General features: G+C 42.2%; 1 protein-coding gene across 1 annotated transcript; it reads left to right on the top strand.

The window, feature by feature from the left end:
• The first annotated feature begins 13,020 nt into the window (after positions 1-13,020).
• Positions 13,021-44,972, top strand: INO80C (INO80 complex subunit C). The gene is made up of 5 exons (XM_054190267.1): positions 13,021-13,186; positions 34,621-34,731; positions 37,673-37,784; positions 39,453-39,520; positions 44,255-44,972. Exons 1-5 carry the CDS (start codon positions 13,055-13,057, stop codon positions 44,384-44,386), a joined length of 555 nt encoding a protein of 184 aa, XP_054046242.1. The 5' UTR covers positions 13,021-13,054; the 3' UTR covers positions 44,387-44,972.
• Positions 44,973-72,089: the final 27,117 nt, after the last annotated feature.

Genomic DNA, 72,089 nt, shown 5'->3' with positions numbered 1-72,089 from the left:
CAAGATAAAAAAGAAAAAAAAAAAATGCAAAACCATGCACAATTTTCCATGAATCCTTTCAAAACATGCTGCTAAAAGAATATGGTCATGCGCTATAAACCTCATACCGAGCTCTGGTCAGTGTGGAACATTGTTTTACACCACCAGAATAGAAATGCTGTCCTAACTAAATAAAAACTAAAAAACTAAAAATCATCTGGAAAGAAAAAAAAAAAAGGGGAAAAAAAATGGCAGTTACCTAAAATGAGCTTGTGCTTTACGTATAACTTATTAATAGATATATAGTCAGACCACATCAATTCTACTGAGCAATTCCAGCCTGCAGGAAGCTTATTTTAGGCATGGGATTTGGGAAGCTCATTTTGAGCTTTGGAAAAGGCTCATCCAGGGCCGGTGCACTGGAAGAATACTGTTGACTGCAATGGATTTCAGAGGACCCCAATGGGTAACGGTTGGATACCTTTGGCTGTCAGCATCGGCATTAACAAAAACTGTGGTTTTCTATGCTTCAGCTACACAGAAGCCATAGAAGCCAGAGTTACCTTGACTATTAGTGTTCATCAGCAGGCTGGAGTGTTTACTACCTGCGATCTACAATCCTTTCTCTCTCAGAAGTCCCAAAGGCTGTAAGACACTCTTTCCAATTAAGGCCAAATCAGGCAACCCTTGGCAACAGCACTCGAAAACGTAGGTAGCTTTTGAAATTTCCCAAAGCCAACTCAGATTCTTCAAATGTAATTTTGAAATAATTCTAATTTAATTGTTGTCTTTTGCCTCAGAGTTTTTGTGCCTAAGTGTTTGAATTATCATTTTCAAGCCAAAACCTAAAAGCATTTAGCTGTAAGTAACAGTAGATGTTAATGTAAAAGCTAATGGATATTTTGCTATCACTGAATAAGGCACAATGGAAAGTAAGAGCCCCATAGAATTTACCATCTAAGGGCTCATTAAATTCAGCGGGACTACTTCCAAGATTAAATGAACACTTCTGAGCTAAGTATTTCTGAGATCAGTTTCATTTTGCAGACATAAGATACAAAATTGCCCCTTGAGACTGGGAGAATAATTCTGCATAACAGGAGGCATGTATTCACCCTTACTAAATAGCAAAACTTTAAGGATAGTAGGAGAGCCCTCTGGAGTGCTTTTTACATACGCTCACTCACACACACACTTCTATATATGTATATCAAAGTCTTATCTTTACATGTATACGTATCTGTGTCTGTGTATGTGACTTCCAGTTATATAAATACATATTAAAGTCTCTCTATATTCATATGTATATTAAAATCCAATCTATCACTGCTGACTAGCATATATTGTAATATGAGAATACATGCGCTAACAAAGCAAGGGGCCGTTAGAAGACAGAAAGTCTTTCATACAGGTTGCAACTGCATTCTCATTCAAGACATCAGAGATCCCAATTCCAATCTTAGAGCCACATAATCTACTCGAGTATCATAGAATCATTGAATGTGTTGGGTTGGAAGGGACCTTTAAAGGTCATCTAGTCCAACCCCCCTGCAGTAAGCAGGGACATCTTTAACTAGATCAGAGTGAAGCAACTTCTCTTTCTGGAGGAATTCTAGTTCCCACTATGGTCAATGGAGAGTTTTTCTCTGCTTCCAAGAGGAATCAGCCCAGGCCTTGCTTCATCCAAACAGAAATCATTCAGACAAGACTATAGCGTCCCTGCTGATAAAGGAGTTGGGTCTTGTAATTACACATTTTAAAGTGCTGGATAATTCATAATCACCAATGAAGAAGAAAAAAAACAACCAAACAACAAACCCAACCCCCCAACCAAACCTGTTTCTTAAATGGATTGTTTCAGATGTAGCGAAATTCCCTCTTTCCAACCTACTGTACATTTTAAAATAACCAGTTAGAGCTTTACAAAAGCACAAAAGTGGATATTGACCACTGCTTTGGGATTAGACGGGTGAACAGTCTGGCAAGATATAGGGAGTTAAACCTATAAATTACAAGGGATTATTATCTGCAGGAAAACCCCTACATCTCACCACGCCATTCAAACAAGTTTCTGATATTAATATTGAGCGCCTACCACGTTTGGTTTTTCATTTGTTTTAACACTAAATTGGGATTTATGCAAACATTCCTAAAATAGGATGAACCTATTATACCTTTTTAAGTAGGAGACTGAAAACTGCCTACACGCCCACAAAATCATCTTTGTTCCATCAGTTAAAATTACATCCCATATTGCTCTCATTTAATCAAAAGCCAATCTTTTTAAGTTATTAAAAAGAACTGGCTTCTTAGCATTAGCTAATACCATCATTAAAAAAATAAACAAAAAAAATGAATAGCTCATCCAAAAATTTAGGCAAGTTTGAAAAGGAAAAAAATATTTTAATATAATTGGAGTAGACTCCTTTCTCCAAGAAATAAAAAGAAAATATTGGCAATTTTTAACAAGCATTGGCATAGCGCACATTAAGAAAATCACTTAAGATTTCATGATGGTAAAAGTAAGATAGCATCAATATTTTAGATTTTGTAATATCTGTTTACAGTCAAGATTGTTTTTCTGAAGTGCTATAAATTGGCAATTGTTTATCTACAGTAATGGACCCAATTACTGCTTCCCCAGATTATGCAATGAGCATATTCAGTAACTGAGATAATTAAGCAATAAACATATACTTTGAGCTAGAGCAAAGCCTTGCCAGCATTAATTCTGCTAAATCAGAAGACATGCACACATTGCAATGTCATTTATTTGCACTTCATTTTTAAGTACTTTGTCCTCCGCTGTTCACTTCTGTAATGCTAATGTACTATTGCTTTGAAAATAATTAAAATTATGGTCTGACCACATGCAGCTTGAAGAAATATGCGTGTGACCTTCAACACTACACAGAAACACATGCATGTCAGGCCACAAGGTTATGCAGCATTAGCTAAACCACTACACGCAAACTTACACACATTACAAGGTTAATATGCTAATCAAAATTTTGAAAGACATATTTTGATTGCACAAAGATGTGTACACCACAGGCTTACATTACAGATATTTAATTTTTTTTAAAAAATTCCCTCAAAATCTCTCTTCAAACACCATCATTTGTTCTCAGCCTTGAAATCTTTCAGGAATATTGTTAATTTCCATTAGTTTTTCATGCTTTTTTTTTGTGGGTCCAACACTTAAGTTGCCTCTGAAGGCCTAAGCCTCCTTAACTTTACTAAAGTCTGTGGGAGAACAAAAATGCTTCGCACCATCAAACTTGCATTATCTAGCGTCTCTTAGAACTCACTAATTGGAAGAGACAGAACGTCACTGCAGATTAATGCACCTTCTTTCACTTTGAGCACCTGAGTTGAATCTAATCTGCACAAAAGAGACTAAAAATCAATCTAATCTGACAGTGGTGGAATTATTAAGTATAATTATAGGCATTCTCAGATCCCTAGCTGGAGAAGACAGATTCCTTGGAACCTTTCAGGAGAGGAATTTAAATATTTGTAGGGTTTTATTTTTAAACGAAAACCATACAGAAAACATTTTCTTTCAATCATAAAAGATGAAAGGTGATAAAGATAATATCTTCTGTTCATACCGGCCCTCAATATTTGCTACAGGAAACAACACACCCCCATGCCAGAAGTGTGTTGGAGGAAGGAAGGAATTGGGGGAAGGGAAAAACCTTGAAAAGTACTCAGATGAAACATTTTTAATTACACAAAAATGTGCATTACATTTTTAATGATGGGCTCCTCTCCATTAAAGGAGCAGGGATCTTAGCTTGCTCATACAATGAAATAATTAGCAAAATCCCTCATTCCCTCATTTGCAAAGAGATGTATAAATCCACCTAATGCAAGCAAACAAGCTCAGTTCTTTTGCCAAACTCAGAGCAAAGGACATGACCAGGGGAGAATAACCCTGACTTGAAGCTACTTTTTCATCTTCCTGTCACTCAAGTTTGCTGAGCTGTATTCAACTACAAATTAGGGAATAAAAAGGACACCACAACAGGCTGACACACTTATTTTTTGTCAATATTCTCAGCAATATTATAACACTAAGCAGTGCTGAAAACGAATCTAGTTTGTTTAAGTACTAATCATGCCTACTGAAAAGCTTCACATGCATTCACAAATCTTTTCACTGTATAACTTGACATACTCAACAGCACACTGTTAACAAGGCTCTTCATCAAAATCTTTCTTCAAGCAGTAAAATGCACCCATTTATAATTCCAGTATTCCAAAAATGAAGACACAGATGATGAAGTCATTGTATTCTGAGCATTAAAAAGCCGAGCAAGTCTATGCATCAGAACCAGGAACGTAATACTGTGATTAAGCTAACAAATTTGTATTTTGTGAAAAGAATAGTTTCCCATGTAAAAGAGAATCCCATTGTTTGCTGCTTTTGACATATTTTTATGCCCATAAGCACACAGAGAGTGGAAATCCAGTTCACACAATCCATCTGAATTTCTAGAAGGCTTAAGGAACCTAAGCATCTACCAAAAAATAACAAAGGTTCTGGCACAGATAGAGAACTTGTCAAAAAATAGGATATAATCACCTAAAAGAGTTAGGGAATTAAATAGTACTCACAGGGATCTGTCCTGAAACTTGTGCTGCTCATTGTATTTATAAGCAAGCTAGAAATGGGGTGTAGCAAGGAGGCAAAAGTTGCTGATGCTACTTCATTATTTAGGGTAGTGAAGGTGAGGGCTCATAATGAAGAGCTACATGAAGACCTTATGTGACTTAGAAATTAGGCAATAAACCAGCACAGGAAATTCAATATAGATAAACGTAAAAAGATACACAGGAGAATAAAGCTGTCCAAATTTCAAATATATAATGAGTCGACCAATATTACTCAGGAAGAGAGACCTTGAGGTCATGGCAGACAGATTATGGAAACATAAGCTAAGTGCTCAACAGCAGTCAAAACAAGAAAAATAATTATTGTGAAAGGAATTGAGAATAGAACAGAGAACATCTCTTTGCAACCTACAGAGTGCATGCATCTTAAATACTGTGTGCAGTTAGCTCCCGTCATCTCCAAGAATATACAGTAGAGGTGAAAATGTTCTAAACAGGGCAACAAGGAGAATTCAAGCATCATCTTCCACATAAGAAATAGCTAATTAAGCTAGAACTCTTGAATCTAGAAACAGAAACGTTTAACACTGAAAAAGGTAAAGGTCTATAAAGTCTTTAGTGGCGATGGAGAAGGTGAGTCTTTAATGTATTGACAAAAAAAAAGAGCCAAAAAGCACCAAATGAAGCTAGAAGGGAGTCAGGTTCAAAACGAAGAGAAAGAGGTGGGTCTTCACACACGTGAGTCAGCTGCAAGAACTTCTAGTTGTGGGATACCATGAACACCAACGGCTCAGACTTGTTCAAGGGGCACCAGACAAATTCACAGAACTAGAATCTACCAAAAGCTACTAAATACAGAGAAACCATCTACAGAACAAGTATCATCCTGTGTAGTTGCCCTGTTTGTACAGTCTTCCCCACACATCTGCTTTCAGCTCCCACTGAGGATGGTGTACTGGGTTAAACAGTCTGACCCCGTACGGCCAGTCTCACATTCTCACTTCTCTGTGTGAATGCACATGCCTTTTATGAATAACGACGGAATTGACAGAATCACAGAAAACAGAACTGGAAAAATTCTTGAGAGGTCATCTAATCTACTCTCCTGTCTCTTGGTAGAATCAGATGTGCGTGATCTTTTGTGGCAGACGTCTAACCTGTTTTTCAAAACCTTCAAAAGCAAGCTATTCTAGTGCAAAGTTGGCCTTCTCTGGAAAAAAGCTCTTTGTAATAAAACCTGAATCTTCCTGGCTGCAAAGTTAAACCCTTTGTTTCTTCATTGTTACAGACACAGAGAGAGATGGTCCCTCCCCCCTAGCAGTGGCCTTTCATATCCTTGGACTTATCTACCAAAACCTAGAAAGAAAACCCAAGCCCTCTCAATTCCCCTCCCCCAATACCAAAATTCCTCTACATATTACCCACTTGAGTGCATCACAGAAAGTAACAAAAATATTCTTCTAGTAGGGTCATTACTAGTTCAAAAAACCCTGTGCGGAGTATGATTAGTGTATAAAGAATGGCCTGTACTGCTCAGGAAATTGAGTTCATCTACAATGGGCACAGAGAACAGTTCTTCCTTTTCTGCAGAAACCTGCTCCGTCCCCCTTTCTCCTCCTTATGCCACACACGTAACCCAAACTCTCAATCACTCTTCACAGATCACGCTTCCTAGACCTCAGAGCATCCTCTTATTCTCTTCAAGAAAGACAGGAAAGATCTGGGGAGAGTGCAGAAGTGTAATGCCCAAAGCTAGAGATAGCATTCAAATTGAGCCTAACCAAAGCTTTGACAAGTGAAAGGATTACAGCATGTGCCTCGCAGGCTTCCTGCTTGTGTGACGTGTGTGTTTCAAGGCACTGCAATACCACTGATTCATATCCAGCTCATAACTCACCCGGGATCTGCAATACCTTCTGCTGCAACTGGTATCCACTCATTTTTACCCCAGCCCCTGATTTATGTTGTTCCAATCATTTTTCATTTTTTTTTCAGTCTTGTAGAACACTTTTCCCCCCAAAAGAGAAGATCTTTTCACAAAAATTACACTGATGCTTAGCAGTATCAACCTGCTTCTCTTGGTCACCTCACATGGTCCCTACAGATTCCCCAGGGTCAACTGACCAGACTCTTACAGGTGACTGGCTGTAAAAATAAAGTATGAATTTGTGCTTGTCTGTGCTGATTTATTTATATTAAAAACCAAGCAAACAACTACTACCTTTTCTCTAAATTATAATTCTGTCCTCCAACTACCATCTCCTCTTGGTGTGGTATCATCTGCAAATTTAGTTAGGGGTGGTTTTTTTTGTCTATCCCATCATCTGGTTTGCACAGCAGCAATTCAGCAAAGGCTCTCACAGACGTTGGCTAAGACACTAGGTGCGATTTGACTAGTTCAGCACCCACCAGAGTGGTTTATCTAGCACCTCAATCCTTAGTTTGCATTTAAAAAAAAAAAAAAAGTGAGACTGACAAATAACCAAAGTCAAGATGTTATCAAGCAGATGTCACGTATTGGTTGCACTTTGCATCTTCACCTTCTGTTCTTTTTTTTTTTTTTTTTTTGCATGGAGAAAATAATACAGAGCAAAGCAGATAACATTCACAGGTGGCCCACTAACTCTTAGAGATACTGCTGGCAATATCAACTTACTTAAATTTATATCCTAATTACAATAAAAATACCACAACCTTAATCTACAAGCAAATGCAAAATTACTATAGAACAAAGTGCTATAGCACTAGAGGACTTGCTCTAACAAGCAGAGGTGCATGAGCTAATCCCTGTGAGCAATTTATTCACTGACTTCAACCCCTGTTCTGTTAATGAATTAAATGGGACATTTTTATTTCTTTGAATTCATTCTTTATTTAGATTTATTAATAAATTAATTATATGACCATGCTTAGTCTCCAGATTGCTCGCAAACTATTTGCCATCCCACCAAGATCTTGTGTTCATAAATCAGATTACTTACTCAACTAATCCACATTTTTTCCAGTCTACAAACCTACAGCATTTTCAAGGTGGGTACTGCATTAAAGATTATGCAAATGTGTATCATGACATTTTTATCTTTCTCAGCTGTGCATTTTGGAAATCAAGAACTTGTTCACATGAATAACTGCAGAAAATATTCATCAGAATTTGAATGCAAACTAAATAGGGAAATTCTTAACCCATTTTGACTTTCAGAAAGATAAGATTAAATCTAATATGATAAATTAATTCATAGATCTTTTGAGACAGTGGGTAAATATGATAAATATTGGATATAAAAAATTACCCAGGATATACAGGGGATCCATTACCCACACAATGGCATTACTTCCTTCCAGAGTGTATGCAAACAGAATAAAGTTTAAAATCAAATACGACATGTCATAATTTTTTTCCATATAGAACTCTATTTTACCATAGAGTATTTAATCTGTATTTAACATAACATTTTGGATTAGATTTCTCTTGCCTACACAGTATTTTGGTTAAACGTGCCAGACACAGCATGCACACAATTTTTGGTGAGAAGTCCACATTTCAGGTGACACTACTGATAAATTTTAAGTGTGCTGCCAGCATAACTTTACCGAGTTAGTAGCAAAAAGTTCATATATAGTACAACTAAAACACAAACAGAACATCACTTTGACTCCTCTCTTACTGCTCATTTCTGATGTGTCAAATTGATCACATTTTAAAATAAACTTCGAGAAGGAAGGCTACAAAAAATGGCACAAAAGGCATTTCTAAAGACCTTGCTTCTCTTTTTGTGTTAAGAAGAATATAAAAATGGCTTTTTCAAAACTTCTAACAGGAAGATTGCATTGAAAGTTAGATATTTGATGTGTGCAGTAAAAAGGCCTTTAATATTACAAAAGTAGTCTCCTTAATCCAAAGTTCAAATACCTATTTTAAAGGCATTTAGCATTATATTTAAACAAAGCTACTGCAATGCCTGCAGCTGCAAATTGCAGGGAACAAATGCAAATCACAAGAGTTCACACTGCAGGCTCTGAAAAGTCATCAAAGCCTCCAAGTACTTTTAAAGAATAACATACAAAATGCCACCAGACCTCACAAGCTACCCTGCAGGAATCCATTGCTTTTCACCTGATAGAGCGGTGAAGCTAAGAACTTCAATCCTTTCTTTTACTAGAAACTCTATAAAAATGCAAATGACACCCAGTAGACACATACACAAATAAAAGAAAAAAAAAAAGTTGTGTTTTTTTTTTAAATAAAACTTAAGTCTTTTTAAAGAGTTTAAAACTTTAAAATTATAGCACAAATTTTATCTGTGTGATGCTGCTAAAGATGGATAAATTAACAGAAAAGTTGTCTAATACTGGAAATTGTAATGGCACAAATTACTAGTAACCATCACTAGGAGTTACTTCTCAACTGCTACAACCTCCTACATTGAGTTCAACCTACCATCCTACCTATTAACCTACCTACCATCTACTTTGCAGATATGAAAACAAATGCAGAAAGAGGTTATGCAAGAATTTTAAAACCTTCATTTTAATTCAGTGATATACAGAAGGATTATGTATATTCTCTCACACCATGTTAGATACCTAACAATCATATAAACTTCAATATGGCCAATGAGTAAAGCCACAGACAATTTCGTTTTTAACCCCTCCATTTTTCTGGTAGTACAGAAGTAAGAATAGTGGGAATGTTGAAAGTTAAACATCCAGGTGGGATGTAAATTAGGTACTGAAAGAGATTTAATTTCAAAGCTTGGAACAGTAAAAAAATCACAGTTGCAGAGACTGGCCTTTTTCTTTTGATGGAGCAGAAGAGTACCAAGGCCTTTGCTCCCACACATGAACATGGCAGTCGGAGGATGTCCCACCACCACTAGCCCCTCTGCTGGGCTAGTTCACCTGTACTGGTAGGAAGGGAGCTGGCATAACTCTATACTCACTAGGAAGCCGTTCCTGGGGCTGGGGCAGGGAGCAGCTCTGACGGAGCATATGCTGCCCCAATCACTTCCGCCTGCGGATCTTCTCCATCTGCTGCCCCTGCACTTCCAGATACACGTTACTGACATTCGTAACGGTAGGTCATCCTTCTCCATTTCAGGTCAGTCCTTGCTGTCTTGGCAGCTGATGTCATGTCTCACAGCCCACAGCAGACTCGCCTGCAAGGCAGGGTCCTTCCAGGACCCCCACGGCTCACGGGTGCAGCCTGTGGAAGGGCAGAGCGTGGCTACCAGGGGCCTCGCTCTCTCTACTCTGCTTTATCCTAGCTCATGCTAAAGATCTTTCTGCTGGTTTTCCAAATGTTTTCTTCTTTCATAGCTTTCTTCCTCTATTAAGAAAAAAAAATTAATCTTAAATTATCCTAATCATGAGGTACCCGCCACCCTTCATGTGCCTCAACAGCTTCACGCTGGATTAATCCCTGCTGCGCTGACTATCATTAGTGGTCAATTTTCACCCAGTCAAAGGGTGAAAAAAACACCCAAACAACAAAATCAAACCCCCACCTCACAAACCTGGAATAGGAGCCTGAGATCATCTTCCCTGTTTCAGGAAGCTCCTACATTTTTCCTCACATATTATCAAGAAAAGTACAAGGAACCTTTCCAGTTCATTGAGGCTATTACTAACAGGCAGGTGGATGACTGCTCACATCAAAGAGCATGCAGGGTTATTGCTGAGCTGTATTTAATTTTCTTATTAGTGAGGCAGCATATAAAAAATAGACCTTGCAGTACTAGTGAGGGAAACGGTATTCACCTCGAGCTGGGTTCAAAATGAACAGCAGGATGAGCCACGTCACACCAAGCCAGACTAGCAATTGCAATTTGCACTTCTTCAGGCGAGCCCTCGTCCATATGACAAAGCAACTGCTCATTTAAGTCTGTAACCGGAACCTAGCAAGATACATATTGCACTTATTCACCAGAACACCACCTCTTAATTTTCAGCAGGGCTGGGTGTGGACAGCCGCTCAAGGAGTAGGGAGAAAGCAGCCTTGCAACTCCACAGTCCTTCCCACATCCTAATTCTATTACTCATCCCCTGCGGACACTCTCAACGTTTACATTGCCATTATTGCTATTTTCCAATGAGTTGTAGGCCTTCTGGGACTGTGAAGCATTTGGTACAGTGTAAAATTGCATTGTACTTAATACTGCTGCGATACACATGGGACTTCTGGCTTTGTTTTTAGTAAACGGATTGATAAAAATGGGCACAGATAAGAAAATGCCTGGCTAAGTGCTATTTAAAAACTTTCACTGATGCAGCACGTTAATTCTCTGCGTGATTCACATACAACATCTACTCTGCAGTAGCATTAAAGATGCTCCTCTCAGTAAAAACTTTCCTATGATAAGGTATGCTTGCTTTTTAATTGGGCACGCCTGGGAGCTAAGCACACAGCGTGTGTGTGGGAAAGAGACGGGACCCAGCCCTGGGAACGAAAAAAGGCTGACTAAGACAAGATCAACGATTTGAGCACACAGCAAAGCAGATCTGGCTTTGTCAGGGGACATGACTCCCCTGCCATTCCCAGTGCCCCTGCTAATTTAAACTCAGGTCATTATCTTGAGCATGCAATGGGAGGCTGTCATCTGAACTGAGAAGAAATACATACTGCATAGCATACATCAGCCTAAAACAATCACTAAGGGCAAAGACAATCACGTTTACCAGCCTCCTCTGCAGTGCTGCTGGGCAGCCTGTACGCCCAGACAGAAAGACAGCAACTACAGTTGGGAAGAAGATGGGGCTTGGACGTTTGTACACGGCCTTGCTTATGCCTCTGAAAAGCAAATCTTGTCCTGCTTTTCTGCCACATGCACAGGTGCCTGGAACACAGCCTGGAAGTCCAGGCTTTTGTCCTCAACTCTCTTTCAGGCCACCTTCAAAGCTTTTGTTTTACACAGCACAGCCTGGCACCCCTACTGTGACCAAGCTCAGTCCTCATTACAGCACCGTCTATAAACGTGACCTAATTTTTATGCCTGAATATCAACTTCTTGGACCTCTGCCTCTCCACAAGGCATGTGCTAGGGCAGGATCCCATACAGCTGCAGCTAGAAACCTAGTAGTCAGGCATTACATAGAGGTAACTCAAACAAATATGGTAATAATTTGACCGGTATGTTGAATGTAGGTGCATGCAAGCATAAAGAAGCTAAAAACAGTTTTACCAGCCATCAAGCAGCCTGAGAACTTTTTGCAACTCCGTTATTACCACCAGCCAGTTTGCTGGGGTAGGGTACGAAACAGCACAGACAGTAAGAGGACGGCGACAACACTCTGGAGCCCAGTCCGAATCACCACAAATCTATTCTAAAGCAGTGCAAAATTACTCCGGATTCCAACGAGAGGAAAAATTGCTGGACCAGTTCCCTAGCCATGTCAAAACAGGGTAGAAGCAACCAAATCTGTAACAGTATTAATTACCCAGGAAGACATTCACTATCAGTTATCTGTAGCCATATTTTGAAATCTTTAATGACAACTGTAATTACTTGCAACTTGCATTTAAAAAGATTATACAGTTTAAGCGTGGACAATATCACAGAACACTTATCAGTAGGCCTCACAGAGCTCATGATCTTAGAGCTGAAGGGAGCGATTAAAACCAGCTGCATGTTTTATCAAGACAACTGGAAAAAGCTGACACACTTGAGACTCACAGACCCTTCTTGTGGTCTGAAAGCATTTTGCATAAACTTTACCTCATTTTGGGCAGGTTTAACACCGCAATGGCCTGCGTATGCAGCACTGTCCTCCATGCTGTGTATGGACTAAGTCCCCCAACTACAGTTTGTAGTCAGTTGAGTCTTACACGGCTTTTTATTTTACACTTCCCAAATGACTGCATGCTGCAGGGTTCAAAAGCCTCTGTGAGGTACGGGCCGCGGCGCCAGCGCCCTTCCCACCCTTGCACGCTCACTACCTACTACGGTTAGCAAACCCAAAGCTTGCCACATTTTGTCACCTCCCACGCACACGGGGACCAGGCCCAGCCCGGGGCCGCCCAACCAGGCGAGGTACGCGCCGTTGAGCTCCGCCGCCACAAGCCAGGCCTCCGAAAAGGGGCCCGGGCTACCGCAGACCGAGGAGGAGGGGCGGGGGGGAAGGAAGCAATGAGGAGGCGGGCTGCTTCCTACCAGCTTCGCCCCAGCTGCTAAAGCACCAGCCTCACAGGCCCGTGGTGGAAACCTTCGTGAGCGGTGACCAAACCGCCGTGACTGACGCCCGACCCACCCCCCATCCCCTCACGGCCTCCCTCACAGAGCCCGGCCAGATTGGGGGAGGGAAGAGTCGCGCGGCCGCCACTGCGCATGCCCGCCCGCAGCCCGCCATCGCGCCTGCGCGGGGGCTCCCTCGCGCCCGCTCTGGGCTGCCGGGGGGGGGGGTGCGCGGGGGAGACGGTGGGGGGGAACGCGTTCGGGCCGGGGGTGGCGGGGGGAAAGAAATGGCGAGCTTGACCCCCGCGGTGGCCTCTTCTCCCGCCGGCGCCCCATCCCGTAGCAAGAAGCGCCCAGCCAGCCCGGGCACCGGCGGCCCCGCCAAGAAAAAGAAAGCGACAGCGCCGGGCGGCTCGCAGGTAATGGGAGCGGGGCGGGTAGCGCGCATGCGCCGCCGCGGCCTTGCCGTCCCCCTCTGCGCATGCTCGCGAGGCGCGCGCGCGCTGGGGGGAGATGCTTGGGGTGTGGCCGCGAGCGGGGCGGGGCGTCTGTTACCTGACCCCGGGCGTCGTGTCGCCGGTGGCCGCCTCCGTCCTCTCAGTGGCCCCAGGACCGTCGCTGCCTCCCGCCTGACTTCCCACCGCTTCTACCCACCGTCTCCTCCTCGTCAGTCCCGCCCCCGGCGGGGCTGGAAGGTGCCGAGCCCAGGGAAGGGCTGGGCGCCGGGTGGCGGCTGCTGCTGAGCCGGGGGGCTCCGGTGGCCCTCAGGCGGGCAGTTTCGTTCCAGGCGTTTGAGCGCCGAGTTTCAGGCCTCTTCTTTCATCCCCCTGTAGCGTGGAGCTTGTGTCCCCTCCGTGTACACAGCTACACTGGTCGTATAGTTCTCATGCTGTCTCCAATCGGGTGTGTAACTAAGAAACAACACTTAACCGAGATTCAGTTAAATCTGTGTTTAAAATCACTAAACTTTCAGCCTTGTACACGCTGACACTTTCTGATCAAACCGTCTTGCAGTTCATTTTTTTTCCAAGCTTGCCCTCAGCAGCTTGCTTTGTACCTGACATTATGCCATACCTGAGCTCTGTATGTACACCTACATGCACAAGCCTGGCTAATGATGATTTTCATTTGAGGTTGATCTGTCACTGAGCAAGGGATTAGCGCTCGAATGAGCACAATTTAACAGGTGTGGGTTCTGTTGTGTTCAGCTCAAATACAATTTTGCATTTTGGACTTCTTTCAGTTGAGCTAAATGGAACTAGGAGTTAAATGTGAAATGATGATGTAACCTCAGAGACTGAGTTGTGGGGAACAGGGTCAGGGGACGGAAAAGGCGTATTGATGTGAGTTTGTACTAACCGCCCACCCCCAGTTGCAGCGGGTAGTGCAGCCTCTATTTCTGCATCGTGTGACAGCACTGTGCAGCTCCACACACCCATCCCCAGCTGGTGACATCTGCCCCTTGATCATGATGTAGAAACTTATGCTCCAAAACTAAGTCCCAGAAGAGATTCAGAGTCAGTGTGTATATGACATATGTATAGCCTTTAGATGCAATATGTCTTGGATTACTTCTTTTAGAAAGATTTTGGTAGCTGAAGTGGTCAAAAAAGGGTTGGAAAAAATGGTTGTCTTTTTTTTTTTTCCTCAGAAATTATTCTTAGTAATATTTCATGAACTATAACAGTAGCATAGCTACAAAGTATTCATTACTGCCAGTTAGTTTGCTTATTTTCACATGAGCCATCAGGTGAGGGGAACACTTCTGCATTTTTCAGCAGATTTTCTCCCCAGACAATTAAAAGCCATTGTGCACACGGCAGAGCACAGACCCAAACCCTTCCTCATTCTGAATGATGCTCTTGTAACGCTTGTTTTCAATCTGTGGCAGTTACATAGTTCCTTTTCCTTTTCTGGTGGGCTTATCTCTAGGAGAGGGAGTAAGAACCATAGTGCTTAATGCACTAAACTAAACTGCACCGCAACTGTGAAAAGTTACTGCCTAGCATGATCACGTTTGACAACTCTTTCAAGGTCTCCTAGAGATAGCAGTCTGGATTTTCCAGCATGGAGAGGATGTCTCTGTGCATGTGTGCACATGTGTGTATATGCGGATGCAGATATAAAACATTATATACTTACATATATTTAAATGCGTATAAAATCTTTTCTATTTAAAAACACCTTCCCCAAACCCTTCAGCCTTTAAAACTTTTCTGAAGCTCACACCAAACTTAAGCCTGCGGACAGTTTCCAGTATTATGAGACAATCCATGATTTCTTACTCAAACTGGGTTTTGATACTGTGTGATAAACAGTTTTTGCAATTCTTCTCACAAGTGATTTCAGTGGAGGAAGGAGTAATTTCTCAACATTATGTCAAAGTCAGTGTACACATTCACTGACTTCAGCAGTGCAGATCAATTCCATAAGGAAAAGAAAAAAATGAGTCTCAGGAAATGTGTAACCTCAGGAATCGGACAAGAAACAGCTCGTTGATCTTCTAGCAATCACATTCATTGTTGCTGACTAGCTCTGGAGCGAGCCAGTTCAAACAGAAATTAAATGGGGGCTTTGCATTTTTTGAGGGAGAAACATTGATTGTTGGGCACTTTCTTCTGCAGTACCTTATTCAATCTTGATCTCCGGAAGTCCTTATAAAGTCCTTAGTTAATTGCTGAGTAATCTGCTTTTTCTGGTTTAGGAAAGCTGTGACACAATGAAATGCTCGATAATTCTAGTCTGCAGACCTATTCAGAGTATAGCCAGTCAACAAGCCCTTAATGCTCTATTTTATAATTTATCCGATCTTGAATTGGCTCAGTCAATCAGGGACTAGATTATCCATGAATTTTAAATATTTTTGCTGAATATATTATATGCCGAGTATCCAGTTATTGTGGGATTTTTGTTTTATTTTAATTTTTAACTCCAAACAAGTAACATGCATCTGGCAGTCTGATTGATAGGTTAATACCTTTAGTACACACCACTTCCAGCACAGGTTTGGAGGTAGCACTTGTTACTGCTCTGACTGTTCACTTTCCTAATTAACCCCTTTTTAGCAGCCTTTTACTGCCTATTTTCAGCCTTTCGGAAGACACATATTTCGTGCGACACATATTTCGTGCCATAGCTCAGCACAAAATGGTTTCTATTTTAAATAAACTGACATTGTGAAACAGAAAGAGAAATAGTGAATTATTCCCTTGGTTAATTAGCAAACTTGAGGTAAGAGGATCTCTGCCAAGAGGTTTGTAACTACTTGCAGGAGTCACCTTAGGATCTGGGGACTCCCCATTATATTACTGGTAATTTCTACTGAGAGCCTTGTGCCTGGCTAACATGAAAATACACTTCACATTGTGCCAGCCATGAACTTACCCACATCTGTGATTCCATCACTGTGAAATTAAACAAAAAGGGGATTTTGTAAGTTCCACAAATCACATCGTTTGTTTTTCTTTCGCGTGCTTTATGTCACAAGTAGCTATCACAGCGCTCACGCTGAAAGACACGCTGGTCTGGTAAAACCTTAGATGTCAAAATTGTGTTTATTTTATATATAACAAATTTGTTTAAGTATAGCAATGTGATCAACTAGTTTGAGTAACTGTGTGTATCCTACAAGAAGGCACAATTACCACACAGCATACAGATTTTTATAAACCCAGTTTTGATTATGTTTCTCCAACATACAAATTGCTACTTTCTCTATGATACACTTCAGGAACATTACCAAGAAACATCATCTTCATCATTTGTATGAGTTACGACCCAAAGGTATTGAGTCATGTTTGTTTTGGAAGCACATTGCACATAGGGTTTGTCAGTCATGTCTACAGAAGGAGACGCATGCTTTTGGGATATAATGCCTGTATTTACAAAATGTGAAATTAAAAGTGAGTTTACAGGAAAGCATGATTGCAAATTGATTACATCACTTTTATTAGCCTTACACAATTATTCCTCCCATGCAGTTATGACACTGAAAAACACGTCAGTCTTTGCTGCAGCAGCAGATTTTTCATGTTGAGGATTATTATGTGTATTAAACGGTAACATTCATGTGTCAAAACCAATGCCGTTTAGTGGTTTACACAGCATTATTCAGTTAGATGTCCTTGCCCAATGATTCCCAATAGCTGCGGTGCTGGTTCAGATCCATCGCTGGCTCTTGTGCAGACTTGTCTCCAGGTCTCCTGTCTTTTTAATTACTATCACTTAACCTGGGAGAGAATCTTTCACACTGATCTTAAAATGCCACCAGTTCCTCTCCCTTAAGGTACACACCATTATTTTTATAGATTATACAGCACCAGGAAGCTTTTAAAAGAATGTATTCAACATAAAGATGTAATTGATGAAACAAAATGCTTGCCCATGACAGCTTGCAAGCTTAAAAGACAGTTAAGAGAATGGTTTGGACAAAAAAAGTAGAAGTGTCTGATTTTGTCAGAGGACAATTAAAGAATGAAACTATGCTAAATATTATGGTAAAAGCATATTTGCTTACATTATTTGTGAAACAACTTCAGACATGCGTGATGAAGTATAGTAAATGACTTTGAGAATTGCATCATAGTTTGTCTTACATTTTGAATTGATGTAAACTCTCTTGTAAACTACAGAGATACACAGCGAATGCTTTTTGCTTCCTTTCTCTCTATCGTTGTAGCAGCAGCAGGTCTTGGTACCATTTAGAAACTAAAGCCTGAACTTCCTCTTCTGCAATGGTATTTAAGAGTTAAATTATTAAATATATTGATTTTATCTCTAATTGTGAATATTGCAGCAGTGCTACTGGCAACCTTCATTTTATGTAACTAGCTCTCATATGTATACTTAACACTTTGTGTTTCTTGTTCTGTGCTTAAAAACAGAAGCTATACAACAATATTAGAAAATACAAAAATAAAAATGGTTTAAAGTTATCATCCCCCTAAATAAGCTCCTCTCACACACAGAGTGAAAATAAGAGGAGCGACTCTGGTATGCTTAGAACTCCATTTTTAATTTAAATGTAACTGAACGATGATGTTTTATATCGTAAACTGAAAATCATCAGATTACTGTTCTGATAGACAGCTGTATGTTCAACAAGAACACATAAATATATACATATTAACATGGCTACTGTTATGTATTCAGAAGCTGTCCACTAAAGACAGAGAGCTTACCCTAGTACATAAAAGGCATGGAATTGGACTCTAAACCATCAGTAAATTTAATCAGTTCTCCTGTTCTGCTGTTTTACCAAGCCTACCACTGTAAGTAGGAAAACATCAAATCAATTTTAAAATAACTTTGTTTTAAAGACTCCATTTGATCTGGCTGTAATTTCCTGAAAAATGAGGTTAGGGAGAATGAGTTTAACTATGGAATCGGTGAGTACCACTACAACCACTGAGCTGAACTGCTGCTCTCACCGTGTTCTGGGACAAGTATCTCCTCTAGTACATCACAGTATAGAAACTTTCTGAGCTGAAAGTAAAAATTACCTACTTATAAATTCAGACCTTGTTTTCAGACTTACTCCAATCACTATAACACAAAACTTACTCTAATTATAACACTATTCTGTATAAGACTTTCTAAACAGAAAAGTACGATTTTCTTTTGTAGTTGGAAATGTAATGAACAAGTTGCATTTCTACCAGTCCTCCTGCCCTGAAAAAGACCTGAAAAAGCAGGACCCTGATACAGCATGACAGTAGGGAGATAAAAGTACATATGTATTTGCCAGTTTATTAAAAAGCTATCACGTCATGCTCTAGAACACACTTTTTTTTTTTTACCATCTCTCAGCCCTTAATCTGAAAATCTGAAAACTGCCAATCTGAAAATCCTGCTTGCCTGGAACAATATCTTTAAAAGCTGTAATGTGGTCCCTGGGGATGTTAACTCAAACCTAGTTAAATTTATTTAAATGACACTTGTATTAGATAAAGTATAGATACTAGATTGCTAGTTACTGATAAGAACTGCTGAAGTGAGCTCTTCAAGTTCAGCCACTTGCACACTTGCTCACAACCCCTACCCAAGAGTCTTGGCTCTTAAAAAACTAACAGCCATTTCAAAACAAATTGCCATGTCCTAACAAGAGTTTTAGCAGGTAGTGTTTAAATTGGGATAGCTATCCCACAGGTAGGTAACATACTCTGGCATCGCACTGCACGTCACCAGACCATGGAGCACTGAAAATCCTCCAAACTTGGAGTTCTCTGTAGGAAGCACTCAGAGGGTCACCACTTACATCTCCTAATCCTTTCAAACATGTGACCACAAAGATACTTTCTGCCACAAAGCAGACAGTGAACAGCTGAAGTATTAAGCATCTCTTCTTCTATGGGATTTTTGTACTCTTCCCAAAAAAACAGCTTATTTTCAGGCAGTCCACTAATGAGAGCCAGGATAATCCTGAGGTACCGGTTTTTGTCACTTGCACATTTGAAGTCAAATCTGTTAAAGAACCAGAATCCCTCCAGTCCCTGATGGGGAGAAATTTTAATTAAAAGACAATTAACAGATTTTGTGGGGAAATCTGGCAAAAGTTATGTGTGTTTAAAGTTTAGCTTTTTTTAAAAAAGGAAATTGCTTTTATAGAGCAATCTAGATTAAAAGGGAAACTGTCAAAACTGAGAGCTAAGAATTGACTTCGCTTGACATTTATCACATATTGAAGGCTTTAGATGATCTGCAATCATAAAAGTATGTGAATTTCCATAACAGTCTATGCCAGTCTCAGAGAATTACCAACCCCCCAACCAAATGTGATTAGATTTTAGCTTTAGAGTAAACACAGATGTGTTACGTTGTAGAAAGGCAAAAGCATATGTGTATTGACTTTTACTACGGGTGTCAGTGTGCTGGTGTCATGGTTTTTTATACTTCTGTCCTTATCCTAGTAGAGAATTTTAATTTTTGCGTTGGCTAACAGAAAATGGAGAGTCTTACTATGATCATGCTTAATTTCAGGATTCATAATATACATGCAAGAAACTTAGAAGAGGTAATAAAGATGGTGCACTGCTTCTATCATAAGGAGATAAAATAGGGTTACTTTTGAAAGAGAAAGAGCAATCTAAAACACTGCATCCATGTACTTGAGCGTGACATTTTGTCTGAGAGGTAGTGCTCTGAAAAAGCGATCTCAGAATCCATTTAGCACATTAAAAGGTTCATATTAACAAAAGAAAGCTTAGAATAACTTAACTGTCTAGATATTGCAGATTTGAAGAGGTGTCAGACCGTTTTTCACATTTTCGTAAAGTTTTGTAATGCTTGTGTAATAACTTCAGTTCTTGCTTTAGCAAGCCGTAAGTAGTTATATAAATGTATTTAATTTTGGATTAGAAAGGCTAATAGAAATATTAACTTGGTAGCCTGGGAGGGTTTTGAACACAATTTTTAAGCATTCCAAGAAAACAGAATGGAGTCATTGGCTATTTATTTAGACCTACAGAAAGCCATAAAAGTTGTGATACTCCATGTTGTGAAATATACCTGTCCCTCATAGCAGAATTCATATCCGTGAACAGCATGTCTTGTCTCACTGCAAAGCACACCTGCAACTTCTAAGAGGCACAATTAGGCAATCTATTAGCTTCTCATGCTCAAAAACAAAGAGTCCCAGTCTCCTCCTATTTTCTTCATTCTCACCCACCTCCACAAGTCTCAGCTGCATGCTCCTGCTGCCTGCACCATGACAGCTTTGGTACTCACCAGACCTGCTCAGCCACTGATAGAGGTCATCAGACAGAAGAGTAACTTACCAAACCTTGCCCCTCTCCCAGGAAGCTGCGATGTCTCCTGCTGCACTGGTGGACTGGGCCGATTCACAGGGAAGTCTAACAGGTGTTGGAGGTAGCACAAGGAAGAAACAGGACCACGTACAAGGAAAATGACTTTTCCACTATAAGCGACCTGTTTCATGAGCTTAGATACTCTTAACTGCAGGTTGTATTAGTTTACTGTAACAAATTAAATGAACACTGGAGCAGTTCAAGATCTGATTCATCAGTAGATCCAGTGTCCCTGCCTGTGGCAAGACCTGGAGAGTAACAGCTTCAGCTGTCATACTGGTGAAGTACCTTAGAACTGATTCGACAACCTCCAGAAAGCTCTGTGAGATGCCACCAAAATAAGCTATCAGGAAATACTATGGACTAGTCCTAATTCTACTTCTCCCTGAAGATATAGGGAACTCTTTCCACTTGGGATTCAGAACCAGGAGCATCTCCTTTTTGAAAGCAGATATTAAATCCTTTCTTTCAAAAGTAGAACAGAAGTCACACAGCACTGATAACTTGCTTTTCTTATCATGTGTCCTTACAAGCGTGTGCTGTGTCCTCCACTTGAAATTAGTCCTGTTCCTGCTGCTGCCAGTGGGGATTCAAACCCTCTTTTTCCCGAGGCACACCCTAACCACCACGCTGGAATCCAGTCTGGTGTGGTGGGAGGGGAGCATGGAAATGTTTTCTCCTCTGCAGCCGAGGATGGAGGCTCTGTCTGTTCCAAAGAGAATGACTCCATAGTCTGTTACCGAACACAGTTGTCAGAATCGTCTACTTATGTATTTTAGGTATTTTTGTTACATCTTTTTTCTAATGATAATTTTAATGCAAAATACACAGTTGTGGAAAGGGGATCAGAAATCTTTTCCTTCTAAAACTCTAGCCAAAAAGCTATATAGTCATGCCATCTAATAACATGCATTTATGTTGTAATAAAAATGCATCACTGTTAGTTCCAGAAACAAATTTGAAATGGATAGAAGGAAACTATTTTCTGAGTAATATGTGATTAAACTGTAGAGTCCATCAGTCTGGGAGGGGTGAATATCTGTAGTTACATGGTTTGTAATCATCCTGTCCCGGGATGTAAGTGCTGACTGACTCAAGAAAAAATATTCTCCTTGCTGATTACAAGACCCTGCTGTGGGTAAGGAGCATTTTGGGGAAATAAGAGAAAAATCCTTCTGTAAAGCATTGCGGTACATTTCTAGGATTTACCACATGAAGAGAGACTTCTTGTATCATATCTGTCCTTTTATCATTAATTAAACAGAGAAAAAATACTTGTTGTATATCATATGTCCTTAATTTCCATTAAACAGACAAAATATTGCACTTCCATGTGTTTCCGTGCACAACCTGCCTAATATGTGAATTACATAAAATCTGACATAATTTAAAAAGATACCTCATTTGCAAACATCCACAGGCCTAGAGGTGAAACCTTCTACACAGTTTTAAGCAGGTCAGGTTTTTTTTACTTTTCTGCCCTTACAGTGTTGGCATGCTTGAAGCACTACTTACCCCTGTGTTCATAAGGATGCAATGTGCTTATCACGACAGCCTTATTTACTGCTTCCTCAGATTTATGCTTTTCTGAGTTAGTGAAAGAATGAGAAGGGCAGAAAAGGCTGAGACAGTTTCTGCATAAATTAGACAAGGTGTACAGGTATGGATAGTGACACTTAGGTGGTGCATCTGGAAAAATCAAATAAGCCTTCAAGCATACAAGTCTTTTTTCAAATCTGAACATGAGACAGTAATTTGCCAAGCTTAATACAGAACAACTGCTTACAGTTTGGTTAGGTATCTATCAAGTAGACCATTTTTGAAGAAAAGGTTAGTGGCATCCCAGGAGTACAGAGCATGTTAATCAGGGAAGGGAGAGAGTACTATGAAAGTTCTCATCAATTGGGAGAAAGGAGGAAGGGGTTAAAACCCTGTAGGAAACTGTGTGAAAGCTATGTGACATAGAAACAGTCTTTCTGTTGAGTCAGTGATGTATTGGTGTGCAGTCCATCCAGAAACTTGTCTTAATTTTCCAGATAAACAGGCACATTTAATAAAAGATGACCCCTCTGCCTAGAAACTTTTTTACATTTATGCCCTGAAACCATCAGGGCTACAGCAAAATAATGCTGAAATGGAACATGCAGAAATTAGGGCAGCAATTAATGTGAGTTATATGACTGCTCATGACCAAAACAGCTTTTTGTTAATAAAACCAGTATTTTCTATTTTAGAGAATATTGATTTCTAACTAGGGAGATGGAGAGTTGCTCAGAGAGCTGTAGAATCTCTGTCTGTGGAGGTGTTCAAGACCGGCTGGGACAAAGCCCTTAAGCAGCCTGGTCCAAGGTCAGTTTTGACCCCGCTTTGAGCAGGAGGAGGGCTAGTGACCTCACGAGATCCCTTCCAGCCGCAATGATTCAGTGTTAACCGTGTCTCATTTCAGTTGTCTGATTTCTGTGATGAAGATGGGTGTGTCCTCTCCCTAGACAAGCAGTCGTACACTCCTTCCATAGTTGGGTGCCTCAGTTGGGTACTTTTCCCCATAGTATATTAATGAAGCCCGAAACTCAATGACTACATTTAGCCAGTATTAATTCTCCCAACGCTGTGTCAATGGTTATGTTTTAGTAGAACTGCTTTTCCCTGGGAGGAACAGCACAATGTTCTTACAGTGAAATTAACTTTTAAAATCAACAAACTGGAATAGGAAAAGGCCATTTTTCCTTGACATGTGCACAGCGTGTTCAGACTCCTCAAACCAAAGTAGTTAGCTGGAAAGTCCTTATTCGTTAAGTTGATTATCTTTGTTTACATCGCCTAGAACTAGCAATGCTAGTTTAAGTCTCACGTTAATGACCTTAAATTTTCTCAAGTCAGAAATTCCATTTTTTCCTTAATTTTTGTTAAATCTATTTGTTGCAGCCAGAATTGCCTTTTATTGCAGTGACAGAATTGCCCTTTTTATCCTCCTCCCTTCCATCTGTCCAAAAGGTATTTTGTTATTTGCTAAATAATTCATTGGGGGAAACATCTTAAAATATCCTGTTAAACCCATTGCAAAATATTAAATGCTATGTTTCCCTCTCACCTACGATCGTGGACGTGATACCAAAACTTCACTAATTCTAATGTAGTGGAAAAGTCAAGTTCTGTTCTGTTGTCAAGTCCAGCAAAAAAGGCAGTTGGGATACAAGTTTATATGCAAAATGCTGAACTGTCTGGTGCTTTTCAGATGTGCTGCAGTTCCTCAACTTCAATATGTAGTATCAGGGTGAAGTGTATGGCCACAGAACTTTTACAGTTGAGTAAACAGCCACCTACTTGTACAAATGTTTCTGCAGAAACACTTCAGAAATTTGCCTTGAAATTAACATCACTATACAACCATCTCCTCCTTTTTCCTCCTCAGCAGCCTCAAAATAGTCTACAGTAGATACTTGTATCACCTTATTTTCATCTAATTTAGAATTTGCTGTATGTTTATTTTGGTTCAGTCATCAGATTTTTTTCATTATCCAGTTAAATGTGGGTATCCATAAGATGATGCACTTAAAATTCTGCTGAGCATGGGAGACGTGGTGTGCTATTCAAAGCAGGAATGGTTGGTGTCGAGTTTGCTGGATGAAGGAAAGTGGATGTAGTATTCAGGGCATGTACGGCCATATTTTTTTGTCCCATAATATGAGGCAGACAATAAAGATTACATTTGTAGTGTGAAGATTTTTAAAAACTAATAAATAGTTTCTTTTCTTGTTCTCTTTTAAAGACCTTTGAAACATCTGATAGAATTACTGCTCTCTGATACATTATGCCTTTGGTAACTTTGTGAAGATTCATGCAAAGAATATTTTTATTCTCAATTGCTTTAGAAGTGGAATGTTCCATACGTCACTGTACTTAACGTCTGTCTTTCTGACATTGTGTTTGGGTATGAGAGTCTTAATACCTGTTCACAAGTGGAAAAACCTTCTGAGGAACTTTAGACTGCAGTGCTAAGCCTTTGCAGTATGACTGCTGGTATTTACTAATGCATCATGGCAGCAGTAGGTGCAGTTAGCAGAAACGTAATAGGAATAGAATTTTTATCTACTTCAATTGACAATTAAAACAGACAGAAGGAAGTGCTAAAATGTGCAAAAAAATAGGGAAAATGCAAAAATAAAGTTTTGTTTTCTGTATCAGTTTACCAGTTAGTGCATAACATCTGAATGTAAAATTTGACTATTCTAATTCAGGTCTATTTTTCCAAAGAAAAATAGATAGAATAGGAGCTCTGGAAGACAGATACATCCAGTCTTTACTCAGAAATAATTAATTGCCTTTCCTTGAAGAAATGTTATTTTGGTTTTGTTTGTTACTCAAACATTGTTTCCCGTCAAAATGGATAATGTTTTACAGAATAAACTAGAATCAGGAAACTGAGTGTTTTTTTCAGAATGGAATTCCTTTCATGTCAGCCATAGGAGCCGGTATCTTTTTGCTTTCCTTGTCCCTGGTTCAGTCACGCACGGATCAATGTACTTGGATCCTTCTCCTGCCTTAGCTGAAGCCTGTTATTCGACAGAGGTATTTTGATATGCTCCCTGAGCAGCATTACAATGTTAACAGCGCATGAGCATATTGTAATCCTCCAATCTTTTATCCTGAAATATTCTGCCCTTAACTGTTCTATATCAAATGATGTATTTTTCAACTTCAAGAAGCAGTTTAGCCAAAGTCCTTGACTGAACTGAATTTTTCTGATAGAGAAGGGAATGTACTGGCAGTTTTTATACAAATTCAATTGTGATTTACTCTTGCCTTTTTTGCTAGTATGCTTCCATCCATTTTCAGCCTTAAGGCCCATCAATTTAGAAGATTTTTTTTCTCCTGGGGAATCAAAATATTCTGTTAGCTGGGCTCAGTTTTACCCTTGGTGACCGTAGGAACTAACGTGTGCTTTTTCATTCCATATATACTGAATTTTTTAGCTCCAGAGCTGCTTCAGCATGACATTTAGCTCATGAATTTGTCCAAGTTACAATTTTCTTAATAAAGAAAACTGTCAAACATTATAAACAAGGAATAGTCTCAATCCACCAAATGAAATCTGAAAGTGAGAGATCCTTTGCAATTATTTAAGCCGAAGGGAGCTTTGTGGCAAATGCAAATTAAACCAAGCTTTTCTCGGATCGTGTGAAGCTATTCACAGTTGTGTCCCAATTACATTTTATTTGAGGCTTTTCCCCACAGAAAATAGTCTTTTTTTTTTTCCTTGAAATATCTGTAAGTTATAAAACTTTGTCTATCATAGTGCTTGAAAGTTTTTAAATGGAAAAACATGTTTGGCATCTGAAATCTCTCGAGAAGAAATCAGAGCTTTTTATTGAAGCTTGTTAGTCTCTTTCTGTGTTTGAAAGGTCAATAATTTTGAAAAGAACAAAGTAAATTTGAGTTGTTCTGGATTTTTTTTTTTCTTAAGTGAGCAGTACCAGTAGTAACAGAGGAGTTGTGTCATGAAATTGCTAGGTGTTTTTCCCCTAGGTTTTCAAGAAATGCTCGAGAGGTGGGAATGTAATTAAAATCTTATTCTCCCTTTGGCTGCATTTTTAATTTTGAATTCAAACCCTCACACAGTATAATAGAGCTTTGCTTAAGGGTGTTTTATACCTCTATCAAAGTGACTAAAGTAATTAGTATTTTATACATTTTGGTAAGTATTTTGTCACTGGAAGCGCCAGTGCAGGTGAATGATAATGGTTTGAAGCTCAGGCAGTGACGGCACCCTAAATGAGAATGTCGCCTTTTAATCAAGAGCACTTGGAGTCTATGGTATTGAAATGCCCTACAGAGAACGTAGAAAAGCCATCCATCACTTTGTGACAGTCCAATCTTTTAGTGCATGAGTAAAATTTTATTCAGCCTTTCTAAGGCAGCTTGAATATAAGATGTTTTAACTCACCTCAGAACAGCAGTGTAAAAGTTCGGAAGCATAGTGTACAGATTGCTTTCTAGACAGCCTATGTGTCTTTATGTATTATCCTTATCTATTTAGATTGCAATTGAAATGTTTTCCATGTCCTGCTTCAAACACCTCCCCCATCCCTCTTATCCAACCAACAGGCGAGATTGTTTCTAAATTTTAGTCATGTGTTTGGAGTTAATTTGCATAGCTGATTAACTCTTGATGCTCAGCAGAAATACTCAGCAAGTTAGAGGGGAAGAACTTCTGCTTTAGGAAGGGCAGATTTTGTAAGTCTTGCACGGAAGAGTGGTTTGACACGTGACTCAGAAGTCCTCTGGGAAAAGCTTAGAAGCAGCTGAAGTACTTTTAGCAGCATATAATTGGAATTATAAACTATTATTATAACAATTCAGCAATCTAATTTCAAGCTTTGTGTTGTTATAGTTTTTGTTAACAACCCTCCCTCAGCTTTCTTTATAAGTGAAAGCAGCAGCAGCATCTGAGGACAATGTCATAATTTAAACAAAAATATTTTTGTAGTCGGACATTTGGGAGATTTACTTTTGATGTCAATGGAAGCAGAAACCTGTTCCAGGAACATTGTCTTTTAAGATGATTTGGCAATGATGAAACCCATTGACTTAAATGGATTTACTCCCAATTTACGCTGTATGCTTGACTCTCTTGCCCACCCTACTAGCTGCTTGAAATCAAGGACAATGATCTGCCTTGTGCTTAATACCTGGTTTCAGCTGGCTACTACTCAGTTTTTTTTGTTTAGTAGATAGAGTTTTTCAGTACCCTGTGGAACAAAACTTGCTGTGAATATGCAAGATTAGGGTTTTTTCCTTCCTAGCATTTGTACATTTTCAAGCTGATTTTTTTTTTGTCCTACCCCAAAATAAGGTAGCACCTTCTGTGAAGGAAGAATGTTCCTAAAATTCTACACCGCAGTAGAGTACTGAAAGAGAAGAGGATGGGGAAATTGTATTGGGCTTCATTTTAGTGAGTGGAAAGGAAGAGGGAAAAAGTTTTTCCTGCTAAATCCAAGAACCAGTAAAATGCAACCAGATGGTTAAAACATGTTTATACTTGTTACTAAATATGTCTTTCCAGCAAACCTTTCTGTCACAGACATGGAAAGAGTTAATTTTGTTCAAGAGAGTGCTGTTTCTTCAGTCTTAACATTTTTATTGAGTCTTCAGTGAGTTTGCTTTCAGAAATACACTATGCTAATAATGTTGGTGATGAGAAATTTTTTAGCTATCATTTAAACTTGAGCTTAAGCACGTTTAATTCTGACACCTTTCTCTGTGAATTATTCCCAGCAATGTGAAGAGCTATATTTTTGTCTGCCAGAGTGTACGTGTTCAAGTTTTAATGGCTCCTGTCATGTCATCATGCAAAGTTAAATGAATTAAATATTCAGAATGTGCAAGAGCCTGTACCAGGCTTGTTATACAGTGAGAGCTAATATATTAATCAAACAGCTTTATATATGTTCCAGTATGAGCAGTATTAGCTGGAACTCTGTTAAATAGCTGACATTCAAAGTCTACTCCCAATTCTGAAAAGTCTGCTCGTATCATCGCTGCTGTCATCTAGTGACATTTGTGCTCTGTTTCCACATGGCATTCTCACTCATTGTAATTGGCTGCTAGTAAAAATACGGCTGTTACCCATCTATTTTATAAATTACCATTTTCTTCCCTGGCTGCATGCCACAGGTTCATCAGGCTGTCACAGAACTTAAACACAGCTAAAAGCTGACTAAGTTGCTGCAAGTTGGGTATTGCTGCTTTAGAAGTAACCTCCTATAGGAATAATTAGACATATACCATCATTGAGGCTGAGTTAAAACTCCTATGTCAATGAAATTAAGAATGTCATTGTGGTATTACTGTGATTATGAAAATCAGCTGCCCAAACTAAGTAAAAGTAATTTAAACTATTTATTGAGCTTCACATACAAAGGTTGGAGACAAGTGGGTTCCTCTGCAGCCAAATTGTGTGTTCAGGGCAAAATGTGAGGGCTTGATTTAGAACCAGAGCCCTCTTATTACTTTTTATTTTATATTTATTACTCTTATTACTTTTCAGTAGTGGCCTACAACCTCCTAGTAATCACTTTATGGCAAAGCCAGAGTGCCAGGAATACTGAGCGCAGGAGCAAAACCAAACCAAAAAACTACAGGTGTAATCACCTTCATCTATGATTGCTTTACTCAATAGAGTGTTAAAATTCACTAACTAATGAATGATTTGCAGAAAAGAAAACAGAGAAAATCAGTGTTTACAGTATTGGGTTTTCCTCCCTTAAACTAGAAATTCCCTTTCCAGTTCTTACAGAATTTATTTATTCATTTAAGGGTTTTTTTTACCAAAACACTGTTCAGTTTAGCTTCTATTTTTAAATTATATTTTACCATGTAAAGCTGTAAAATCTGGAAAAAATGGCCACTGAAGATCATACTGTACCTTCAGTGATGTGCAAATACATTTTTTTTCTAAGCCATGACATGCACGGTATGCACTGATAGGATGCCAGAAATGCACAAATTTACATTTTGACTTTTATGTTTCGTATTTTTTTATGTTCCTTATATTTTGTAAAATCCTATTAGTCTAAAATAATGAAGAAAATTATAGAATATAATTTTCTATAAGAATAGAAATAATATAATATATAAGAATATAATTTTCTATATAATTATAGAATATAATCCAAAAGTAAATAGATAAGAAATGATATTTTTAAGATATTTTAAGATGTTATTCTGTTATGCAGTTTTAATCCTTGCTGAGGGGAAAAAAAAAAAAAGATGATTCAGGCAAGCACTTTCATAATAAGCTAATTCACCTGGTATTTAGTCCCATCACAGACACCCATCCCAAACCCCACAATGCTGATTCTACCTAGAAATAGCCAAAACAAAGAATTCATCTTCCATGGTCTACAAGTTTTGCTTGTCCTCTCCCTAAATAAAACCAGACAGATGGAGCAATCTTTGGAAATCATGTGAAAACCAATACATCTGCGGTAGGGAATTTGGAACAGAATAAATTGAAAAAATTAATAGAACTACCAAAACCTAAGATTGAAAGTAGTATGTGAACAGGCAGCCTCCCAGTGTGTGTTTTCTCCCAGTACAGACGGCAAATACAGTAGGGTCCAAACTAGGCTCATTCCTGGGGTTTGGCTTTATGCAAAAGAAACCAGTGTTACGGTAGCAAAGCTTAGCTCAGGTCTCCTCCCCAGACTTGGCTGCTTTTACAAGAAACCTCTTAGGACTACCAAGTGTTTGCCACAGGTCTTTGCTCTCTCTCGAATTTGTGCTGTCTCCTGACCAAGTGAAGTCCTCAGCCAGCTTCCTCTCTTAGTGACTGTCGCCCAGTCCCAGTAGGTACCGGCGAGGATGGCGTCCCACCCAGCTGGGATGCACTGAGTACTCCATAGACGGTCTTGTGAAAAGAAACGCGAAAAAGGAGCAGCACCCCTCACTATTGCTCCCCTCTATCCCAGGAGGAAGAGAGGTTGCCAACCTGTCACACTGCGGTTGTAATTAATATTCGGCTAAAGTACATAAACACAACTTTACAGAGGGAGTAAAATTGCACAGGTGGTCCTATAAGAAGCCTTTGGCCCACCGTCTACAACTTTTAAAATGTGCCATTCCAGTCAAGGTTGCTCTACGCCTAGTTAAAGAGGGTACTGGGGGGAGGAGGAGGAGGGGAGAGGGTGGTGAAACGTGGTGGCAGCATGGACTTCTGTGGAGGTTAACAGCCAGGGGAGGAGTCGATAGGAAAGGATGAACATAGTTACTGATGGTTTAGCTGCAGTCTGTATGGCACTGTTTTTATTGTTATTTGGGGTAAAACTAGTGTAAGTATGTTCAGCTCTACTGAAATCACACCTTCATTTGCCAGTGCAGATGTACCCTGTACATGTAAAGCCACTCCAAAATCTTTATTGTTATTATCTTCAACAGCCTATGGAGTAATACAGACTGCTTAGTGACTACTGTAGGACAAATTCTCTGTAGCCCTAGTTAACATAAACCACGGTTTAAAAGACACAATTCAGTTATAAAGTGCACATTAAAAGCTGTTTCACTCTCTCTCTCCTTGAAGTGTACATTGAGCTCCCCATAAAGGATGTTTACATTACAAGATCAGTTAAAAAGAAGCTTTGAAGGAGCTGTCAAGAGTTTCAGCCCACGGTTACACTTTGTAGCCCTTCTGCAAAGTGTTTGGGATTGAGCTAGGACGCTGAGGGCGAGGGAGTTAGCCGAGAGACTGGCTGGGTAGAGAAAATGTGCCGGGGACTGGTTGTGACTGTGTCAGGAAGGGGAAGTTGCCCCACACGTGACGGGGGGTTACAGCACACATTGAGCCGTACATGTTCCCTGGTGACAGGCGCTTCCTCCCTCTGCTCACCAGACTGCCATCGCTTCCTAGGACTACAAAGGGGATTTGAATTCATTCCTGTTTGTTTGCCCCAGCACATGACAGGGAAGAATGAGCTATCTTCCAAACTAAATGACCAAGCAAACAAGAACGTTTGGGAGAGATTTGTTCAACTAATGTTAAAAGTGAAAGATTACCTTACTGCACGCTAATTGTTCACTGAGGAATCTTCTTTCACACTGTAAATAATGTTTTGTATTATCACTGTATTATTCGCTTTCAGGAAACATGGGTTTTGCAGTACAAAGGTAGATCCATATTGGTTAAAATTCATTTGGCATCTTCCCCCTCCCTTTAAAATAAATTTCAAAAAACAAACCTGAAAGATTAAATGATGATTCCTATGCTTTAAATCCTGTCATTTTGAAACATAGGCTGGACCGATTTGTAGATTGTTGAGACACTTTTAGTTTCTGGCTTGAAAAACTGCTGAGGATATTAGCTGAGACTTCTGCAGGCTGCACGGAAAGAGCATTTCAAAGGTCTTTGCTTGCCGGAGTTCACTTCTCTGTGCAGTAGCACATTATTCTGGAAGCAGTGCTTCTACTCAACTCTTTAATGTTTTTCCAGAAAGAAAAGTACATTAGCTCAGTATCTTTCTTCCATAATGCTAATGCTACTGCTAAAAATCAGAGTTCTCACACAAGCAATGAGGGAGAGAACTGGCATGCCTGTACGGTATGTCTTTATCTCAGTTCCCAGCATTTAACTGGGATCATAGTACTCAGTCCTGTTTGCTTCCCAGTCAGGGAAGTTTCAGGGCTCTGAAGTCCCGGTATCAATTGCATACCACTATGGTATGCAAGCTGCTTTACAGTCCTGCACCTCAGCCTGCACCCAACCACTGCTCTCAAATTGTCCATGACAGATCCAGAAGCTCCTGCTGGTGTTACATCTCAGTGGGACTGGAGGGTGGGCTGGATGTCCACATGGACCAGAAAAGCATCAGCTGCTGCTCCAGATCCTGCTGCCTCAGGCACTGTGCGAGGGATACCAGCACAAACAAAATTAACATCTGGCCTGTAATGTGAGTTATCCCAACCCCTAGCAGCACTAATACCTGAAATCCCCTAGGGCTTGGTCTGGAAACGAAATGACATGTAGAATTCACATTCGGGAATTGTCCTGCCAGGAACAGTTCCTTACTTTCCTTCCCAGTGTGCCAGCAGGATTAGCACTGAATGCACATGGAAAAACCTGCTGAAGACAGCGAGTGTAATGTGTAAATGTACCCAGCTGCAGAAATTAAGAACTATATGTATAAGGAAGCTTCTTCCCCTTTACTGATAAACCATTTTTACTTGCTCTGTTTACTTGCTCTAGTTGCCCTCTACAACTACCTGAAAGGAGGCTGTAGAGAGGTGGGTGTTGGCCTCTTCTCCCAAGTAAATAATGACAGGACCAGAGGAAATGGTCTGAAGTTGCGGCCGGGGAGGTTTAGATTAGATATTAGGAGGAATTACTTTACTGGAAGAGTGGTCAGGCACTGGAACAGCCTGCCCAGGGAGGTGGCTGAGTCACCATCCCTAGAGGTGTTTAAGAAACGTCTAGATGTAGCACTTCAGGGCATGCTCTAGTAACAGAGATTGTAGGTTGTTTGGTTGGACTCGATGACCTTAAGGGTCCTTTCCAACCATGAAGATTCTGTGATTCTGTGAAAATACTAGACACTGTTTTAAGATATTGTTGAAATGCGACTCAAAACCTGGTTCATAAGCAACAGAATACTTAGGAGAAGATCACTGAAGGGGCAAAAGTTATAAAGCAATTAATAAAAAACTGTAGGATTGGATTTAAAACCAACCAAATGGTACCAAATAAAAGGTGAGAATGCTTTGAAGAGTGAGTGCTGATTCCTCTACTTACAGAATTTACACTTACGACGAACAGTACTGGAGACAAATTATTCATCAAAAATAATCTCGTATCTCAAGCTTTGTCTTTCTCAAGATTGATTTTAATGTTTGCTGCTGAAATCTGAAGTGCTGGAAGTGTGTGTGTGCAAGAATATAGTTTGAAACCTAGCAACTCATTGTATAAAGGTACTTTACTCAGGATTGCTGAAAATACTATTTTCTCTGCTCACTGTCACATAATGCACATGTTTCTAAACATCCATCTGCATTTCTTCTGTTTCTGTGGCAGTCACTGCCTTTTAACGTTGTCCTCAGCAAGGGAAGAATCACGTTTGAGCTACGGACTTCAATGCTGCTTCCACCGATGTTATTTTGGCAGTATCCCCTGTACTATGAGCTTACAGAAGACTGACTGTGGTTTTGAATATAGATGTCTCTATTCATATATTTTAATAAGACACTAGAAACGTGACTATTTTACTTGAATGCTTCCTTATACCGTACTTTGAATATTTAAGACCTCTCTTTGCTATGTTAGAAACAGGCACTGTTGAATAACTGATGTATTTCCCCAAAGAAGAGTTCAACTTGCCTAGCTCCTAATCCTGTAATTACTTATGCATGTAGTTAAGAATACAAACATTTCCCTTGTAATCACATGGAGAAGGATATGCTGAATCATGGCCTTTGCTTATAGCCTCATTTCTAGAGGTACTCCCATTAATTCACTAACAATAATGATCCTTTTTTTCTCCTACTTGAAAGAGTATTGTATCAACGCAGAAGGTTTTGCAGTGCAGGTTTTCACAGGAAAACATTTTTTTTGTTCTAAGTATTATCTGTCTAAAGGTAAAGAAACATTCTAACCACCCGTTCAGTAAATATTGATTTAGCTTTTAGCCAAGCTTTTTGTTCTTCAAGAAAACAGAATCAAGGTATGAAATCCTATTGATTGAACTGCCAAACTCAAAGGCAAAATTCTCATTGGCTTCAGTATGGATCAGGATTTCACGAGGAACATTTATGTTTGTAGCGTGGGCTAGTTCTGGTAGCGTGGAGACTTACAGGGCACTCACAAAATAAAAAACCAACATGGACTCAGCCATGCAGAACTATCAGAAATTGTTTAGACCGACACACAACTTTTTTAGCTTTCCAATCACACACACACCTCCTCCAGCTGCTCTTCCTACTAAATAAATAAACCATAAAGAAAAGCCTAGAAAACAGAAAACAGCAACTAGTACTAATGTAGATTTTGTGAGGCTCGTATATAAAAATAATATATATAATAAAATCTCTTTTCCCTTCAGTCCTCACTCAGGCATGATTGAAGCCAAATACAGAGAATAAACTGATTAATCAATTATTCTTTAGAACCTTGACAAAAACTTTTTATAAATTTTTTATATTCCTGGTAATGCTCTAATACCAAGCATTCTGAAACAAATCCAATGTACATTTCTGCTCTTTCTGTTTTCACATGCTGTCTTACACTTTATAGAGATGGCTTTCATTAATACTGAAATAAACCTGACACTGTTTTTACTTAGTAGCCTTTGGTCACTCTATTCCCCTCCTCCCCTTTATGTGTCAGTTGTAAATTGCTTGACAAATATTCTCTTTCATACTTCCCCACTGCCGGCATGCAACATCTTTAAAGATTCAAAAGAGATAGAAAGACTAAAAAGGCAACATGTACATAATGCAGTCGACGGCTCGGTCTTCAGTTAAACTTGCTCAGAGCAACAAACAATAACACTCTATTTTTAATTCAGAGTGCAGGTGGAGAGGCCATGAATGAAAACAAATTTCTGAACACAGACTCCAGCACAGGATCAGTGGAAACGACCGTCAAGCCGTTACCATTTAAAGATCCAAACTTCATCGTAAGTATATTATTTTAACAATTTGAAATTCTAAACTCGTCAAATAAAATGTTAACTAGGATTATGTTTAACCATATTGCTAATATAAATATTAAGAAAGTCAGCTTAACAGCCAAATAAAAGGTCAGCAATTTTTAAGAAACTCATCTGAAGTCCCCGCCACACAATGGTCCAAAGTGCACACTATATTATAGCATGAAAATGGCACTGCTCCAGAGGCAGAACTATTATATTAAGTTCTGGAACAGAGTCAGAAAACCTGCTAGATCAAGGTAAGTGCAAAAGTTTTATGGTGTGGCATCTCACAAACTACCACACCTAGAGAGGAATAATTTATACCACTGTGAATGTAGGAATCCCATCTCCCAGTTCCCAGCCAAGGCAGGCTGCAAAACAACTGAACTAAAAATCAGCCAGAGAGTCATTAGCAACTGGCATTTTGCTCCTCTCCTGGTCCCTGAAACTCGTAACAGACCTGTGGTGACTGTTCTTCCAGTAATTGCTAGATTTAGAAGTAAATGCTCTGTGTTCCCCAGAAGCCTGGCTTGCCTGTGCTCAGAAGTCATGTAAACTCTGACAGCTGACGAAATACAGGCTGCTAAAACACTCTGACGTTTAAACTGGGGCAGAAGGTGAAGGAAGACTCCAGCTAGTAATGCTGTCACTGCTGGGTTTGTTTTTAATATCTTTTTATCTTGCTGTGCCAGCGCCAACTCATTGGCACACTGTACAAATGCTTTCTAGACAAGCAAACTTCTCAGGCTGCTGGTCCTAAGCCAGTGCTTAGAAAGAAGGATTTTGTCCCAGATTTCATTCTGTATGAATAAGACACAGTATCCCACAGCATAAAACCTGAGTAAACGGGCATCGCGCAGCTCACTAAGCACAGGTTTGGCAGGCGGTATAAAATTAATCTCTGACTTGCAAGTTGCTCTATGTCTGCTTTGCAGACCACTTGTGTCACGAGAGGGGCATTCAAATGACTGTACACTTTGCTCACTCTAATCCTCCAGTGAGCACCAGACTCCTTGAGAAATGGGGCTTATTTGCACCCAGAGGCATTCCATGTAGCTTCCATATAGGATTTAAATAGCCAAGAAGCCTCGTGCTGATCCTTCAGTTCTTAGAGGGATGTCGCCATTTCCAAAGAGGCAATATTAATGTCTGCATGCTTGAAATAATAATGAATGTACTGGGCCTTTGGCAACTGCTGCAGAAAGAACAGACAGTTATAATGAAAACATGAAATTGTCCTCCCCAATACAGTAACGAATTTGAGAAGAAATGTATTGAGTTTCAACTAGCTTTTTTTGTCAGTATGAACTGGTAGTAACGATTTGGATGACTTTTTGTATCCTTCCATCCTAATTTGCCTTAAAAGTAGTAAAATAAATCAAATAACGTCTGTCTCTCATAAATACGCCCAAGTTTGAATGATTAGCTCACTGCAGAGGATAGACTTAAAAGTGAAGAATGAGGAAGAAATTACCATTTTCTGAACTTCCTGAATAGAATTTGCATCCCTTGGCAATGGGGAAGGGGAAGAAGACCTGACAGTTGTGTAGAGCAATGAATAGCTCCACCTATCCTAGCTCCAGCTTTCTCCGAACTTCACTAGTGCAGAGGTAGCTTGGCTCATTTGGGCTTGGCAGTCATTACCTTTTGATTGTAGGTATGTGAGGTGATACTCAGACCCATTCCTAGGAGGCATAAGTTCATAATAAACTTTTGAGAAACCAGATTACTGGCAAAAAAAAAAGTCATTATGCAAGGATTTGAGGGAAAATTCATGTAATGAATTTGAATTAGTTATGTAGTACATCTATTTTCATCTCATATTCCAGCAGCCTCTATTTTACAATGATCTCTAGATTACTAAGGTGTTACTCTCAGAGCAAACATTTGCATGTACTTTCTATATTGGGTATCCATTGCCAAAACCTGATATACCATCATCTCATGAGCATCTTTTCTGAATATATCTTATGTCTACAGAAAAAGGCTTTCTCATTGAATCCTTCCTCCTATCATTCTCAGCAATTTAACAGGCTAATTTATAAACCAATCACAGCAGAACTGTGTTTGCAGAAAGAACTTTGCTTAGTTTTGATGAGACTGATGTGGCAGGTAGTAATTATTAACAGAAATAACAATTCCTCAATTGTAAGAACATTTTATTTTCTGAAGTAAAGCTGTAAATCTGTGTCCTTTGATCATTTAAAAGCAGTACAGTATGTTGTGCAGCTTCTGTCTCTGGAGGGACATAAATAAATTACTCTGTAGCAATCACATTTGATAACTGAAACTACCATTATAGTACCCGTGGCAAGCCTTCTATTAGTGTACCTTTCAAAATGCAAAATTGTCTTGGCAGCCAACATTCTATTTATTACTCTTTTTTCTATTCTTCTGTCTTCTATCCTTTGCAAGAAAAATAAAATTTCCAGAAAGTTTCTCACAGTATTCATTACATTTTGCAAGATCAGTTGTGTTTTCTACAGTCATGGATAATTTGTAAAAGAGCTATAGCGGCACCTGTAATATGCCATAAAAAAGGAGAGAGAAAATTTAGCCGTGTAATCACAATTTTAGACACAACTTCATAGTAATAAGTTCTAATACTATGGGAAGTACAAACAGAATCCTGTAATCTCAGGCTAAACCTAACCACATTGATTTTCTATTTCCATGTAAAAAGCAGATCTTCATTTCCTTCAGTTAATCCTAAACATGGTAGCTTTGACACAGTCCAAAAAGCTTTGTTTTTCTTGCAGCCAGATTAAAGTGTACAGTATATTATCCTGCTGATGAAATAAGTGAGGATAACAAATGATTCATGACAAGATGAGACGTATCAGAAAGACTATGAAATAAAAGTGTCATGCTCTGAAATAGTATTCTTTATTTATTTTTTCTCTAACCACCATGTTTTTAATTCTAGCACTCCGGCATTGGTGGAGCAGCAGCTGGCAAGAAGAACAGAACTTGGAAGAACCTAAAACAAATTCTTGCTTCTGAAAGGGCATTGCCATGGCAACTAAATGATCCTAGCTGTAAGCTGCTTAGACGCTTTGCATGTATTTATAAATAATAAAATCCACACAAATAACTTTCTTTAAAACAAACCTAAATTGTTTCATCAGTGCATGCAGCATGCTGCTTGAACAGGGTCCTGTAGTACATTTAAGACTAGTCCAATCACACTCACCGTCCCTAAGTGGAAAGTAGGGGGAAGCAAGTAATTTGGAGTGTTGTGACAAAGTTCAAATACATTTGGGGAGAGGGTTTAATAAAGGAAACGTATTTATCGAAACCAGGTCAGAAACTCCTTATTCCCATCAGGTTTTTGTCACCTCTGCATACAGCCCACATGTCTTCTGACGGGTGGCTGCTGCTTGATTAGCTATATTTGAACTATTTTCAAATAGATTCTGCTAAGCCACACACCTGCAGTATCTTAGACCTCAGCCCGAGTTTTGTATCCAGCTCCTTATCCTAGATTCTTGGGAGGTTTAAATCCTACATCCCCTGTTTAGTTCAGCTGAAACTACACTATTAGCAGTCCTGATTAGCCGTCCTAGCTGATGTACAGCTACAGCAGCAGAGTTACAGCAGTGGTCTTAATCTAGATATACTTCAAATCTATTCATAAACTAGGATACTATTGAACGTAGCTGGAGGCAGAGTGTGATCCTCAGATTTTACCTAAGCATGTGGAGGCATTTCAGAATTGAGCATATGCATATACTTTTCATCAGGCTTGGTGCTTTATCCAAAAATAGCTTGCCATTTTTTGAAGTGTTTTAGACACAACTGTTATAGAAAAATGCAGACTACTGTGTGTTCCTGGCTATTGTAACTGACAATCTGCTGATGTTGCTATTTCTATTATGTTCTGTTTGCAACAGTAAATTTACAGGATTTTTTTTAAGAAGGTGGGAAGAGAAATTCAATTGCATATTTAAAGCCAGCTGTTTGTGGCATTAGTGTCTTTTAGATTATGAGATGATGAGTTAGAAATTTGATATGGATGGAGCATTTGAATTGATCGTAGTATCTGAATGAGATGCAAGGGAGATCAGGAAGGAGGAAAGAAATGAGTCAGGTACAAGATATTCTTGTAAACATTTTAACTACTTAAACATACCAACTGTATCTTAAAAATGTTTATGAGTGAGAGTTGCTATCTAAAGGGCACCAAAGAACGGCAATTTTGATCATTTAGTTTAAACATTCAGAAATTTTCTAGGTCATTGACTGGGCTTAAAATGGTACACGCTTAAAGATTTAACTGATTTAAAAGATTACTTTGCTTTTCTGGATTATAGTATTTCAGAGCTGCAATCTTGATCAATGTTTTGTAGTCTTAACATACAGCATGCGTATGATAATGGCTATTCTTTCTAAATAACTGGCTGCAAGGGAATTCTTTAAGACTTGGAAGAAATCAACACACTTCAACTAGCTCTCGCGTTTTTCCTTCTGGGGGGGGGCAGTTCTGCTTACTGAACTTGTATTAGAGAGGTGAGCAGAACCAGGCTGTTATTTAATAGCGCTAACAGGCTAAATGTTTTCAGAGGTAATTCTTCTTCTAGTTAAGTAGTGCTTTCTTCAGGAAGTAAAGGCAGCATTTTAAAAAAGTATTGTTACCTATTTACATTTTGGGTTTATGCTTTTAAATGTATATAGCACACTGGATTTATCCCTTTGTTTCTCTCTAGATTTTAATATTGATGCTCCTCCTTCCTTTAAGCCTGCCAAGAAATATTCTGACATTTCAGGACTTCCGGTAAGTATTTTATTTTTCTCTTCAAAATTGGCATCTCACTTTCCACAGTGAAATAATGCTGGTGCGTGCTTTTGTAAAAGAGGTACTTGCTGAGGTTCCTATTCAGCCTTGTGCTTAATAAGTTGTCCAGTGATTTAGGACCAAGCCCCAAATACTGTTGCTACATGACAAAATCCTTAGGTTGTTAGTAGATGTCAGGACAGATTAAATACCTTGTCCTGCCAGGTGGCCCCTATCACACCCTTTTTTTCAGATGTAGAGTCTGCATTGGTCACCATCATTTCTGATTCTTTAGATTGTTACAGTGAAAGCTGGTAGCCCACAGTCTCCATGACTGCTAAGTTTGCCAAGCTTTAACCACACAGACTGAAACTTTCCATGCTGAGTGTTTGCCTGAGGCTGATTTATTTCATTCTATCTTTTAGGGAAGGTTTCAAAAAGATGGCTCAGCAATTTCCAAGAATGAGATTAGGCAAAATTACATTGATTGGCCCAGGTTAAATAAAACCAACTTCTTATCATTGCTCTCAAACTTTCCCTCAAACAAATCAGCCTGAGACAGACACTTGGCATGGGCTTTTGAGAATTTCAAATACCCCCATGCTTCAGAGCTGGAACTTGGAGTTTGGCAGATGTATAGCCTGTGTGTCACAGATGGGCTCTTTTACACAGTTTTGTTAAAGAAAATAGAAAAAGAAAAGGAAAAAAAACCCAACCACATTTGCACATGCTCCAAAAAGTCTCGGTAGTTACAATTTGGCACTTGAATTCCCCAAAGATTCTGTTGGCACAAAACAGGAGTAAAGTCATTGAATTCTGCCCAACAAAAATTTTGTATCTGCTGCTGACACTGTTCCTATGTGACATGAATAATTTTACTTAAAACAAACCAGGTGTTAGTAACAGCATATCTTTTCACTTTTCACCTTCAGCCCTCAGTGATTTATTTTGCAGAAAACTATGCATTTATTACAATAGAAATGAATGGGAATGTTGTATTTTGGACTAGAAAAAGGGTTAAGTAATGGTTACGCTAAGTAACTACAATAATGAAAACTTCGTATTGTCAGAGAGCCCAGAATTTCTGGGTCCCTTCCCCCAGTTTAATCTGTTTCTCATCCACGGGGCAGTAGCCCACCTCACAGGGTTGATATGACCTCATAGAGATGCCTGTCAATATACACATTTGTTATGTTAGTGCAGGTTCAGGTTAACACAGCACCTTGCATTCTGTACACTGGATTAGGTGAAAGTCCTCCTGGAGAAAAAGAAATGGGTGATCACTTAATTAAGGACTGCCTTATAGTGGATACACATTACAAAGCATCGAAGAATGGCTATAGCGCCAACAGTAATCCTGCACATCCTAACATTTGAGTTCTTGATTTAGTAGCGCTATGTTTTCTTTGACTTTTTTATTTTTTAAGTAACACATTTAAATAAGGCACCAAGGAGGTGGCATGTTTCCAGCCTGTGCCTTTAAGCATGATTTGGAAATGGAGCGCGTTGCTCAGATGGAGGCTGGTAACCCTTGGTGTGCAAGAGGGAATGGGAAAGCAACATCTCCCTCGCCGATGAACTGGCAGACAGCGAATGGAAGAGACTACTCACGAACCCAGGGAAAATAATTCCCGCCAGCCAGGCAGACTTAGAGTCTTGCAAGAGTATTGCTTTGATATAATAGCAACTTGTTTTCAGACAAGAAGGGGGGGTCAGTTGAATAAGGAACTTTGCGTAAGTACCCCTACTCTATATAAAGATGCAGTGGATGGAGAAAGGGGGGATAGGTGGACATGTGAAATAATAATGAGTAGATTTACCAAAATTGGCAAAAATTCTATACTGGGTAATTTAATGATGTTCATCTGTTTCCTGTCCTCTGCCCTTAAAGTTGCTTTGCAAGTATCAGTAGCATTCACACCAGGTGTTACTGGAGTTGCTGCAACATTTCTGACCTGTGAGGGGCTTATGTGGGGCAGAAAGCATAAGGGTGTAAGTCCCTTTCACTGCCCCATCTCCAAGGAACCAAATAATGCTTTCCAGCACTGGCCTTTGATGCATTTCAAAACTAGTTAGTGGTTGCACCTGTAGTGAGATCATGATGTAGGTTATAGATGTGAGCGAAGACTGTGTCCCTACCAGCTAAGGGGCAGTTTCGCCATAGGAAATAAGAGTCTTCCTCTCAGTTCCTCAGTTTTTCTTTACCAGCTTCTTCTTTCCGTCAGTGGTTTATGTACTCTAACTATTCTGGAACAGTATAAATACTCTCCTTTCTATATGAATCCATTGAGTGCTGCTTTTGTTTCATTTTTGTCTTTCCACTTTTTTTTTTTCTTAATTTTCCACCCTCTAATTACATCATGAATCAAGTTTCCTATTTTACCTGGCCTGCAAGGTTTCTCCAGACTATGATAAAAATACAGTGTTTAAAAAAATCTTTTTTATTAAGGTAACTGAGACAGCGTGTCCTTTAAATTGCTAAGCTGGGAAGGTTTCATAAGAAGCACTAAATATATTCTCAAGATCATTTCCTAGTAGGTAGATATGTGGGGTAATAGAATATTTTAGAAATCTAGTGTAAGAAAAATGTCCCTATATTTTCTGTGTAAAATCTGAAAGCATTTGTGTAAGAATATATTTTCTATGGGAATGCTGGATTCCCCATGGGGAAAAAAAAAGTAAAATAAATTCCTTAGCGTTACTCATTTAGGGAAGGATTAAATGGTCTAGCAGGTACAAAAAAAAAAAAAGAGAACTGTTTTAAAACACTCTCATCAGTATACCTGCAGTTATATTAAATGCCACAATTAAATTCTACTGATCCTCTTTCTGTAACACAAATGGAATTAAATTTACCAATGGTCTAAGCAGGGCAGCAAATTTGTATTTGTCATGCAGCCTAGAATTCAAAAGCTATTGTCTACTATATTGACACTGTAAAATAAAACTATTATTTCCAAACTTGCAAGATGAGTTTTTAGATATTTTAACATGCAAAACAGAGTAATTTATTGTAAAGCAGATGAGAAAAAACCACCCAAACCTTCAAATGTTTATGTTTCTCTTTTCTGAAAATGGATCGGCCTTGTTACTATAAGAACAGATTGAGATAACTAATTTATTGTATCTGGAGAACGTGTATCTGTGGCCTCTGACTTAGTTTCTAAACACTACAGAGTTTTTTCTTTGCAAAATCACCTTACTTCACTTCACTAATCCATTTTAATTATTGCTGAACTAGTGGTAAAGTTTGTTTTCAGACTGAAGTCATGGCGTAAATGAGTCGTTATCGTACATTAGTGTGTGCAAACAGTGCAGCCCACTATGAAGTATCAGAATGAAGAACTTCCATCATATTTTTTAACCTAGACTGGTGCACAACACAAACTGCAGATATTGCTTGGCTAGTTTATTACAGGATTATGCACATCTGAAAAGCATTCCACTTGGTTAGCTTTTTGTTACATGAGGCCAGACTTAAAGTGTGAAATAAAAATAAATTTATACCTGCTGTAAGCATGAAGTTACCGCCAGGGATAAATTTACTCCTAATGCCCTAACTTTGCCATTTGTTTGAAAATTAATTGATGGCTTGATTGTTAGCTGACTACATTTAATTAACCTTGTGGCATTTCTTTGTAAAGAAACAAGCTACAAATAACACATAATTTTCTGCTAAGTCTTATCAGGCCAGACGATTAACTGGATTGTTACCATGGTCAACAGATCCTTTCCTAGATAAAAATGGTGGAGGGCTCTGCACTTCAACAGCATGGATGGAAGGAATGCTCCAGCTTTCCTGGCCTTTTCTTTTTTAGTAGCAAGCTCTTAAGGGTTCTCAACTGCCTATGCCTTGCAGCCTGCCACCATCTCCTGTTAAAGAAGGGTACAGGAGACACTTTCAGAACCTTGGCAGCACTTGGGCGTACAATTGCTGAACAGGAGGTGATTGTCCTGGAGGCGTAAGGTGGAGAGGCCATCCCCTGGAGCCCGCCTTCTTCCAGCCCAGCCTCCTGTGCTGCCCCCTGAGCTCATCCGAGCTCAAGGTTTCTGTAGCAACAAGGAAGGGGAGAGGATGGAAGGAAACTGGCACTGCTCCCAGGCACCCAGCGTCCAAATATAGCAGAGGATACCAGCATAGCCCGGGGTTAGCTGGCCAGGCTGCTATCCTGAAAGCAGGCGTCTGTAGCAAAGCACGACGCTGAGTTCAAATTTCTTATCAGTTCAGTCACAGAACCATAAGCTGAGACTCCCTTGCTTTAACAACCACTTTAAAGTAAATTAAAAGCTAAGTTGTATGCAGGAAGAGAAAATCAGTCCAAAGCTATCAGAGCACCCATAATTCAGGCTCTTTGTGGGTAATTTATTGGCAGCAGCCTGGCTCTTTGGAGAGCTGCCTTGTGAGAGACTGCACAAGGCACAGAGTTGCTAGGGTGAGTTTAGAGAGTTGAGGAATTTCTTTTGCACTGTGTTTTGTATGAAACTATTTCAGCCCTCTCTTATGTTTAATGCATTTTTAATGTGATTTTATAGGGGGTCTCTCAACTTCTCCCAAGTTCTGACATGAGGAGAAAGGAAAAAAAAGTACAAACTTTTGGCCACATGGTAGAACAGCAGCGCTGTTACTGGGAAAAAAAAACTCACTATTTTGTGGTCTTGTAATTAGACACTTTTTTTGGTAATCTCTTTTGCTATGTTCCTTGAATAGTGTCTCTGCCATTGTTTCTTTTTCAGGCAAATTACACAGATCCCCAGAGCAAGTTGAGATTTAGTACTATTGAAGAATTTGCCTATATTCGGATGCTCCCTTCGGATGTGGTTACAGGATACCTGGCTCTAAGGAAAGCAACAAGTATTGTGTCCTGAAGAGACTAAATATTGCCGTATATCGCCTGTTAACAGTGCTAATTCTGAGAATCATGAAACTGACTGTGGGACTGAGGTTCCTTAAAACTATCCATGGATATTTACATCTGGAAGTAGTTGATAATACACGGATTTGAAGAACATATGGATTTAATTTCGATAAATGCTGATATTTGTTAGTTTGCCAATTTGTAAGCAATTTGGTTTGCTGAACAGAATAACTTAGACCTTAAGGATACGTATCTGCACCATAATGTCTAAGTTAGATTAATTTCTGTAGAGACAGGATTTTATCTCCACCCTGTATATTTTATGTACTGCTCTGGCTCAGAAAAAAGAGTCATTTGGATTAAGGAAAAGGTACCAAGATATCCCAACTTCTAAACCTGCTTTGCAGATGCGCTTGCCACTTGGCTATGAAGAATTTTGTCTCATCTATAAAATGAAGCTAAAATACCTAGCAAGTGCTGCTGTTGTGATGACTGTTTATGGTACTGAGCGCTGTGGAAATGAACAGCTTCACACAAATATTTGCATTGAAGAACTGTCAGCATAAATAAAGTTGGACTCAAACTTGTTTTTAAAATATCCTAATGAGTATGTACAGCAGGATCAAATTACCAGATAACTCTTAATCATGACCCTTTGTAGTTTTTGAGTGCTTCTTTTCACAACCTGACTATTCTTCTACCTTTGCTAGTTAGTACAGTATTAGTACAAAATAGTACTAATTTCCCAGACTTTTTAAAAATGATGCCTAAAAAAAGCAGGAATTCCACAGTGCAGTGACGTTCTGGCGCACAGATAGCCTTCAGCAAGGTGAGATCTCCAAATCAGGACACTAAATTTGCACCATGAGGTACCAGAAGAGTAATGGATAACAACTGAACATTGTTACCCTTTGGGGGAAGGAGACTGAAGGGGAGTTTGGACTTTTGCTGGGGGCGCTGACAAGTACATGCCGACATCAGAATGACCATGATGTCCTGAAACTAAGTCTAGGGGCAAGGGGGCAGAGAGTTTTCTGCCCATTCTTTCTTTTTGTCTTCTTCCGTATGACATGCTGCTGATCTGTTGTCTTCCCACTTCTGCATCTTTGTCCCAGCCTTAGACTCTTGTCAGGTGTTAATGTGGACTCCCAAGTTCAGGCTCTGCCATTCCTAGCCTCCAACCGCACAGCTTACCTCCCTTATCTCTCTGAACCCAGCGGGTGCTAGCCAGAAAGGCTGCTAGGCGAGTTACCACTTGCTGTGGGAACAGTGGGAATGTTCTCTTCCTGTATGCAAAACTGCCGGGCGGAAGGACTTGTCCCATAGCTTGTTAGTCCTAGGCTGCCCAGGTCACTAAGGAGGTGAGGCGGTAATCACAAGTGACCGCAGCCGTCCTGTCTCACCCAAGTTCCATCATGGACATCAGGATCTTGTGCAAGGCACCTCTTCTCTCGTGGCTGCACAAGCAGCACCCAGCAGTGACTAGCGTCTAAGCTGCACCTTGAATGCCATTTCTATAGACAGGATAATTAGAACAATTTTATTTTTTTTCTCATTGAAGGAATAAATATGCAGTGTTATTAACGCTAGTTTAATTTCAACTCCAAAACAGGAGAAACAATAATGGCATACATTGTTTAATGAAAGTCTGTGGGACTCGTTCCTCAGTTTTTTGTGATCTAATATTTACAAAAGCACAGTAATTTAAAAAGTCTTTGACATGCTTACAATAGATCCTTCAAAGCCCTGGATACCAGATAATGCTACAACTGTATCACAGAACAAAAAAGAATAAGACAGGATATCTCTCTTCATGCCAGCAAGCATCCAAGCCACATTCTCTTTGCATCCAAGTTTTAGAATTGAAGTTTTTTAACTTACTTTACATACTGAAGATGTGTTTATAAGATAAGCTTAGCACTGATATGAAAAGAAAACACATAGAACTGCTATAAGATCATTTATGCTTTAAATAAGCAGAGAGTAGTTCAGAAAATCGCCTTTTACCAGCTTGTTCTCTCCCACAAATATTTTTAACATTCTTTGGGAATGACTGTTTAGGAACCCAGACTCCCTCACCATCAGAAGTGCTCCACGCGCTCCTGCACTGTATATTAAGATGTTGCTTCTCAGCTAATTTCTACCGCGCAGTGTTTATGCATGCCATTTTCAAAACCCTAAGTGTCCTACTGAATCAATCGCCATCAGAAAAGTAAATACAGCTTAGATTAGGCAAAAACGTTAGTGACGCTTCTCTCAATGTTTTCTGTCCATATGATGGCTGCTAGATTCCCTCTTCTTTCCGTCCTTGTTTCTTCCTTTGTTAGCTACTGGCCCTTTTTTCACAGTCGGTGGTACCTCACTTTTGCTCATTCGGCTGTGCGGTAGCCAAGCTGAGAGTGATGAGTCAGCCACCAGCACCATTCAGCCTTATATTGATCAACAACAGTTTACTATGTGGAACAATCAAACCAAATTTGTTTTTGCAGGAAGCTGAGGACAGAAAAGCTCTAGCAGCCAACATGTACGACATCCTTCAGTCCAACTAGGTTCTTTTTGGGAACAGCACGTGGACCTGCTGCTGTCATCAGTGCCTCCTATGAGAGAACTGAGCAATACAGCCCTCACTATATAGAAGAGAAAATAGGGATAAGTGAAGAGCTCGCCTGTGCCACGGAGTAGTTTTAAAGTATGTTTTATTGACAGCTTTAGAAGAAGAGAAACTGGAGAAGTACATTTATATTCAAAAGTACTTAAGGGATGTTATCTAGATATACATAAATAAGTTGAATTTAAATTGCTGAGAGGACAAAAGAAAAGGCATTTGAAAAGAGAAGCAGTGATGAATACCATTTCAGACTTGTGGGGAATGTGTTTTGACTAATAGAACTGGCACGTCTGTAAAGCAGAAAGCCAGCAGCGAGGGAGAGGACTAATTTGTTCAAGTACAACCATTACTATCTGTCAAGTATCACCTGCCTGTGTTAATACAGACCACGGATGGCTTCAGCCTCACGTGCATTTGCATTAATATGTTCCCCTGTCATCCCCCTCTGTCTGCCCTGTAACAGCTCACAGCACGCTGGTTGCTAAACTCCCACAGAAATCCCATTGACATTAATGGGAAATGAGCTTGTCCAGCAACTCACAAGGTACAGTCCAACTGGCAAAGCTTTGTCCGTAGTCTTTTTGTGGGGCGGAAAAGCATATTTTCCTTGCCTCATCTGTCCTGTCCCTCAGAAAGAATGAGGATGTTCATCAGTGGCCAAGCTCCTGTTCTCCTGTGCAGCTACCTGCCCCCACACGCTGCTGGTCCAGCAAACACTGGGGATGGGGGGGTCCCCTCCAGCTTACTGTGGGGCGAGACTGAAGTAGCTTGTGCTTCCCCCACACTTTGGGTGGATCTACTTGTTCTCTGTGCTTGGGATGCTGCGCTGCAGCTGGGGCAGGGTGGCCTGGGGCTGTAGGATTTCGGGGCCAGCTGGTCCTGAGGAAAGGGCTGTGCTGGGGGCGATGAGAGGAGTGAAGCTCTCAGCAGCTGCAGCTGCTGCCTCCCTCTTCCCATCCTCTCTAGAGGATGGGAGAGCAGGATGCTGGAGCTCCGGGGCTCTTGCCTTGAGTAGTCATCTCTGGTTTGTACGACCCGTGGAAAGTTCCTGCCCCAGCCCTGCCATCTGCTGCATCTGTGCTAGGAACGACTTTGGCTCCCTGTCCTGGAAAGTGGCAAAACTCAATTCAGAGAGGCCTTGGGTCAGCTCATTTTGGAGCCCCCGCATTTCACTGTCCCGTGCTTCCCTGCTTTCTCCAATCATAGCGTTCTGGATCCCTATGGAGTTGCTATATACAGGCTTCCATGGACAGGAGTAGCAGGCACATGCAGGGAGATGTGCCTTGACCTCCTTTGGCAGAGGCCTGTAAGTGTTAAACCTCACCAAAGCACAAGGAAATAAAGGTAAGGAGAGGGGAGGGCTTTTTACTGGTGGAGAATATCAAAAGTAAAAATTAACTAGTATAAGGTTAAGTCCGCTCTGTTAAGAAAAAAGCTCAAAACTCCCTGCACAATTACAGTCTTTTTCCTGAAGGGCTATTAATACAACAGTCATTTATTACTAGAAAACTTACCAACGGGTTTTAAGGCCTCTTACAATCTCTAACAATGTACATGGTTTACATACTTGAGACAAAATAGCACCTAGTTTTTCTTTCTGAATCACTTCAGGGAAGAGGACTTTCACAGACTTGATGTCAGCTTCTGGGGAAAAAAAAACCTGGCAGTGCTTTTTTAAACAAGAAGAGTCAAGAGGTATCCATATTGTAACTGAACACTTCAGTCACACTAAGATTACCACTGATAGTAGAACTCACAGAAATCCCTTTGTATTTTTCTCTTTTTAGTATGTCCCCCCCAATTGAAAACCACTTTTCTCTGCCTGTTGGAGAGTGGATGGGTGGCACATAATAAAATAATACATCTTCAGGTAAGGGAAACATGTTTTTAAGTCCATTTGGTATCTGTAAGTATTGCTTGACTTGGTTTTGTATTATCTGAGAATCTTGACAAATCCGGTGCTTTCAGACGATTACACTACTGTAAATCACAGCCTACAGACAGCAATAGCAATAATCTCTTGGGAGAGAGAATAACAACAACTAACAAAAGTTGTTTAAACTATTGGTAAGTAGTGCTTGTGTAATTGCACACAGTTTATCACCTATCAGATCACATGTGTTAAGTACTGAGCATCGCTTTTTGTGACGCCTTAGCCTAAAAATCAATAATCTCTACATAAAAATCGTAGTACTAGTGGACTAAGTAGTAAGCTGGTTTGGGGGATGGCTGTGGTTCGTGTTTGCCAGCGTGTTCTCCTCTGGGCAAGAGCTCCTGTCAGCGGCTTGCACGCCGGCTGCTGTGGCTCTGTTACTTGACTCCAGTATACCCAGCGCAGCACCCCAGCAAACTGCATCTGGTTCCTGGACTATCTGAAGTCTTCTCCACTGTCCCAAATCTGGGATGCAAAAATTACTCTTCTCTCAAGTGGAGAAATCATTTACAAGCCGCTAACCGTGCACAGCACGTGTGAACAGTGTCCCTTTTCTCTGCGAGTTTTGAATCCAAAGCATAGTTTGTGTAAAAGGAGAATAGGTGCCCCTCCTGTGGGTATTTCTGTTTCAGCACAGGTCACACACAAGCAAGTTTTCAGCATCAGGTTTTGGAATTTCTGAACACAGATGCCTACCCATGCATGGGAAGAAAGTGTTTCCTGCCTCATCACAATAAATTGGTGTCCGTGCACGTTCGGTTCCTCTGTATAGATCTGATAAACCTACAGCAATAAAGCCTTAAGAGCAGAGGTGCAGGCCTGGCCTGCTGGGTCAATACTTTGTGGGCGTTGGGCACTGGGTAAGCAAAGGTAAAAGGGAATGTTTGAATTTCGGCTGCGATCCCATTTCTATCCTGAGGGACAGCAGATTTACAAGACAGCTTCTGTTGGTTGTCTTCTCCCAGGAGGAGGAGGTGCCTCTAAAAGGACACCATAGACACACACATTGCCTACCTACTGTGTGGCAGGTCATTAGTTTCATGACTAATGCATCAAGACAATGTAGAGAGGACAGAATTAAGCATCTTTTAATATTATTGTCAGCCCAGATCCTCTCTGACCTTCCAACTTAGACAACTGGGATGCTGGTAAACCCCTGCGTGCTCACAGAAGGGCGTGAAGGAGTGACCCCACCCACACAGAGGAGGGCTCCAGTGGTCTCAACTCCACCCAAACAATTAGAGGGATTAATTGTGTGAAACATTCAGGTTGTGGCTGCTAACCGCAACGGGAGGGCTGACTGGGTGTGCGCCTCCCCTGTCCTGTGTCTACAGCTCCATCCTCCACCTGGTGGCTGGGCAAACACGGTGGGGATGAATACGTGTGGGCAATCTCATGGTGGGAGTCTGCCTGCCAGCTCAGGACCAAAAAGCAGGCACCCACTTTCAAACAACTGGAAAGAGCCAGCAGCCTCTAGGAGCGTGCCTGAATAGCAGTTCTTACATGGGAGACAACAGAGGCAGCGTGGGGGCTGATAATAACCTTAATAAAGAGGAAATCTCCAGAATTTCAGCAAGAGCTGGACTTTGATTAAGGTGAGAGGACTGGAAGTGGGACTGCAGAAGCAATTGCCCTGACAGTATAAGGCTAGGCTGAAGAGAAATCATTTATAAAACACACCGTGGGTGATTCTTACCCCTCTGAAATAACACATATGTCATTATGGTGGTTTTATATTTGGAATAAAGAACATAAATAGAGCATAAATCACTACTTCAAATTGTGCTTTTCTGGAAGGTATGTCATAGCTGGTGATGTGGAATCAATGGCTGTCATCAGTCTCCTGTGCACAAGCGACAGCAGCTAATAGGCACAAGCCTTGTTTTCCTCATATTAAACGGGCTTTTGTTACTGAAGCTGATGGTAAAACACAATCAAACAAATATTTTTGGCCTCTAACAACCAAGAATTTGTTTGTTTGTCATGCTTCATCTCTTGTACCAGGCTGTACAAAATCAGAGAGCTAAGAAATAAGTACCAGCAACTCCTTTACAGTGTTATGTGAGCCCTTCCCACGAGCTTTGGAAATTGAGAATTATTACTGCTATTTTAGTGAAGTACGAGATGTTTCACGTCAGTACCCTGGTTCGGCCCCATGCTTCCTGCACCCTTGGGAAACGGCATGTCGAACCCCACTGTGACCCGCCCTCCAAATGGTTTATTTCAGCATCTGTCTCCACGTTAACTAATAATGAATTGGGAGCCAAATTCTCCGTGGGCCTTGAGATGTCCTTCTGAAGGGTCACACTGGGACAGAGAGTGCAAAAGCCATTCTTCCTGTACATTTCCTATATACAATGCCACTGGGACACACAGACCTCTCTGGAGTCTTTGGGCAGCAATGCTCACCCCAAGGTCTGTTTATACCTTTCATAAAAAACACGCATAAGCCACGTGGATGATTTTTGGAATAGGGAGCAGAATCCTACTCTTCCACCTTTCACACACACGCTCTGCTCACTGCGCTTACCAGTCTCTCGATTAATCCCTCCAACCCTACGAGTCATGGGATTGCACCCCCTGCAAACCAGTTATACAGCCCTGGTAGTTTGGACACTCTCCAGAAAATGGGAGAGGTGCTTCGAATCTGTTAGGTGAAAGAGGAGACTGAGCCCATATCAAAGGGCCAGGGGAAGCATCCTCACCCTGGGCGGTTGGATAAGGAGAGCAGGAGCTGCAGCATCATCCCTGTACTGGCTGTATTTCCAACAAAGGCAATAGCCTACAATAGCCTTTTTGCAGAGTGCGATGCAGAAGAGCACTGCATCTGCTGCTGGAGGACAGAACGTGGGCAGGAGGCTGGCACCGAGCTGCTCAGCTCTGTTGAGGCTGACATGTCTCTGGGCACGCTCAAAGGAAGAGCTTCAGATGTCTGGGTAACCATCCAAGATCCAGTCAGCAGCTGTGTGAGGATACGGAGGACTGCAGGTTTGGGCATAGCCTGTCTAAACTCCATCCAGATCCCCTTTTGGGGATCTGCTCCTCTCTGAAGACTTGGGAATGAGTCTTACCAACTCAGTGGATTTTGACTCAACACCCGTATCATCTGACCAGCTCACATAGCACGTGCGTCTTGTCACCAGGAGGCACCTGGTATTGCTCCCAGGACTGGATCTGAAGTGGTGCAAGCATGAGATCAGAGGAGGAAAAAAAATACTCAAGGGCAGACAGAGAATGACAAGAGGCGCTCTTGTCATTCTCACAGAACTTCTCTGCCTTTCAGGCCACATCTCTATTACCTTCATGACCTATTTAGCACAACCATCTACCTCCAGCTTTTCCAAACTTGGAAAAGACACTGGACAAGGTTAAAAATCCTGTCCTACAACATATATTTCTAAGCAGTTCTTAAAAGCCATAACCAGAATCCAGCAGTAAGAGGTGTCCTAAAAGTCCTCCTTCACACCTCTGTGCTGGCTGTAGGTGTCCAGGTTTTGGCAGGAGGGGGGCTGCAGGGGTGGCCTCTGTGGGAAGAGGTTCAGGGGCTTTAGGATGCTTAAGAATTACAGATGCCGTTTTCTGACCCCCTAAAAATGAATATTTGATGCAACAGCTTGTTTTTTGGGTCATACAGAAGGAGAGGCTTTATTTTGTCCTAAGTAGCACATACAAGTTTGATCAAGTAGTAATTATATCTGAGCCACTAAGAAATAATCTCCAAGGCATAATTAGTAACAGCACCTTCCCTGGGAGATGTGATTCCCTCCACCTCCCACTTCCCCTCCCTGCTCCAAAAAACGCAACAACCACCCAAGCAAAACCCCTCAAACCACCACAGCCCTGTGATATTCATCTTAAAAATGAGGACTGAGGAATGATGAAAGTTAATCAAAGGAAGGTGTTTACAGAAAATCAGTAGAATACAGCTGCAGATCTGCAGAAACTGCTTACTGAAAACAGAAAAGAAGCACTAGAAGAAGAAAAATTCCAAGTGGAAAAGCAAGAAGAAAGGCTGAAACCACAAGAGGAAAGCTAACGTCCCACATTGCCAAAAAGGCAGGCAAAAGGATAATCGAAACGCCACGGTGGGCCAAAGCCAGAAGCATCCTCTACAGCAGTCCTTCTGTCAAAACGGGAGATTGAAGCAAAGCTTAAAATGGAATGATTTCACCAGAAAATCAAAAATGGCTTGCCATGGAGCCAGCCAGCTATCCTAATGTACAAAGTGTTTTCCAACAGCAAGCAAACTTCTGTTTCTCGAACTGTATGGCCACCCAAGGCTCCCAGTTTCTCCTTGAGAAACTTAAAACAACTTTAGGAAATGAAAAGGCACATGCGCACACTGAGACCTTCCAGATTTCACTTAAGCAGGCAAGTGGGCCTTTCTTCTGTTCCTAATACCGTCTCTTTCCTGCCAACTTGTCTAGATTAGGGATATTTGTCACACTGTAACTCTATCTACAAACCCTGAGTGTAGATATATGTACAAACCCTTAACGTAAACATATGCCTTGGAAAGATTTCGCCAGGAACTTTGCGTGAGCACTCCAGGCTTATCTCCGGGTAACGGCTTCCATTTGATCAAGCTAACGCAAACCCTCATCTAGAGGAGCCCCCACCCGGGGCTGCGCTGCGGGCAGGTCCCGACCTCAGGCTCCTGAAGGCAGCAGCACTGAGCGTGGCAGGGTGATCACCATCACGGGAGTGTGAGGGTTTATTGGGAGATTTCTTTATTTGTCCCGGTTCAGACTTTATATACATCTCTATACGGAACACCCCCCCACACACAACGTGCACGCTTTGAATGGTACTCCGTTATAAAAACAGCACCACTGGAAAAACTATTGCACCTGCATACACACATGGGGATGCACCTTATAAATAACTTAGCGTAGTTAAGCAAAAGCTAAGGGATAAACTTTGATTTTGTTTGCTAAAATGGAAAACCTAAAATTGCTAATAAGCAACTAAGAGCTATTCGACAGATTGTCTATTACAGGAAATCTTGCCAGGACGCTCAAGCGGTTTATGGCCATCTCGGATATCTGGGGAAGAGTGAAATGGGTCTAATGTTTTTGAAGTTTCATGGGGTTTTGAGAAATCCAGACATCTGCATTTTAATCTTTGGAAAATCCTGAGATCAGCAAGATTATCGTCTGCAGGATTTAACCACAAGTTGGACCCACCTCTTAGCAAGTCTAAAAGTCTTATGATTGTAGTAAAAAAACCCCAAAACACCTTTTTTTTTTTTTTTTATATATGTACACATAATGATGGGTTTTGTGCTGTAAAACATTTGTCTTTAAATGACAGGGTAAGAAAATGATAATTCATGCTTTCTGAGTAACCAAGTGAACTGGATGTGTCTCAGTGACTGATTGAAGTAACTGCAGCTTTTCACCTGCTTCCTTTTCTGCAATGTCTTTATTGCAGCTGTGTGTGTCAGCAACACAAAAAGGGGTAAGAGCAGCTCTGAGGCAAGACCCAAAGGCTTGCAAAGCCCTCCTCCTGCCTCTCAGATGGTCCCACTACTCAGCTACCACCACCCCTCCCTTTCACGTGAGGTGATTTTTCTTTTTTAAACACGGGGTATGTGATTTGACCAAGAGGTGTCATGTGCGCACATCACCGCTTTTTGCTGATGGGCACGCTTTCCAAATTTTAGCTTTTCTTCTCTCGTTACTCATCCTTCCATATTTACAAGTCAGGAAAGATCTGAACGCAGGCCCAACTCTTCACGATATTTGAGATTTTTGAGTTGAGCAGGACATTGAGATAGCTCCAACACCGCCAGCAGGGACCTGCAACTAAAAGTGTAGTGACACAACGACTTCCCTTTCGACGTAAAAATCAATCATGTCAAGCACTCAGATTTACGCATCCCTTCCTATGTACTAATCTACACCACCTTAACTGCTTTACACATTTATAGTATTTACTTTGGCTTGCTACATCCTCTGTTAATCAAGTCGTATTTTTCCATGACACAGGCAGCTATCCCAAACTTTTCCAGAAGCTGGTATGACACACTCCCCTTTGGAAAATGCAATAAAGCATGGGTGTACACCCAATGCAATGTCTACAGTAATTAGAGTCACTGCTCATTAAAAAGTGAAAATAGGTGGATTGTGCTGTACAGTGCATCAGTGCTGTGGCAGCAATACCGCATTGCTCCATGAACAAGAGGAAAAAACCACACTGAAGCCATTTATGGCACTTGTCTCCAACAAGGACACTAATTCCAGGTATTTGGAACAAAGAACACAGCGTATTTTACTCTTTTTTCATCTTTCTGCTTCTGGACTGGGCAAATTAATGTTGTTCTCTTACCACAAACCTCTGGAGACACCACAGTTTAAGAATGTTTTTCTGAACACTCACACTGAAAAAGCAATTGGCCAGCTACTGAGCTTTGGAGGAAGGCTGTGGCATCTCCGTTCATACCTTGAAAAGAAATTATCCCGCAGGGAGCCAGGCTGGGAGAACAGGGGGCAGGCAAAAGCACTGCATAATCTCATCCCCTCACCCAGAGCCAGCGTAGTTCATTAAAGCCACTATTTTGCATATGCCGTAGTGGTGATTGTGTATGAAAAGATTTTCACGCATCTTCAGTGTGCCTTAGCATCAGCTATCACCGTCTATATGCTGATTTGGACAAGCAGAGGGGCATGTCGTCCCTCTTCCCCTCCCTCCCCACACAGAGGGAATGCAGAGGCCAGCTCCTGTCCCAGACACCGGCTGCCCCGGCCCAGCCCCGGGTGACGGGGGCCGCCTCAAACTGTGGTGATGGGCACCACAGCACGGGGGAAACGTGTGTGCACTAAGAGGGAGAAGTACAGAAAATACAAAGAAACGTGACTGTCATCCGATCTGCAGCATATTTCTATAGAGAAAATCCATTTTTTTATATGGACCATTATGCTTTTCTACCTGACTTTTATGATGGCCAAGCTTTGGTGGAGTAGAGCTTTAATTAGTTTCTGAGAAACGAACCAGAGGTTTGGTGCCAAGGCAGGGGGCGGCGAAGAGGGGGAAGAGCTGCGAAAATAACTTTTTTAAACTTGCAATAGGCTGACGCAGGACTGTCCACCAAACCCACCCCCCGCCAAGCAGCTGGGGAGCTCCGGGGCTGAACCAGGGGTGTAACGCGTCCGTCTGAACTTCCCAGGACACGCAGATGCTGGCCTTGATATCTGCCAGACACATAGGTTTCCGGGGAAAAATTCCCCCTCCCTCCGGCTTCCCTGCCTCTCTCCTGCCGTCAAGGAGAGGACCGAGCCATCTGCTGCCATTAGCTCGCAGGAGCAATGCCTACATCCCAGCCGGTCACAGCGTGTGCTCCTCGCAGCGCTATCCGCTTTCCGCTCCAAGCCCTGACGCACCGTGACATTCCCCTCCGGCCGGGGACTCCAGGAAGTGAGCTGTTTGGCTTGGACGCCGCCACAGTGACACAGACACAGGTGGCCCCATCTATTGCGACACGGGGTCAAGCCTGCTGCCAAGGGTCCTGCTTTCCCCGGTTGTTTCCCGAGGGACCAGGAAACAGGGTGACAAGCAGGCCCCTCGCTGGAATCAAACTATATTAAAGTTCACTCCATGGGTACCTGCGCAGCTCCCTGGCGTTTCTTGATAAATCAGCCCAGCCCACAACTACAGGGAGAGGCAAAAATCTCTCTTCTGTACCACATTTGAGGAAAATTACGACTTGGAAGCCGCTTTGTGGCTGATGTGTGTTGCCACTGAAGTCTCGGCCAAAATCCCACTGCCGGCTGACTCCGGCTGCAGGACGGTTGGTCTGGCGCAGGGCCAGACGGGTACCTGTCCTTCGCTGCAGGAAATCACTTCCAAAGTAGCTGGCTGAAAGATGTACTTGCTAGAACGAGGGACATCTCAGGATGCATGCAGTTTTCATTTTAATCTCCTCTTCCTCAGCCATTTTTTTCACCTCTTGTCGATTTTTGGTGTAACACCCATTTTGCAGTGCTCATTGCCATCTTTTACTTGGTGGTATTTTGCTCCAGTGGGAGAAAGAGGTCAAAACTGAATCGTATTTGAGGGGGGGGGGGGGGGCGGGGAAAAGCCAAGAGTCAAGCTCTCTCTCAAAGATAGAGGCTACTTCCTTTTCTGGGCAGTCTGCACGTGCTTCACTGCCGTTAATCATTTTATCTTGAATAAAATTAGACGGAGACCTCTACTCGCCAGGCCTGAGGCAAACAATCCTCTGGCTGACTTGGCCAGCACGTCAGACGTCGCTCTTACCACCGACTCTGCAATGTCAGCACCGTTTGATTAGGGTGGTGGAGAGAGACACTCCAATTAATAACGGTAAATGCTGTATGAGAAGGTACATCTCAGAGGGGAAAAAAAGCACAGTTCTCCCCAGCGGGGAGCAAGGGGGGCGAGTCCACAGAGCTCAGCTTCAGCGGTCGCTTCCCTCCTGTTTCCATCCGCAGGCTCGAACCCTCCTTGGCCAACACGGGTGGGTGATTCACAACTTGGAGCTCGTGTCCCCCTCACCCCCTCTCTTTTTTCATCACTCGTCTGGCAGCGGAAAAGCTTTCCACACGATCCCCGAGCCAAATCCTGCTGGAACTGCCGTTGTCTCATGGTGCTTTCATCCCAAATAGCTCAGCTGCTATGCTGGCTTCTGCAGGTCGGAGCTCCTTAAATTTTCTGCTGCCTCAATAGAATATATTTCTTGTGAGGCAGAGTGAATCTGGGACGGGGAGCAGGACGATGGCATGAGGAACAGAAAGCCCAGTATTGCACAACTGGTTTGCATCCCTGATGAAGATTTCATTTGCAGTGCTCTCCTGGAGTTAAAGCAAATTCACTGCCAAGTACAGTAACTGAAGTATTCAGTAAGAGTAATTTGTTGTACTTGATACTTCTTCTGACCACAAACGGATAACTTTTTTTTTTTTACAGTCTTTTCTTATAACCATGTAGTGGAGAGGTTCAACAAAAGCAATTTTTGCCTATGGGTTGCTGAACGGTACCAATATCTCCAAGCATTTTTGTTCAGGATTCAAATATGCTGTGTGACTGGTCACCCATGTTAAACAATATGGTTTCTATTCCCTAACCAAATTCCTATAAAGGCCAGGACTGTCTGGAAAAAATCAAAAAGGCATTGAAAGGGGATACAGGGAGAGAGGCAAATTCAGGAGTCTTCACTTCTCTTGCAAAAGAAAGTACCTCATATAAGGCTGTACACGTACAGTTCAGACTTCAAAATACCCACGTTCTTTCTCCACTTGCAGACAGACCTGTCTAGATGGTGTTTCACTCAGCACATCTACTCCAAGTCCTGGTTTGTGCACATATGCTTTGAGCTTTTTCTTGCAGAAAGTGCGGACAGGACTCAGTTTTGTTCCGGTTACTGCTTTCAAATGTAAACACTAACTTGGAGGTTCACAGAGATGCTTACTTTTGTGTGGCACATACCTCATATTATTTCACATATTTACTGGTTCGATGAATGGGCCATGTCTGATTTCTGTCATGGTGTGGCTGGCTAAGTACAGCACTCAGGTGTGTAAAGGGCATAAGATGGTCCAGGAGCCTGTGGATCTTCTCGGTTCCTGGGAACTTTGGGCCTCACCTAGCCAGAAGTCCTCCTCTATCGCCCATTTTTTGCCACCACAAAGAACCACGATGAGGTGGAAGCAATTGAGACCCTTTGAAGTTGTGCCCAGAGAGAAGTGTCCAAATTGGTGAGAAAGCCAAACCAGGGACCTGCGCCAGGCATGCTGTTTTCTTCTGAGGTTTCTGTCCTCCATGCTTTGCTACTGAAGAACATGTGTCTAATGCTCAAGGCAGAGGAGAAGTGCCACGTGCTTTTAGGCAGGGGACCTCTCTTTTTCCCCTTCACCACCGCAACCCCTTATCCTGTTTTTGTACACCCTGGCTAGGCGTACACTCAGGCTAGCAAGTTTTAAAACACATTTTAAGATGTGTCCACTAGATAGCAAGATTAACGCCCAAATTCAAGCAATAGAAATGTCAATGAACTAAACTGTCAGCCTGTCCCCAGAACCTTATCAAAACAAACTGCTTGCTGTCTGTGGCTTGAGGCCGCTTTATATTTCATTTCGTAATACAAGCTCTGTGACTTCTCACGCTAGAGACTGCCTAGGATATTTAAGCTCACAGCTTCCATTAGGGTAAGCGTTATGTCTAAATCCACCAGTCAACTTTAAAAGAAAAAAAAAAGGGGGGGGGGAGGGAGAGAAGAAGAAAAGGCACCTATGTTTTGAATGTTAAGGCCTGCACTCTGCATTTATGACTGGCGAACGTGCTGTTTCTTAACCTTCGTGTCATGTAACTACTTGGCTTTTGCGCAGATCTAACACAGGTTTCAAAATATTTGAAGAGTTCTGCGGCGTGTACGTAAACAGCCAGCACTGCTCTATGGGGTAAAGTTTTCTTTAACTTCACGGCACAGATAAGGAGTGGTCCATTTGAATACCACCCCTAGAAACACAGTACTGTTGTTACTGGTCTTTAGATGGCAGTTGGCTCTGAGTGCCCACTATCTACAGCAACACTGTGTCAAGCTCAGTGAATATGGATAATGTTTAAATGTCTATTTTTCATTTATTTAAACTTGCATAAGCATACTTTAAAAAAATGTATATTGGGCTCTTATTTTAGCCACGCTTAGCTTTATATTTTTTTTACAGTGAAAACACGTTTACACTCCTAATATATATTTTCCTCAAAATGTTCATGCTGCTGCAGAGCTTCAGCAATAAGGATGATACATACAACCCCTCAGAAAGCACAGCGAATAAAAAACAAGCGAGAAAATATGCAGTGCAGAGAGTCAAGTACTGAAAAATACAACCTCGCCAAACCTCGACTTACATAACTGGCTGTTTGAGAGCACTTCGTATGTTGAGAAGAGATTGAATAACAAAAGTGGAATCCTGGCTGCCTCTGCTACTTATCCAGGTAATCTTCTGGGGAGGCTCAGACGACTTAAATACGGTGTTACATAAATGCAAACTGGAAGTTTGAACACCCTACGTGGGTTTCAAACCCTCCATGACAACCTCTACCATGTTCTAAATGGTTCCTCAGATAAATCATATGGTCATCCTGGAATATTGTATCATGAAAAATTACACATTTTAAATGAGGATTTGATTAAAAACCCAAACAAAATCTCTTCTGCCTACCAGGTAATAGATTACATAAATTAAACTCTTTAAAAATTGTGAAAGAAGAAGAAACAAGTAAGAGTGCGCATTATCTGTGCAACAAATTCAATGACATTACAAAGTGTAATATGAATGGAAACTATTAGCAAAACACATTTACTGGGCACCAAAGCAGAAAATATGTTATCATTTGCTGGAACCAGCCTAAATAAATATCTGCCAAAGAATAAAACAATTTACAAGGAGACCTTCCTGGGTCTAATGGGGCTATGTGTTCAACACTTCCTTTCTTCATAGCGGTTTTTGAACTGGGTCACATACGTTCCTCTTACGATGACATTTTAGAACCTTTTTATAGAAACTCATCTTGCCTGCCACATCTTGTTTCAATTAAAATTTGATCTTGAAACAAGACGGAAGGATGGAAGTGGGGGCACCCTGTGGCACCGGCTACTGACGATCTATTAAAAGTTTATGCCGCACTTTAAATGGAAGGGAAGGCTTGCAGGAAAACACCAGCACACAAACACTGCCCTGAAAACCTGCAAATCCACCTTCTGCAGCGGGAGAAGAACAGTCCCAGGCACGTCCTCCCGTGCCACTGGCACACCGTGCTCCCCTGAGCCTTTTTGCAGCCGCTTTCAGCTCTGCCGGCCCTGCTGTTCACAGTCCTTTTGCCTTTTTGTGGCAGCGCTTCTCGCCCCATTGCTCTGGGTTTTTCAGAGCATGAGACCACTGTCTGGTTTAGAACAAGCTTTTGCGTTTCAGACTTTCATTTAAGCAAAGGTCTTTGTGGATTTCTGTTTCAAACATGCTTCTGGGACGCAGGTAAGTTCTTCTGAGTGTCACTGATCTCAGGAATTATGGGGGGTTTGGGATATTTAATCAACTTCTGCATCCCTCCCTCCCACCCCAGCAACTCCATCTCTCCCATCCCCAGCGACCTCAGCCTTCACACTGCTGCTTCTCCTTTCCACGGGTCTCCTGCCTGTGATGTTACCTCTGGCTGCCTCCCGAGTCCCCTAGGTTCCTCCCCGAGGAGGACTGACCTCTATTCCACGTTTCTGGCTGGCTGAGCGCGACGCGTGTGGACATGAGCAGGGTAAGAGATGAGGGAAAATCAGGGGGAGGAAAGACAGATAGAAAGGTCGAAAGGATAATCTGTAAATTTACAGCCGTTGCACCCCCCTTGCAAAAGAAAGTGCCTTATTCAGGCTGCGTATGGTGCATTTCAGACTTCAAAATAGCTGCGCTCTTTTGAGAAAGGCGGAGAGATCTGTCTCAGGGCAGCTGGGACCTCCCTCTGGTCGACCTCCATTTCCACACAACTAGGCAGTACCTTAATATCTAGCGACCCTCTGCCCTCTCAAGTGAGGCTGAAATCAGCCAGCTGGTTCGAAACCCACTGGAGAAATGGTGGAGAAAACTTGCACCGTAAAACCACCGACACTGTAGCTGCCAGTGCCCTCGCCCAGCATTGATGGTGGGAAGCGAGGCAATTTGGGAACATTGCGCCAGGCTGCCAGAGGACAAGCCTGGTCTTGAAACCACGGCTGCACCTCATCGCAACAGGCACTCGGAGCTGCCAAAACACATAACACAAACTTCACACCTGGCCTGAAGAACAGAGAGACACTGAGGCATCTCCACCCTCGCTCCTGGGACTCCTGCTGCCCAGGGCCCCCTCACCTCTCCTTGGCTTTGTCCTACCCTCCGTGGTGACCACAGCCCCCCAGCTGTCCTCCCTGCTCCTGCATCCCATGCGTGTGTGGTCTCCCCATCCCGACCCTCCTCGGCAATTCCACCCATCCACACGCCGACCTGAGCCCCCGGTCTCCCCCTTCTGCCTCTGACCTGCCACGTTCCCTCCTGCCCACGCAGGCACACACACACTCTCACGTTTCCTTCCTCCATTCTTCTGTTTCTGAAGTTAGACAATTTTTAATGTTTTTATGTTAATTGCTTTTGAATAACAGCCTTTCTGGAAAACAAAAGGTTTCCCAGAGTACTGGTTTATTTGGAAGCGTTCCCATGGCCAACTACAAGCTGAAATAATAACAATAATCGGAAAATTTCCACATAAGTATATAAATAATTTTTTTTCCCCAACAACGGGAGAAAAAATCGTGGGATTCTGTTCGGTTGTTTGGGGTTTGGGTTTGGTTTGTTTTTTAACATTTTGGGGCCAGTTTCCCCCTCTAGCCTCCCAATCCCTGGCTCCTGTCAGGAGAAAGGCATAAAAGCGGAGTCTCGCCATGGTCCACTTCAGGAGAGGGAGAGGCAGTGACCCTGTTTACCAAGAGCACCCTCAGCGTGTACGAGCGAGGAGCCGTGTGGAAAGGCTGCCTGCTTTGGCTGGCATTCCTCTGTTGTTCCCGAGCGCAGGAAATGATGGACATTTCTAAACCGGAAAAATTTGCAAGCAAGCTTCGGCTAACCACAAGAAACTCAAACACACAGCAAGAATCACAAGGCTCATGGCAGAAGGGGAAAAACTGACAGCTTTTGATTCATGGACTGTTAAAGGTCATGATGCTGCCATATAATACCATGGAAATGGAACCACGGTTTTAAACACTAAGCAGGTAGCTGCTTCAGCAAAGAAACCCAGGTTTCACTCTTCTTCATGTATTTATATGTGAGGTGGTGGTGACATTGGGCTGGTCTCAAAGAGGCAGTGACACTTTGGGGTGGGGAAAAGGGGTTGTGAGGGCCAGCTCGCTTGCAGAGCAGCGCGACCCCTCTCTCACTCGCCTGGAGCCAAGCCATTTGGAGTACCAGACTGCTAAAGCCTGCCTTAATCTGCTCCCATCTCCCTGATCGTCTGGAGCTTTCTAATGTCCCCTTCCACCTTTAGAAAGCGAGGGTCCAATGACAGCATATGGGCAGCAGCACAAACTGAGCCAACAGCTACCTTCCAGCCAGTGTGAGCGGGTGAAAGATTAACAGCCACATAGATGCAATCCTACCTTTTCGCCTTTTGCTCCGATAGCCACGAACTCGAAGATCTTCCTCTCTGTTGTCCCTTCTTCCTCTGTTATGCTCCAGTTCCACAGGCTTCTTAAAAAAAACCCCAATCATGTAAAGGGTGCTGTAAAGGAAGACACGCGTAACGCGCTATCTCTTTTCAGTGCAGGATTTTTCTCACAGCACGCACATAATGTTTGTTAACTACTAACATATGACAAAAAGTACCACCATCTCATATGTTGAGTTGGCAGCAAAAGAGGCAAAGCAAATCAAAACCTAGCTTCCACCAGTGACTGGCACGCTTGGGGGCTTGGCAAGGAAAGCCACTGCTGAACCATCTTCTGCCAGCGCAGAGATTTCCCCTGTGGTGGCACCGGCACAGCTGTGCCCATGGATACCTGCATGTGGGGCTGCCGGCAAAGAGGGGGGGAAAAGGAAGGAGGGTTTGCTCGTGGGCCCACCTTCGCACCAGTGACCCCATAGCACGCATAGGGTAGAGGAAGATGAAGCAGAGGACCACAGTGGGACCTGATGCTTTACAAATCTTTACCTTCTGGCAGGGCTAAGGGGCTTCACAAAGGTTTCCCAGCACACTGCCATGCAAAGGGCTGCTGGGGAGATAAGTTGGTGGAGTCCTCCACCCAACCACAACCAGGTGGAAGACAGAGAGCCCCAGCAAAGGGCAGCTGTTATAAAATAAGGCCCAAAAGGCTGCAGGTGCTCCTTTCCTCCAGGTTTAAAGCAACAGCTCACAGCAAGGCTGTTGGAGCTTGCAGGGGGCCTTGGAGACAGGCAGGGACCATCAGCTGTTCTCAGTCTAGCCTATCAGCTTAAGCACAAAACCAAGAAGATATGTTTTCCTTCCTTTCAAAAAATATTTTCTGAGCTCAGTGATAGCCTTGGTCTGCCTGCTAAGTAAAATTTTCATGAGGTTTGTGAAGCTGCCTATCAGGGTTCCACCTGCAGGGGTGAAGCAGCCTTCCCCGTGAGCCAGGTGGAAACATGGTTCCTAAAATGGGGACCCATACAAACAGTATTTTGAGATTGAGCCAGTTCTTAGAAAGGAGTTTCCATTTCCTGAGACACACAGTGCTCGCACTGTGTTAGAAAGGGGGCAAACGGCTTGCCATGAGCCTGCAATGTTTGTTTGATACCCACTGCCTGCGCGTGCGTGCAGAGTTGAGCTGCCGAACGGCTGGTAAGACACAGCAGGATCACAGCAACTACCGCTTGAAATTGTGTTATGTCAGTTCAGGCCTTGTTCTCTTCTAATATGTGGAGCTCTGCACCCAAAAGCTGCCTTCAAACCCCCTCAGTAATAAATTCCTTGCCCAGACTCACTGACCTGCATAGCCTCTGCTTATTCTGGTAGAAATGGGGCACGGATGGAGAGACAGAGATGCTGTGGACCCTGGTACTGGTATTACAGCTGGCCGTGTACACAGACAGCTGGATTCGTCTTGCCAAAGGCACTCAGGAGTTCTGTAGATGCTGCAGTTTCAGGGATCCGCTTCCTAACTGTTCCAGGGCCCTGTTCCTGTAGTGGCTTTTCCCTTTCAGATCCCAGCAAACAGGGGGGTGGTATCAACATGTATCTTAATTTTACACCTCCAAGTACCATATAGAGTAAAGGTTCTACATTTATTCATTCAGAGGTGGGAAAATAAACAGAAAAATCAATACACTCTCCCTCTGTGCTGCACACACCCAGATGAAAATAATTAAAATGCATCTCACTGCCTGTCGTGCCGATTTAACAAAGCATAAATGCTCTGTGTTCCTCTCCTACTCTGGAGGCATGGAGGAGGGATGAATTTATGTCAAACACCGAGATGCGTGAAGTAGCCACTTTGGCTTTGCAAGCTAGCATGAAGCAGTGTGAGACAACCACCAGGCACGTGTGAGCGCTGCCGCGGAGCCCAGGCTGCCTCTTGGCTGCGCCGGGATCCAACATGAAGAGAGCAGAGAGGGACAGGCTGCTCCTGCAGATGGATCTGTGCAGCGGCGATGTACGCGCCCTGCAAGGCGGGGACGTGTGGAAAGTGGCGATCGTGCCTGAAGATGTGGAGAGATCAACAGCAGAGAGGGAATTGAGCGTAACGATCTTCTTCACCGTAGGATTTTGCTCCTAATCTCCCCCACTTGCCAAGAGAAGCTATAACCATCGCAAGCAATTTCAGTTGGGGCTGTCTAGGTGCTGTCAGCAAACTGTTTGAAGTTCTTGCAATTGAGGGATAAGCAGCTTTTATGCAGAAAAAGCTGGCACTTCAAAATTTTTAAAAACTGAATCCAGACATCAAGCAAGGAAGTCTTTAAAAGCTGCCACTGATGCAGATTTCGTGTAAAGAACGACTGCTTTTCCCTCAAACAGTGGAAAGGTAAAGAAATAGCACCCTCCCCTCCCAGCACGTCGAAAGCAGCTACGGGCTAAACTTGTCATTTCATACTCAGTTTAAAAAAGAAACTGAGTGTAAATGCAAAAATAAAAAACTGTGATGGATGATGTACATTAAAAAAAAAAAGGCTGTCAATACTTTCTACTAATTACTATTATATATGGCAAGTAGTGAATGCACAGCTCTCTGAGACTGCCTTGCCGAATCGTCTCGGTGGTAACACCACCTTCTTTCCTTCCTTTATGTTCCTTTTCTGTCTTTTGGTTGCCCCTCGTCGGTGTGCTGTCCAGGCCGCAGTGACCTCCCCACACCAGCGACCACAGGTGGCAACGCGTGAGGTCCAGCCCGCCTCAGGGCCTGTGTAAACACCAAAAGGGACTGTGTCAGTCCTTCACGCAGGTTATGTTGTTGGGGACGGCTTTGGACATCGACACAAGAGTGCTTTGTTAACTGATTGTTACAGACAGCGTGAAAAGTGCCACGGTGCGTGTCGCCCTGACCGGCTCTCCTGCACCCTCCCAAATGCAGCAGCTGCGGAGTGTTGTAAGCAGTGTCCACTCTCTGCAGTTACGGGACTGTAGCTAAACTAGAAGCCAATCCTTTACTGATCCGGGGAAAACCCAAACCTTTTCAAGGACATAGGTGAATCACGTTTCACCTGTGCGTTACATATGTGCTATACATGCACTTTCACTTAGCAGCACCAGCGTTCGCATATTGCAAACAGGAAAACCGAGGCAGGAAGTCTGGGAACTTCTTTTATCTCACAAGTTTTAAAAAAAAATACTTAAACAGCACATCAGTTACTGTATTGAACACTAGACTAATAAATTGCACTATTGCATATGCTATATAGTAAAAGTTAACAATCCCTTATTCTTTAGATTAAGTGTCTTGTCTCACAAAGCATACCCTGAAGGACTTAGCAACAATATTTTTATCATCTATTGAGGTACTTATATGGCTCCCATCACCGCTGTACCTACTTTTATGGTAGCTGTGAAATACAGAGCCATAGAATCTAATATGGAATCAGAACCAGGAAACATTGTTTGTTCAACTACTATACTATATGAGCCAACAAAGGGAACGAAACAAGAATCTCAATGATGTCCAAACTCTTTTTATGATGCTGAATCACTTGACTTCTAATTTATCGATCACAAATTGCTATTGTTAAGATGAAGTATGAGCACCACCTGGAAGAAAGCCACCACTTCTTGAGAGACTGTGATGTGAGCTACAGAGAAAGGGAAGAGTGTGATTCCCATTTCTTCTCTTATGAAACCCTCAAAACAGGGAATATTTGTCTTGCCGACAATAATCAATTGGTATAAGTGACTGTTAACTTTGCTTCTGTAAGAAAACAGGAAAGAAGAAATGAGAAGCGCACACAAGAAAGTAAATGCACATGCATCCCATCTGTTATCACCTGTCTCTCAGAACAAAATGGTATTGTCTCCTCAGGGAAGACCCAGTTCATTTTGGTCCCACAGTCATTAGCATCTTCACAGAGTAAATACAAGAGACAGCGCTGGGCATTGTTTTGCACTCTCTGCGGGGATGTGACTGATGGCACAAGACAGTTCACTGTGGAAGAATAGAGACTGTGAGAACATAAAGCTTTCATATGCCTTTTTTTTTTTCTTGTGAACATGGCTTACTTTTAGTAATGAAGACGCTCAGGTGTTTTCATCTCAGACAGAAGCAGGTGAAGGGGTTTTACTTCTGAGGAAGAAGACAGATGGGCAAACAGGCTCGAGCAGCCAGTGCCTGGGGCTGACGTGCAGCACAGCAGTGACCTGCTACTGAGTGGAGGCACATATGGATCCTAACTTGGGAGGCCTCACGTGCACCAGGACAAGCACCCTCAGACCTGAGGACAAACTGCAGGAGAGGTAAAGCAGACTGGTGCTCAGCAGGACATCCTTTGGGAACAGGGGGGTATAGAGATGCGCAAGACGAGGGAGAGATGTTGGGCAGAATATGGGCATGATATAAAATCGTCTCAGGAACATTTTGATTGCCTAGAGGAGAACAGCTGCCACGTGTATGGAGATGCATTAAGTCTTTGCCCCAGGAAGGTTTCCCAGGAACCTCTACAGCAGGAAGGCCGTAGCTGGCAATTGTTTTACTAGTAGGGCAATGGCAACACACAGAAAGTTCCCCTTCCAGTTTCATCTCACTCAGCTATAGACAAGTCCCACAACCAACATTACTTTGTCAGGGATCTGCCTTGGCTTTTGTGAGACCCTCAGAAAAACTGTTGGTCTGCAAGATACAAGAAGTCTAGACAGCAAGACAGCAAAAGAGCCACCCACCAGAGAAAGCCAGGAGGTGCTTAGCAGACAGCATCATGGCTCGCCAGAAACACGTGCGCAAGCAAATGTGGGGCTTGAGACAGAAACAGTGTTTGTGAAGTCAGTGCTGAGTTTGGGTCTCTATTTCAGACAAGAAATCTCTCATATGCTCTCGTGAGCTCCAGGGCAACCAGCCTGTACATGAAATCTGTGGTATTTGATCAAAATAGAGGCCAGAACCTTCTCAGTTCACCCATGGAAATGTCAAGAAGCAAGTGGAAAAGGAGGTGTTTCTTCACAGAAAAGACATCTCTGAGGTTGCTGCTTCAAAGCCACAGAAGTGATGTGGGAAAAACACCTGCGGTGGTGTCTGTTCTCTGTTTCTGAGGCAGGGGCAGAGGGGAAGGGAGAGGGCTTCCAGATGTCATTTTGAAAGCAGCTTTTCTGTGTCTGGTGTTACCAGACATACAGGGCTCCAGGCCACCCTTGGATGTAGGTGATGCCCATGCTGACAGACCCTGCTGCCAAGCCAAGGAAGGAGACACAAGTGCTGCAGCACCCAGAATCACCCAGAATCAAGCACTCGGGATGGGGGAGCATGTCAGAAGAGGTCCAGACCCACTGTGGCTGTCACAGAATCACAGAATGGTAGGGGTTGGAAGGGACCTCTGGAGATCATCTAGTCCAACCCCCCTGCCAGAGCAGGGTCACCTACAGCAGGTTGCACAGGAACGCGTCCAGGCTGGTTTTGAATGTCTCCAGAGACGGAGACTCCGCCACCTCTCTGGGCAGCCTGTGTCAGTGCTCTGCCACCCTCAAAGTAAAGAAGTTCCTCCTCGTGTTTAGATGGAACTTCCTATGCTCAAGTTTGTGCCCGTTACCTCTTGTCCTGTCGCCGGACACCACTGAAAAGAGCCTGGCCCCATCCTCCTGACACCCAACCTTTAAGTATTTTTAAGCATTGATTAGATCCCCCCTCAGTCTTCTTTTTTCCAGACTGAAAAGGCCGGAGTCTCTCAGCTTTTCTTCATAAGAGAGATGTTCTAGTCCCCTAATCATCTTTGTAGCCCTTTGTCACGGTTCCCTCATCTGGGGAACCAGGTCCCACCACTGCTCCAGGGCTTCGGAAGGTTATACCTAGAAACCGCCCTGCACAGGCAAGGTGACAATCCACACAGTTTACACAGGCCCACAACTTCTTCACCATTAGTGCTTGCTATTCCTTAGCTGGTTTTTGAGGCTGTACTGCAGCACCCCAGGTGGCTGTAGAGGTGGCTTCCTCTGATTCTGTAAGACCCGGTGTGCTCACCCTCTTTAACCCCAGCTCTGAAAATGGCAGGTTGGCTGGGTGAAGTGGGGAAGGAGGAGCTGGAGAAGTACACCTCCACTGCAAGGTGACCACCTGGCATCAAGGAGGGAGAGGGAGCATAGTGGGGGTGAGGGGCAACAGGGGCTCTGGAGCTGGTAAGGAGTGGGTCATTGCTTCCAGAGAAGAGCCTGTTTCAGAGGTGGTGACCCAGAGAGTCCCTCCTGCCCCTCCCCGGGTCTGGTCTCAGCCATGCCAACTGGGAACAGTCTTCTTCTGACCTCAGGTCTCAGCCTAAGTGACAGAGAGGACGTCAGGCGAACAGAAGTACCTACTTCTTCCAGGGCACGGGTCAGAAGGAAGAAATTAAATAGAAGCCCTGGGTCTCTCTCCCGCCATCTGATGCCAGCCCCTCTCCTCCCTGGAGAATTCAGGGAGGAAAAAAAAGGTCAAAATAGTCTGGCTAAGCCCGTGTGTCTTTCTACCGCAAACACCTTCTGTTCTGGCCTATGCAGTTGCTTTCACAGCTGTAAAGGGAATATTTTTCGCCTTAAATAAAAAGGAAAAAAAAAAAAAGGCTGGACTCTTTTCAGTGTGCTCTGGGGAGCTTCAGGAAGCCACATGAAACTAAAATGCTCTCTATCACCCCTCTGGCACCTCTCCACAGCTCCCTGGGTGTCACTGCAAATTAAGTTATCTTGGCTACACTTACAGTTTTTGCTGAACATAACTCATCAAAGGTAAACCCATGGAAAACCTCTGGCCTTGGTAGCAATTAGCGTAGATGTCTCGATGACAAAACCACATGTTCCCTCAGGGCTGGCCCTAGGCGTTCCGCATTAGCGTGCCTGCACCAGGCTCCGAATTTTGAAGTGACCCTTGAAAGACACTTTCTACTGCCTGCCTCAAAGGCTGGACAAGAAGATCTAAGGGGAAGCTAAAACCTGTGGCACACAGGTTCTGCTTTCACAGAAGGAGATAGCAAGTTCAGAACACCATACAGGCGGTAGGGAACAGAAGGCGGGTGCCCGTTCTCCATAGACCACTCCTCAGCCATCGGACATTTCTCATGATGTTCTCCCACCGGAGCAGCGAACCTCTCCATCAGCCTGAGCGACCAGTGCAGCCCTTCGAGAAAGCTTCCCCTCACTGGCTCTTCCCATACGTAGCCCAGACCCTCTGCCTGCCTTCCTTCAGAGGCACTGTGGAGTGGCCACAAAAGTTGGTTTGGGTGTTTTTCTCTTTCAACGCAGCCTCCTCGCGTGGCAGTAACTGGCTCTCATGCCGTAAGCCACCTCAGCCCCAGTGGCAGCCTGGGTGAGAGCATGCACAGGAGCCCTTTGCAAGGCCTAACCGCTGCACGGGGGGGCTCTGAGGGAATGATGCGGCTTATTCCTGAGGGAAGGTGAGGAGGGGAGAGATGTGGCCGTGGCTGCTTTCTTCCCACATGATCGTGGAGATTCAAAGAGAGAAGGTTTCCTTCCCCACGCAGATGTGTGGATGGGGTGGTCAACACGCATTGTGGGGGCTGGGGGACCCAGCACCTTACATTTTTTTCCTGCTTTTCGCTCCCCCATTTTAAAGAGAGAAGTGGGTGATATACAGGGGCTGACCCCGACCTCACACCAGTACAACTTAGAATTCATCGACATGCATTTCTATTTATACTGGAAGAAGAAAAAACAGAATGAGTTTCTACTCATAGCAGCACTACAAAGATGAGAAGAAAAAGGAGTGTGAGTGCCGTAAGACTAAGTTGTCATAGCAGCATAATTACATTTGAGTCTACTTTGTACGAAAGCAGACTGCCAGAACCTCATTTTGGAGGGAGAATCACTGTCAGGAGAAAAAGGGAATGCTGTGCTGCTGTGCCTAAATTGTATTAGACGGCAAACAGTAAACGGGATCTGCATCTCCCTGCAAATGAACCTCCCTGTGCAAAACCAGCTAGGCTGTTTACAACTGCTGTGAATTCAGAAAGAGATAACACAAAACACTTCTTCACGGAGTTTGAGGAAAGTATATCAAATTGTAAACTACGGTGCACAACAATCTATTAATTATAGATGTGAACGGTGTTTTCCAGAGGTTACATTTCCACTGAATTAAAATTTAAACCATGATGAATTGGTTAGGCTGCGTTCTCGTTGAGTAAGTAATTTCAGTAATCATGTAAATATAGCTTCATTGACCATCAGCACGCAAGCCCTTGTAGATGCACCGATTGTGTAAAAAACCCCAAACACAAATCAAAACAAAATCCACCTTAATTGCTTATTTACTGATATGCAGACAGACGGGCTGCTCCGTTCAGGTTTTCACGGCATACCTCAAAGCGACATTTCTTGTGGATGCCAGCTCCAGCAATTCTGTGCACCACTTTCCTCCTTGGCAAACTACCCTGAGGGGAGAGACTTTCCTGTTGCCACGTGGCCATATTCCCACCACATTTACAGCGTCTCATAGCTGTTACGAGTCTAACTTTCCTCCACACACCTGGAATGAGCATCCCGAAGGCCTCTGGCAGTGGCTGCTGGGGCGGAGGTGGCAGGCAGCGGCATCTCCTTTTCTTCTGAGAACCTCACACCCTCCTGCAGCGATGAATAACCCTTAGTCAGCAGGGCAGGACAATGGATACTCGCTGCCATCAGGGCAATTTCTTTCAACAACTTTAGGTAAGTTTAGGTTTTGTATGACTAACTTGTAAATTGGTTTTTATACAGAAAGGGACAGTAACAAATGCAAGAAAAAGAATAAATAAATGGTGAAAGCTTGATTGTGTTCCCACATAATCGTGTTCCCTTGATTGCGTTCCCTGCTGCAGGCGGCACAGGATCGCTAACCAGAAATAGGCAGAGTTTCTGCAACAAGCTAAAGCAGCTACAGAACAAGGCAAAATCACACAGACGAAGTTTTAGGTTGAAGGTCGGAGAAGTAAAATAGGGGATACAGTGTCAGCAGGAAAGCCGAGAGAATATACTTGCTAGCAGACGTTTATTATACCTAACCAAACCTTTCATCCAGAGTAAAATAAA

This window comes from Rissa tridactyla, chromosome 2, assembly GCF_028500815.1.
Source record: "Rissa tridactyla isolate bRisTri1 chromosome 2, bRisTri1.patW.cur.20221130, whole genome shotgun sequence".
Lineage (NCBI taxonomy): Eukaryota > Metazoa > Chordata > Aves > Charadriiformes > Laridae > Rissa > Rissa tridactyla.
The sequence above is the reverse complement of the archived record's forward strand: the minus strand, read 5'-3'. Positions and strand labels throughout refer to the sequence as shown.

Excerpts from the sequence above, each read along its gene's own strand:
- INO80C (XM_054190267.1), top strand. The coding sequence starts at position 13,055 with ATGGCGAGCTTGACCCCCGCGGTGGCCTCTTCTCCCGCCGGCGCCCCA. Across the intron at positions 34,732-37,672 it reads TTAAAGATCCAAACTTCATC|CACTCCGGCATTGGTGGAGC; the intron begins GTAAGTATATTA and ends TTTTAATTCTAG. Across the intron at positions 39,521-44,254 it reads CTGACATTTCAGGACTTCCG|GCAAATTACACAGATCCCCA; the intron begins GTAAGTATTTTA and ends TTTCTTTTTCAG.